At 38.1% G+C, this 72,089-nt stretch overlaps 1 protein-coding gene across 1 annotated transcript; it reads right to left on the bottom strand.

Annotated features, from left to right (window-relative positions):
• Positions 1–12,121: 12,121 nt before the first annotated feature.
• TMEM244 (transmembrane protein 244) lies at positions 12,122–21,325 on the bottom strand. The gene is made up of 6 exons (XM_047102997.1): positions 21,268–21,325; positions 21,048–21,165; positions 19,428–19,501; positions 15,596–15,721; positions 14,006–14,050; positions 12,122–12,216 (listed from the first exon to the last, which is right to left on the bottom strand). Exons 1-6 carry the CDS (start codon positions 21,323–21,325, stop codon positions 12,122–12,124), a joined length of 516 nt encoding a protein of 171 aa, XP_046958953.1.
• Between the last annotated feature and the right edge of the window lie 50,764 nt (positions 21,326–72,089).

The raw sequence follows: 72,089 nt of genomic DNA, 5'->3' as shown, positions 1-72,089 counted from the left end.
AAATTCTGCTATGATTTGCTCACATAACCCTTCTACTCCTATTTCTCTCTCTTCCTCCTCTGGGACCCCTGTGATTCTGATGTTGTTCCTTTTTAATGAGTCATTGATTTCTCTAATTCTTAAATCATGCTCTTTTGCCTTAATCTCCCTCTTTTTTTCTGCTTCGTTATTCTCTATAAGTTTGTCCTCTATATCACTGATTCTCTGTTCTGCCTCGTCCATCCTTGCCACTGCTGCATCCATCCATGATTGCAGCTCAGTTATAGCATTTTTAATTTCATTCCATTTTTTATTTCTTTTATCTCTGCAGAAAGGGATTCTAATCTATTTTCGACTCCAACTAGTATTCTTATTATCATGATTCTAAATTCTGGTTCAGACATCTTTCTTGTATCTGTGTTGGTTAAATCCCTGGCTGTCATTTCTTCATGCTCTTTCTTTTAGGGTGAATTCCTTTGTTTTGTCATTTTAAACGGAGAAAAGGAATTAATGAGGTAGAAAAATTGAACTTAAAAAAAATTAAGATTAAAAAAATATTAAAATTAAAAACACACACACCCAAAAATCGAATAGATGATGCTAGATCCTAGGTGTATTTTGGTCTGGGTGTTGAAAGTGGTTTGACAGATTAGAGAAAAAAAAGGGGGGTGGGGAATCGTTTGAAACTAAAATGAAATGATGGGGGTAAAATAGAATTTGGAAAAATATTCAAAAAAGTAAAAAATATAGTGGAAAAAATTAAAGAAAAATATTTTTTTTTTAAATTTTTTTTTCAACGTTTATTTATTTTTGGGACAGAGAGAGACAGAGCATGAACGGGGGAGGGGCAGAGAGAGAGGGAGACACAGAATCAGAAACAGGCTCCAGGCTCTGAGCCATCAGCCCAGAGCCCGACGCGGGGCTCGAACTCACGGACCGCGAGATCGTGACCTGGCTGAAGTCGGACGCTTAACCGACTGCGCCACCCAGGCGCCCCAAGAAAAATATTTTTAATAAAAATTAAAAATAATTGAGTTTTTTTCATTTTCTGTATTTAAGAAAAAAGAAAAGAAATGAAAAAGATAAAAAAGATTAAAAAAGAAAGAAAAAAAAAAAGAAATCATTTGAAAATTTGAAAAAGTGAATATACTGTAATGGACTAAAATAAAATGATGGGAGTAAGATAGAATTTGAAAAAAATTACATAAAAGTAAATAATATAGTAGAAAAAATTAAATAAAAATATTTTAAAAAGAGATTGAAAGTAAAAATGAAGTTTTTCTCTTTCTGCATTCAAGAAAAAGAAATGAAAAAGAGACAAAAATAGAAAGAAAGAAAAAAAAGGAAATTGTTTGAAAAGGTGAGTACACTGAAATAGGCTAAAATAAAATGATGGAAGTAAAATTGAATTTGAAAAAATTTACACAGAAGTAAAAAATATAGTAATAAAAATTAAAGAGATATTTTTAATAAAAATCGAAAACAAAAATTTTTCTTTCTGTATTCAAGAAAAAGAATTGTAAAAGAGAAAAAGGAAAAAGAAAAAAAAAGCAAAAAAATTGAATAGATGAACCTGCTAATTGATTGAAGTAGGACTGAAATTGTTTCATTTTCCCCTAGAAGTCAGTCTATGTAGCTCTTTATAGTCCATAAATTAAGCCGGTGGTGAGGCTTGTGTTCTTGAAGAGCGAAGTTGGCCCAGTTGGGCGGGGCTCAGTGTAACAGCTCTGCTCTCCACTAGATGGCACTGCTAGCCTATTGGGGTGTATTGTTGCAGCGCTCCTAGGTGCTTATGCGCATGCGCGGGACTGGTTAGAATGGCGCCACCCAGCTCTCCCAGTCTCTTCTCCCGGATCAGCAATCGCGCACCCGTCCTCTGTCTTCAGCTTTCGTCTACTCCCTGCTCTTTCACTCTCTGTGACCAGGCCCCAGGCAGTACCTCTCTCTCGAGTTTTGTCTCAAATGCGGCTGTTTTCCCTGGCCCCTTACTTCTGACGGACTGCGGCTTTGACCCATTACACCCCTCTGCGGGAGGGTCTCACCGAGCAATGGCCGTATGAGCAATGGCCGAATGTCAGCTGCACCCAGGAACACTTGCTGGACCCTGTTGCTGCAGGTGCCCTGAGACTGCGGCCAGGTGCCAGCCTGTCCCAGAAATACTTCACTAGATAGTGTAGAAGCAGCGCTTCAGGGATTATGGAAAATCACAACACACATCTGGCACCAGGCCCCACCCTCAACAACCCTGTTCCAGCACCAGCGAGTGTGGCCGTCCCCTGGGGTCGGCTGAGACCAGGTGGCTTCAACAGTCTCTACCAAATTTCCTTCCCGCAATGGAACCGCTTTCTCCATGTGGCCCGAGAACCTCCCGGACCCTACTCTGTTCCTGGGGATTCGCCCTTCCCACCAGAGCACCGCCAGGTATTGAGCTTCGGAGTTGCAGACTGTGCTCCCCTTGTTTACAGTCTTAATGGAATTTAAACTTTCTCCTTTTTCCTTTCTCCCTTTTTAGTTTAGTCCCTGCAGCTGTTTCCAATTTTCTACTTTCTCTCCAGCTGCTTTTGGGGAGGGGTGATTTTCCCGTATTCTCCCCCTACCCCATCTCCACCCTCTCTCCGCTCACAAAAGCACCTCCCTTCCTGCACCTTCTCGCTCTCCGAGTTCACTTCTCCGCACTGTGTACCTGCTGAATTCTGTGATTCAGTTTGTGCAGATGATTGTGTTAATCCTCCAGTCAGTTTTCTAGGTGTGTAGGATGGTTTAGTGTTGGGCTGCCTGTATTTCATGGACGCGAGACACACAAAAAACTTCCATGCTGTTCTGCCATCTTGGCTCCTCCCCTGCCCAGCAATTGTTTTTCTTGAACTTCCTTTCAAAATTATCTAGGTGATTCTTGGACTTCTGCTCTTTTATGTGAATTTTAGAATCAGTTTGGTCAATTTCATTGAAAATCTCACTGGGAATATTATTTGAAAAAAAAAAAAAACCTTGGTTTTAGAAATTAACTTGGGGAAAATTGACTTCTTTATGATATTACATCTCCCAGTTCATGGACACCTGTTCAACTATTCAGTGCCTTTTTAATGTGCTTCAACATAGTTTTACAACTATGTTTTCCACACATAATTCTTTAGTTTTATTCCTGATAACTTAAGATTTTATTGCTATTTTAAATAAGATCTTTATTTGAGATATTTTCTACTTGGCTATTGGAGAGAGATACTGTAAATTTTTGTATGTTTATCTTGTTTCCCACAACCTTGCTATATTCTTTCAATGGTTATAATGGAGCTTGTGGCTCCTAAAAATGAAAAGCTTTTCACTCAATTCTTGGGGTCATTACTTCACTTCAAATAATACCCAGGGCTAAGACCTAGGGTGATCTGAAGGGGGGAGTTAGATTATCTCTTTTATGGTACTGAGACAGACAGGCAAGCCAAGGCCTTCAGGAGGCCTTATACCTGCAGAAACACTTAGGATGACTGCCCATTCTAGGTAAAGTAAAGGCATTGATCTGAAAGACAATTGGATTTGTGTCAAATCTTCCCACGATCTTTGTCAACCTGGTCTGTCAAAGGCAGCTGGTTCGAAGCCCCGCTCTTGATGCTAATATCTTCCTTTATGACTGGAAGTTTTCCTGGTGGCTGAGATCTGCTGGCTTTGGCACAAAACTTCCTGGCATTTGCCAAGACCTGAAGCAGGCAATAATCTACTTGCAAAGGAATAATCTCGCCCAAAAACTTGGTACAGAAGGATGGGAAAAAGAAGAGGAGAGCAGTGGTCAACTCACTGGATCAAATAAATATAACAATTCCACAATGGAAGGATAACAGAAAGGTCAGAAATGCCACTTTGGTCTTTGTATCTGTCTATAAACAAGTACCTGTGTCAAGTGCACCAACAACAATGATATGTTGTTTGCAGTGCTTAACATATTGTACCAAACTTTGGCAATCAGAAAAAGCTCAGTGTTTGTGAGAAGTTTTTAAAGGCACCAAATACTAATTGTTCTGCCTAATGCCAGCCCTCATTCTATAGTTTCTTAGTCCTCTTATTATAGCAGTATCTGAGAAAGGGCTGCCTATAATTTACAACCAGGTACCGCTGGCACCCTCATTAGAAGACCTGCTATTTTGAATTGCTAGAAAATAAATCGCAAATCCAACTTGATAGGTCACATATAAGTCATAATTGGCTAAAATTATTTTCAGTGTCCAGCAAAAGACTGAAAATATCAACTCTAAAGAAAATGAAGAGCAGCAAATTAAGAAAATGTTATAAAACATTTTTGGAGAAAGCCAAGAGGGTAGTTATTACAATGAGATCAAATATATTTGGCATTCTCTTTTGGAAACCACCAGTTAAAACCTAAATTGTTCTCAAAGCTAACTTAGGTTCTTAATCCATTCGAGATACAGAATGATACACAGTGGTGAAAGCCATAATAGGTACATACAGTTACATAACAGGATACTCACCCCCTCATCCAATTCCTATGCAGCTTTTTCCTTGACTCCATTAATCCAATTGGAAGCTGATAGTTTGTAATACACTACCACTGAAGTGCTCCTCACAATCTGAAACATGGTATTAGTTATCCAGGGCAAGATCAAGAGGACTTTAAAATTTTATTTTTTTGGGGTGCCTGGGTGGCGCAGTCGGTTAAGCGTCCGACTTCAGCCAGGTCACGATCTCGCGGTCTGTGAGTTCGAGCCCCGCGTCAGGCTCTGGGCTGATGGCTCGGAGCCTGGAGCCTGTTTCCGATTCTGTGTCTCCCTCTCCCTCTGCCCCTCCCCCGTTCATGCTCTGTCTCTCTCTGTCGCAAAAATAAATAAACGTTGAAAAAGAAATTAAAAAAAAATTTATTTTTTTGTTTATTCTGAGATGGAGGGAGGGGCAGGGAGAGAGAGAGAGAGAGGGAGAGAGAGAGAATTCCAAGCAGGCTCCACAAGGACGCTGCAGAGTCTGATGTGGGGCTCAAACTCACGGACCGTGAAACCATGACCCAAGCCAAAATCAAGAATCAGACGTTTACCTGAGCCACCCAGGTGCCCCTACATCAAGAGGACTTTAAAGGGAAGGGAAAGAGAAGCTAGGTTTCCAGATTATAAATTTCTGTGATTTTTTAAAAAAGCATGGCCAGCTGAGTTCCACATTTAAGAATTGTTGATACGAGACATATGAAAGAATAAAAAATAAATTTCATTCATAGCTCCAAGATAGAAGTTACATTTTTAATATGAAAGAAAATAAAGACACCAATACATTATACATTACTGAACAATGTACACACGGTCTTTGTGCCTACTGGCCTGGATGACAATCTCTGGGTTTTCTATACACTTTTTCCTTTGGTTCATCCTGAGTTTCAGGAAACCGGACTGGGCTCCATTCCTATTCCTGCTTAGGCGTTGCTCCTTTGACAGTCCTCGAAGAATGTAGTATACGGTGGAAAATGACTGTTTCATAAGCCACTTCAGGATTGTTCAGGTGCTGGTGTGTTCATGCCAGGCCGTGGCAGAGAACAAAATCTCTCCCCACACCAAGACAGTGTCCAGTTTGTACATCTCCATCTGTTACTATGCAACTGATGGCCTTTTAAATCCTCTGGTTTCCCAGGGCAAACAGCTGATTTTCAAAGAATCGAGGGTATCCCATCTAGTGATGACCATGGAGGGAAGCGTGTCTTTTATCTTTAATGGTCTTTTTGTGAATGGGTCTTTCTACCCTTCATAGTAGCCTAAAACTCAACGTGACTGGGAGATATAGTATTTGCAGATGGTACTATTTTTACTTTGTAAATGGGAAGGTGAGCCTCTACATCTACATTGCCCAGTAGAGCAACCACTAGTTTACTTTTAAAATAATTAAAATTAAATCAACAATTCAATTCTTAAATTGCTATAGATATAGCAATAGCCACATGTAGCTAGTGGCTACTGTGCAGGACAGCGCAGATCTAGAAATGTTCATAGAACATGGAAATGGAAATGTTTGCCATTGCAGAAATTTGTTAGGCAGAACAACCCTAAGACATACATGGAGCATTTCCTTTCCAGAGGCAAAATTTGGCCCTGAGAAGAGATTAGATGTCTTTTGATGAGGTGAATATTCTGCAAAGTCAGTTGGGATAGTTAACGTAATAACTTGTAGGGACATGTCAGGAGAACAAAGAACAGTTGTTCTTTAAGTAACAATACGGAATTTATTGTGATATATATTAGCTGTGTTCAGAACCTGATCGGCTTGGAACATACAGAACATTTTTAGAGCCTTTGGGGAGACAAGGTGAGGAAGAAAATAGAGACCTGGTCATTGGCAGCAGGTAGGGAGGAGAGCCAGGATGTCTAACAAGGAGACGAGTTAAGTGTGCTGTGATGAGTGCAAAACAACCCTCTTCTCCATCTTCCCCCAAAATCTTGTGTAAAATAAACGTTACTCACCAATACCTTGGGAGTTGAAAATGTTTGTTCTGAGTCTGTTCTAACACTGGTGAAGGTACAATGTGTCCAATTATGTTCAGCTTAAACACTTTATTTCCTTGCTACTGGATATTTTCTTTCTCCAAGGGCAATCTGTACATGTATTTTCCCTTTGACACTAAAGACTTTGGCTGGGTCAGTACAACAATCAATCCCTTCCCAGGTGTGCCAGTGTTTGACACGTTCCCAGAGTCTTCCAAAATGCAACTAATTTGATGGACTGTAGTCGACTGCTTCTAAGCAAGGAAATAGGAACTTGTTTTTTCTCCTCATTTAACAAATATTTATGTGCACATGATATGCCTGCCATGGTCCAAACACTGTTCTACGAGCTGGCTCTATGACATCGGACAAACCATATCCCTGCCATCAAATAGCTTAAATCTCTTCTCCTTTTATGTCCTATCATCTACCCAACGACAGTCAAAGATACAATAAGTGCAAAGTAGGTTGCTTTACCTGTGATGCATTTGAACATTTCTAGTGCCAAGCGTGATCGCTCCAGAACGTAGCAAAACATTTGTTGACTGGTTAAATGAAAAGATCGATGGCTGGGCAACTGGTGTCCCGTACGCGGTAGGCACTTGATCTATGTTTGTTGTTAAAGGGCTACTCCAGAAATAGGATGAAATTAAATTCTCTAAATTAGACAGTCTTAATTTAGGTCTCAATTATATTAATCATTTTGTTGTAATAACTGAGGAGTTATATGCATTGTAAATATATCATGCATATTAATAGTGTAAAAATGACAGTTTTTATGTTGGAGGAGTATAGTAAAATAGGGACTTTCAGACTTTTAGTGGAAGAATGAATAGGTTCAAGCTTTCTGAAAGGCAATTTGGAAATATTTTTCAATACTTCAAAGACATTCATACCATATGACCAAATAATTTCACTGCTAGTGGTCCTTTTTTTTTTTTTTTTAATTTTTAAATGTTTATTGACTTTTTTGAGAGAGAGACAGAGAGACAGAGTATGAGTGTGGGGAGAGCAGAGAGAGAGAGACACACATACACAGAATCTGAAGCAGGCTCCAGACTCCGAGTTGTCAGCACAAAGCCCTATGTGGGGCTTGAATGCATGAACTATGAGATCATGACCTGAGCCGAAGTCAAATGCTTAACTGACCCAGGCACCCCAAGTGGCCCATTTTAAAGAAATATCTGTGAATGCAAGTGAAGTCTATCTATTTACATAATATGAGAAAGAATTACAAAGGACTTAAGCAACAATAATAAAGAAATGACTATATAAGTTTTTATTCACTTGTATTTTCACACACATAGCTCACACACAAACACACAAATACTGTATCGAAATTATGAATTATCTTTATTTTCTTCTTCAAACCTTTTATATTTTCCTATTTTGAATGATGAATAATATATTACTCTGATGATTTTTATGAGTGTTAATATTTAAGAGATATACAGGAATAGTAAGCAATATGGGCTCAGTTTTAAATAACTATGATGCCAGCTTTGAAAATACTGGCTAAATTAACAAACTGATACTTTGTGCAGAGTTCATTTAAGATAATTATTGGGGTAATATTTTTAATTCCTCCCTGTTTGAATTATTGGGCATGTGGGAGAGAGTGAATATTCTTCATCATGAAGAGTCAGTTGGTAATTAACTCTTTTTATTTTTTTTTAATGTTTCTTTATTTACTTTGAAAGAGAGTGAGAAAGAGCATGAGCAGGGGAGGAGCAGGGAGAGTGGAAGAGAGAGAGAATCCCAAGCAGGCTCTGCACTCTCAGTGCAGAGTCAGAAGCAGGGCTTGATCTCCTGAACCAGGAGATCATGACCTGAGCAGAAATTGAGTTTGACGCTTAACCAACTGAGCCACCCAGGCACCCCAATGATTAACTCTGTTTTTAAAGATGATTTGGTCCTCTTGTTACTGAACTACCAGCATCTAAATGGATCCTAAATGGATTTTCTAAAAGAAAATCTAAAAGAAACCGCTAAGGTAAGTAAGGCATAACACTTGGGAAAGTTTTAACTTTATTGTCCTCTATTAAAAATGTGAAACATTCTCAAATTTTTACATCTTTTATGTGGCCATTTTCTGCAGTAGAAAATTTCTGTAGATGAATTACATTGTTTTCATTTGAACTAAATTTGTATTCCCTCCCTTTTCAGAGATTTTTACCACAACTATATCTACAGATGCTGTTGTTATAGATTTATTTACCTAGTATTCAGGTTTCTGAAGTTTATGGAACAACAGCTTTAGGAAATGCCTTTGTTTTTCCTCAGGATGTTTGCCATAAAATTCTCTATCTCATAGTGTATATGTTCACATTTCTTTCTTTTTTTAAAAAAAAGTTCTTTTTTTTTAACATTTATTTATTTTTGAGACAGAAAGAGACAGAGCATGAGTGGGGGAGGGGCAGAGAGAGAGAGAGGGAGCCACAGAATCCGAAGCAAGCTCCAGGCTCTGAGCTGTCAGCACAGAGCCCGATGTGGGGCTCGAACTCACGAACCGAGAGTTCATGACCTGAGCTGAAGTCAGACACTTAACCAACTAAGCCACCCAGGCACTCCTATTTGTTCACATTTCTGTAGAATAATCCCTACAATGTTACAGTGATACCAAACAGCTTTTGAAATGATCAATTCAGGGACTGTGGTACATTGGCTTAATAAAGCCCATTAAATTTTATATAGGTGTCTAATCTTTATACTAGAGGTATGAAAGTAGTCTATATATATATATATATATATATATATATTTTTTTTTTGAGATCATTGTCAGTAAAAGTAAAGATATTATTCATTCACTTGGGAAAAAATTATTTTAAGTAAAACATTATTAAAGGAATATGCAAATTGATTTGCATTATGTCACAATGGTATAATAACTTAAGAGGACATTTATGGAGGGCCTTCTGGGTGGCTCAGTTGGACACTTGATTTCGGCTCAGGGCATGATCTCAGTTTGTGAGATTGAGCCCCATGTAGGGTTCTATGCTGGGTGCGGAGACTGCTTAAGATTGTCTCTCTCCTTCTCCCTCTGCCCCACCCATGCTCTCGCTTTTGCTCTCAAAAAAAAAAAACCAAAACAAAACCTGAAAAAAATAAATAAAGGCCATTTATGGAAAGGTCATGATGTAAAAATATTAGTGTATTTTTTTTTAAATGTGTACATAATTTCAGTCCTGAAAAATATGCATCCAAATACTGGATAGGGTTCCATCTTCTTATGATTCTGTAAGGGACACTGGAAAAGTACATTAAGTGGGCACAATTCTTGGTCTTTCAGTTTATATGCAATTCAAAGCAATAAAAGTTAAAGTAACTATTTAGTTGATATATCTGATATATAATATTTTAAGCTAAAATATGTATTGTAATTGTATTTTTAATTTTTGTGTGACAAGTGGTGTCATCAAATAGATAATGATAATCATTTTAATGAGTAAGAGAAGAAAATCACAGATTATTCTTGTGATCAGGAGAAAAAAATAAAGAGGATTCACACAATAGTAATTACCTGAGCAGATGGATTCCTAATCCTAGAAATAAACATGCTAATTAAGCTACACTACAGAATGATAAGATATTATGGTCTTCTGAGTCTGGGGAGATTGTTATTCTAATTTACTAGTGTAACTTAATTCTCAATATATTAAAAAGTACTTAATCAACCAAATCTTTTTTTTAATTATCAAATTTATTTAGGCAGCTTTAATGTTTCTGTAAATTTCTTCCATGTGTGAGTTTCTATAGGGGCAGACTTTCTCATTAGTAATTCACGGTTTGTTTGATATTTGTATTTTGCGTAGAGCAGGATTGAATTTTGTTATATATTTAACCATACACTCTTTTCTGGGTGCTTCAGTAGGGTTTTATTTAGAGAATCAAAGATCATAATGCTGACCCATTCATTCATAGCTACCTTATGCTGCCTTCCTTTAAAGATGAAAGAAAAATCTTTATTAATAATTGGAATTCACAATCCTTTGATTTAGATGAATTACATATTTTGCTAATTCCATAACTAAATATTTTGGAGGAAATTAATGGAAAGATTGAGAATAATGGATGGAAGGCAAAAGTTCGTGGAAATAAGTAAATGTGAGAAAGAAGCAAGGAAGAAAGTAGGAATACTTTTGTGCTTGTATGTGCATGAGAAGCTTGAATTATCTAACCAGTAACTGATCAACAGTGTAGTTTTTGTGTATGTATGAATACATATAATTAGCATGACATTTCTTAGTGGTTAAATGCAAACCTTTATGGAAGAATTAGATTTTTAGAGTAAAAAAGAGTCATCTAGGAAACAATTCTAGAGCTGGTTTAACTTAGTTTCTAATTGTTGCCCAAAATGTTTGTGTGTGGGAATACGTGGATGGAGGGGAAGTGGTATATGTTACTTTCCTATCCTTTTCCTTATATTTATATTTTAGCTGTAACCATGGTATGCACTTAAATTTTATATCAAAAGAGGCTTTAATCTACATTTACAAGTGGTAAATATTTAAGACAATTATATAAATTTAACTAGTCTCAGTATTAATCCAATTCAACAAACATTGCATAACAATGATATAAAAAAAAACAACAACATAGGACTGGCAGTGCAGAGCTATATAACCTCTAAAAATATCTGCTCCCAACCACTTGTACCTTGCTACTCAAACTGTGGCCCATGAACCAACAGCACAGTCATTTTCTCGGAATTGTTAGAAATACAGAATTTTAGGCTCCATCACAGCCCTTCCAAACCCAAATCTGCATTGTGATAAGATTTCCAGGTGATTCAAATGCATACAAAATTTTGAGGAGCACTATATTAAAAGAACATAGTCTAAGGAAAGAAATAGACACTGATATTTTTTAAAAGGCAATAATTTTACAAGAAATGCTCTATCACAAAAACAAATACTGTGGGACAGTAATAGAATTTAATTCAGCTTATAGGGATTTGTAGTAGTTTTAACTCCACTCTCTTCTATATTATAATTTCCACACCCACACGATACATCAGAGTTTTCTAGTGTGTCCCCAGGGTGCCTGGGTGACTCAGTCAGTTAAGCCTCCGACTTCGGCTCAGGTCATGATCTCACGGTTCATGGGTTCAAGCCCCCCATCGGGCTCTGTGCTGACAGCTCAGAGCCTGGAGCCTGCTTCGGATTCTGTGTCTCCCTCTTTCTCTCCCCCTCCCCCACTTGTGCTCTGTCTTTCTCTCTGTGTCTCAGAAATAAAGTGTGTCCCTAGTCAAATATGTCTGAGAAACAGTGCATAACGTATACTACTACTTAGACACGTCTTGTTCTCAATAGTATGTTAAAGATTCTGAGAAGTCCTAAAATAAACATATTTTACATAAACCCAAGATTCTACAAATATACTTAAACATGCAACTTTTTTTCCTTGCATGGCACTATTAACATATTTTGAAACTAGTGTCCTATGGAACACTCTTTGGTAAATACTGCATTTTATGAATTTGCAACATTCTGCTCATGAATATCTTACTAGGATTCTTCTGTTCTCCATTAACTTCTCCTTTTCTTTTCATAGTTATAAAGTATCTAGAATACATTCAACCTTGAATATAAGGTGTGAACCAAAAAACTACAATTTAGCTCTGACACAATGTATGTAATAATACAGAAAGTCTGAGGTGAATTAATTCAGCTGTTTTGTTAAAACTCATCCAGATCTGGATAGATAAAGTTGTCTTTGAACAAACAGTATGCGAAAGCCTGGCCTCCACATATCATTGAAATTAAGCCGGATCCTGCAAGTAATGAAAGGGAAGTTTTGGTTAACTACCAATAATGAATAATTCATTGGTGAGATTATGAATAAGAACAATTGTCATGACTAAAATAATGTTCCTGAAACTGACATAGCATTTGAAATAGGGTAGTTTATAGATTCAGCTAAGAGACAGTAGGTATATATTCTGTGCTGATAAATTGTTGAAATTCAAAACTTCCTTCAGGGAATAGATGCGTGGTTGTGTCAAATTAATAGTAAGGAGCTCTTAAAACTCAGAAATTCAAAGACAATGAAGTCAAAGCACATGCCAGGGATTTCACGATTCTCAATTCTTGTAGCTCTTCAGACCTGCCATTTGTTTGTGTTGTTGTTATTTAAAAATATTTTATAAGGTATTTCCTCTCTAATTATAAATGGAAGATATGCTCTCTTCTAACTTGGAAAATATTTCTTAGCATAGAAGAGATTTTGAAAACAGAAGTCTACCTACCTGCGCTATTCGGTTATATGAAAATGCCTTTAGCTCTGATTTCATTGGCCCAGCGATTCTTGTGTTTTGTTATGTTTTGTTTTAATATTAATCCAGCCTAACAGGGTTTCCATGAATCTGTGATTCCTTGGATGCCGGTAACAGTGTAACTCCCATGAAAGGTAAAGTTCCCAGAGGTGAGAGCCCTTAGGGGATCAGAGGCTCAGCAGGACTGGACAACTTCCTCACTCAGACACACATCTAGTGCGGGACCATGAGATAGAATTTCCAAGCTGTGTAGCCACATTTCATTTATATCTAAATTTTTTAACTCAACGCAAACAGAAGAAGGTTACCTCAAACGTCATTTGGCCACCATTCTCTGAGTAAACCAACCCTAGTTCTTAAAACTGAAATAGTGACCCAACTATTTTAGCAATTCTATTGGCCATTCCAGTTCACCAACAGACTTCCTCTGTCATCAGGTGGCATTTGCTATGTGACTGAAATGCCTAGGGCTTTAAATAAAGTAAATTTTGTGGTATTGCAAATAAAATCCAAGAGATAAGTTCTTGTTTTTCATGGAGAGATAAGAGCATTTCTAATTATAGCATGTCTTTCAGGATTTTCTTTCTGATTTATTAAAAATGTGCATTTTTTGAAAGCCTCATGCAAAATAAAATTTCAGTACTTTCTCATGTGTGTTCTGTATGTACTGAACAATATTAGAGAAGAATACACACTAAGGCTTATGGAGATGTAAGGGAAGTGGAAAATTAAATTCTAGTGAAGGGAGCTAATGAGTAATATAAATAATACTGATACTATAAACAGATAACTTGGCTTTGGGGAAAACAATGTAGTAAAATGCTGCATTTCTATTTTCCACTATTAAGCATGACAATATTTAGATAAAACTATTGCCAAACTTACTAAAAAGAGGAAAGGTAAAAATTTTTGTGGTCCATACATGGCTTAAGCTAAAGGAAAAGCTTTAGAAAAGTCCACTGTAAATTGGCTAATTTTCTTACTAGATACACAATTGATTAATTCAGTTGTTTGATTTGTGGGAAGAAAAAAAATAGATGAAATAATGCTACTATGAAAACAGCAATGTCATTCATATTGAAAGAGAACCAAAAGAATATGTCATAAATCTATATCCAGTGTTTTACTCTGTGTAATTTTAGAAAGATGGAGACTCTGAGCAGTCTTCTGGTCCAATTACCTGACCCACACAAAAAATATTTTGATGCCCCCACTGTATATATAAATATTTATGTTGTACCTAATACATACACACATGTGTATAACATATGGTATCATATGTATATACCTAAAGCAGCCCACCAATGTGATGTCAAGGGGAATTCCAACATAACTGCAAAAGAAAGAAAAAAAGGATGTTGTTCATTTTTAAAATATATGTTATTTTTCTTTTTAGTCAATGAAGAAATACTTGTTTGGTCAGATCATATCCACATAACAAAGAGAAGTTTTATCCACATTCATAAAATTGGGTATCCCCAAAGCTGTATTTAATTCGTAGTCTAGAAAGTCATTTGTGAAATCAGATACCTGAAACTCCTCTTCTAGGAATGATGTTTTGAATTGATTGAGTGTTGATTTGATTATGAGTTGATTCGAGTGTTATGCAACAGAGATGATCCTAAGACCATCCTTAAAACCTGACTTACCCTGGAGTTCTGAGCCACTTCGCTCTGAGCTCAATTCTCCTCAGCAATATTTGTTAAGCACTTTCTTTGTGCCATGTGTCAGACAATTAACTTGTAACTTTTCTGGGTCTAGAACCTGTTGCCTATCTCAGCCTTGAAGATTGAGCCACCCTATGCTCCAGAGCCCGTTTGCAAATATCCTATGACTGTCTTCCATTTGAACTTAGTCCCCAAAGTAAGACAGAGAATTTGAGTTATGGGGTTCAGGGGTTCCAAAAGTTACTAAGGGAGGGTGTGTGCCAGGGGGCTAGGATATTGATATACCAGCATTCTCTAATAATAGTGATGCTGGGATGTAGCAATTGATTTGGAAATTGTTTAAGATGGAGACTGATTAAACCATTAATAGACCACAGCACTGAAAATATAAGAGTGATTTAAGTTGCTAATAAACAATAACTTTGAGTTATAACTTGTGGTTGATTACCACGTATACCTTGACTAGTATTTTTTTTTTCAATGGAAGACAGGAAGGGAGAAAAGTTACAATAGAAGAGTACATTTCGAATGGCTAGAGGAAAGAATGTTTGAACTGTCATTTACTGAATAAATATATGCTTAGACACTAGTCAGAAAATTTCTCATTCTCATTGACTTGTCACTGGGTCTCCCCCATCTACACAGGAGACAACTAATGTGAATGATGTTGTGACTTTCCTTAAGACCATACGCTTTTTAAAAAGGTAGGATTGGAATTTAATCCATTTTCTTTTGACTCCAAAGATCACAGGTAGAAATAAAACCCTTTAGTTTAAACCTAGTATTCTTGGTAAATTAACTACTGTTGGGAAGTTTGCCAGCCTACCAGTATGAGTTTCCTCAGGTCCCAGGTCCCAGGATTTGGTCAATTTCTGCCTCAAGGGAGGGTTTTGGAGCAAAAGTATTCCAAACAGAGGCAAAGCCTGTACAAGCTGTTGGCAAGTTGAATATGAGAGGAGAATAGGACACATCTATCTACATTTCAGTACCATTTTGAATTAGAAGGTGTAGCCAATAAAAATCTTCCCCAGGAAGTGGTAAGAGAACTTGGTGGGGAGGAGTAGTGTGGGAAGGAATAAAGAACTCTAACCAGTTTTATTAGTTAGCCATCAGAGGGCAATATGCATATAACAAAGTTCTACTCTTATGAATCAATTTAGGTACAACATCAGATTTAACATACTTTGTTTCCTTTATTTTATCTTGCTTACCAGTTGAAGTGATGGCAACATGAAGAATGGTTACTGAAATAGCATAATCCCAGACCCATTCTTCTACAACCAGAACGAAAAGCAATCCACACACCAAGTAGGTAACCTGTGTTGAGATTAAAAGGACTGCAAATGGAATGGAGAATATAATTATATGGAACTAGAGGAACTAACAACTCTGAAACACAATTAGTAATAGGACCATTACAACAATGTCTGTGAAGACATTTTGGCAAGAATGTTTAAAATATCCCATCTTTTAACAATCCTCAACTTTGGATAAGAACTTGTTATCATATTCTATTTCTTAATAACCCTCAGACTTAATAGAAAAATAACAGTATCTCTTTTGTACTTCTTTGTACTTACCATTTTAAAAGGTAAAATATAATAAAGGAAGGTTACAATGGAATCAATACCTGCTGATCTACAGTTGGATTGCAAATCTCCATTTAAGATATATTAGAAACTAATGAGAAATTCAGTTCTCAGTTTTAGGAAATGAAAAAAAGAAACATAAGAGTTCATTGATTTATAACATTTCTTTGGTACCAATCATTGCCTAACTTGGAAATGAATTCCTTTGTGTCTTTATAATAAAATGGCATGCCCAGATAGTCATTTGGGACACATAACTGATAACCATGGATGAAAGGAAGCCTCATAAATGGCTCATGTGGATGGAGGCACTCTTCTAAATCCCCCCAATTGTCTTGGAGTGCTTTCCCTGAACATGTATAAAGAGCTCATTATTTATAGGTCAGGACCACAAATCTCTAAGAGCCTTGAATGTGTGAAGGGTCAACCTTTGCCTTTTGTCTTTGGTATGGATCTTTAAAGTGGTTTCAAAGGAGAGATCCATCAAATGCATGTGACAAATATACGTGACACATGTCAAGGTCCCTTTGCAATGGTATCACTTTCCATAAAAATTACCTTTCTATTTTTGAAAACAAAACAAGACAAAACAAAACACAGCAATTGATTATACGTTCTTATAATTCAGGAATCAATGAATCCAGACAGGCCAACTCTCTATTTTTCAAAACAAAGGGTTAAATAATCACATGATATGCTATCGTGCAGAAGTCATTTATTAACCAACGAGCCAGTGAGTGTTTCATGGGCAAGCAAAACACCAACCAAGTAAGCAGGTCCCAATTGCCATCCTTTTTAAAGGCCTTCCACTTATTCTTCTTCGATTTTATTTAATTTAACTTAACAGGTTTCAGAAGTTGAATGGAGAATTCACACCAGCTCCTTTTTATCATAAGGGAATGAGGTTCAGTTCAGTATGTCCTATTCCCTACAATCAAGGTTGTGGAAGGAAGTGCATTGCTGTGTCATAGTGACTCCACGTCTTTCTACCACATTTCCACAGCTGCCTCTGTCAGTGGCTCACAGAGCCCCCAGATTATTATAGGGAAATAGAGATGCCTCCGTTATCAGCATTTACAGATTTTATAGGTTAACTTGCAGCTGCTTGGAGACATTGATTTTTGTCTTGAACAAGCTATATTTGCATATGTTGATAAAAAAGGCTTATGCTTTGTTTATGAAATGAAAGAAAGCATGATGTAAAAGAAGCAGTACACAATTTAAAGTCAGGATACCAATGTTACAGTCTTGCCTCATAGCTTAGTTATAAAACCTTTAGCACAATTTCAACCTCTGGGTCAGTCTTTCTCTATAATTGGGAAATGGAGTGCTATCTTATCTACCTCAAAAAAAAAAATGTTGGGAGGATGTTAACTTAAAATGAAAGCAATTTGCAACCTATTCTCTGCTATGTAAAGGAAAGCTATTAGTAATCAAAATGTTTTAACTAGACTTAAACTTTCCAGTGTCCTTGCTAAACCGACTCTCCTGGGTGACAAAATCATTGAAACAGACAAGAAACTTGACCCTAGATACATGCCCAAGGCTCTGAGATTACTCTTACACTTTATCTCTGAGATTAGTCTAAATTCTCAAAGTAACAACTTTGAAGAGTTATGGCAGTTATCTCCCCAAGCCCAAAATTAAAGATCTAATAGGCTAAGGTTTTATTGATATCTTTGTACAAATGTTAGTGTTTTGTGAGGGGAAAGAGCGATATAAACCGTGCCAGGCATCCTGGGGATTTTCACTAATCTCTGCTATGTAAAAACACAGCCTTTCCAATAAGCTGTGTCATTCCTATCTTTCATTGACTGACCCAAAGGCAAGAATTAAATAGTAACAGTTGAGTTTTAAATCCCCTCCCCAAAACACATACACAGCCCCTACTTAACTCTTTACTGTGACGATATCAACTATGGACAGTTTTGATAGAAAACAAGTGAATTCTGTGTTCAATAGGGAAGTGCATAAAGAGAAGGTTAAAATAGAATGTTAGACCTCTTGTGTCTCATTAGAATGAAAGCCTCTTTTTCCTAACTTATTCTTTGTCTATCCAAACTTGAATCCATAATAGCACCAAACAAGGTTACCCATTTGAGGAAGTTGTTCTAAAGCTTTTCTTCTTGAATGCAGTAATTTTAACTGACCAAGTTTCCTGTACAAGTCATATTCAAAACTGGGTTTCTTTGGCTTCAGGCAATTTTTGTGTATTTGCATATTTGTTCCAAACAAACCACGTCCAGTGGTTTTCTAAAGAATTGTAATGTTTAAAGAATCCACAATTCACTTAAAAAAAAAAGTCGGAAGAAATTTAACAGAATGTTAAGAATGATTATATTTTGAATGTAAGTTTATGATTGAATTTCTGTTTTTTTCCTTGCTACTTGTAGTTATTTTATAAGCTTTCATTAATTTATGTGTATTATTTTATAATGGAAATAACATTAAAATCTTCTTTTTCTAAAGATGAGACAAACTTACCTTGAATACCCACCAAATAAGTATGTTTGACATAGATTCAATATAAATAGCTGTTATTATTAACATATATACGGGTGATGAGTATAGCAGGTATTAATTAATAATTACTTTTTCAACAAAAATGATTAATTTAAAAAGATAAATTTTTCCTTAGTATACTCTTTCATATCATCCCCCCCCCTTTTTTTCCTATCTTGGAAAGAAAAATCAAACTAAGCAGAAATGTACAAAGCAGAAAATGAAAGTCCTCTGTCATCCCAGCTGGGAGATAACAGTTTGTTGCATAATTCTCCAGATTTCTTACCACTGACACCATGTATTTTACTCTGTTCTACAAAAATGAATAATTACACTACACAAACACTATTGTCTTCATTTTCCATGCCACATCTCATGAGCATTTTTACATCAACATATTAAATCATTCTTCCTTTCCTTTGAAAAATATTTAATGCACAAAAAAATTACCTATAAAATTACCAAATAGAAATTCATATAGTAATTCTTTTCAATTATTCCACCATTCCATCCCATCCCATCTTTAAGGAATAGCCACTTTAAAATTTGTGATGGCATTTTTTCTACATTAATTTCTTTTTTTTTAATTTTTTTTTTCAACGTTTTTTATTTATTTTTGGGACAGAGAGAGACAGAGCATGAACGGGGGAGGGGCAGAGAGAGAGGGAGACACAGAATCCGAAACAGGCTCCAGGCTCCGAGCCATCAGCCCAGAGCCTGATGCGGGGCTCGAACTCACGGACCGCGAGATCGTGACCTGGCTGAAGTCGGACGCTTAACCGACTGCGCCACCCAGGCGCCCCTCTACATTAATTTCTTAAGTCAGATATAAGATACAGATGGCTGAGAGGAAAGCCTGATATTTTATAAATTTTTATGAAACAACAACTATTTTTGAGTTTTGGAGGCATTTGACACTAATTGACAAAGATTGGAAATTAAAACCAATTACCTTTATAATTTGTGTTGAGCCATGAGGGGTTCGTTTTGAAATCAAATGGTGCCAGGACATCCAACTCATACACCCTGAAGATGTTACAAATGAAAATAGTTTACCCTGGAGGAGGCAGTTCACAGCTTCGTACATCAAGGCCTTGAATATCACTCTTCACATACAACATAATGCATTAGCTTTACCATGTGTGGGACATTTAGAAGCTGGCTGACCTGCATGGCAACCAAATAATCTTTTTATCCATATTGTCTTATTTGTCCAATTAAATCCACTTTGTCCACCAAGTGGACTTCATTGTATTTTGGGTCTCCGCTGTAATCTTGGTGGTCTTTGACATCAAATATGGGAGGAGAATCTAATTCTGTGTCAAAAGCATAGGCATGGAAACAAACAAGACGCGGGTTCTAATCCTGATGGTGCTGTGAAACTGTGAATCTGGGCAAGTCAGTTCCATTTGGAGCCAAACGTCAGTGTCTCATCTGTAAACTGAAAAGGTTAATCTCTGAGACCTCTTCCTGTTGTAAAATTGGAGTCTATAAATATACCCCCTCTACTGTGCCTGTTTGTAGTTGTGTGCAGCTGGTCAATCAGTTAGCTGCCTCCTGGAGCTTTAAGGCCCAAGAACTTAAAATTCCTGTCCTCTGACTCACATTAACTACAAATCCTTGAAATGAGGCTCAGAGAGCCCTAAAGATTCTCAGCTCCTGTCTGCTCCAGGCATGGCCTCACCATCTCCAGTCCCAGCAACAGCTGAGACCCTGTTAGAGCAGCAGATGCTTCCTCGGTGGGTTTGCCTGCAAGCATGCTGAATAGCATTATTCCCATTGCAGAAGTTGGTATAATTATTTTTGGGTACTCATTTGCATATTGAAATCAAAGGGTCCTAACTCCTTGCTTGCACAATAAAATTAAATTGTATAAACACTCAGCTTCTTAGAAATTATTTGTAAATCTACGTAATGTATTTCAAGGCAGTCAATGTATTGGCAACCTAAATCTGTAGAGACAAAATTAAATCACAGCGAGACTAAAAAAATTACCTGAAAAAATTGCCTCCCACTTACATAGAAATAGCATTAAAAATACACGTTTTACTTTGTCCTCATAATAACCTTCTTTTGATCAATTACTTCCACTTGACAAATGAAGACAATTAAAATAAGAGAAGTTCTATGGCTTAGTTAAGATGTTTCAGAAAGTTAGTAAGAACCTGGGCCAGAATTTAGGTCTCCTGACTTGAGTCCAAGAGATATTTCAGTATATATCAGAATATTTAAATTTGATGTAGATTATCTCTAAATTCCCTTCTCATTCAAACTGCTCGGATTCAATACCAGCCCAGGGAGTAATAGCTTCATTTTCTTTCCATGACCATCTTCCAAAGAAGTAAGGGGGACAGTCCTGTCTGGCCCTATCTATCCACATCATTTCAAGACTGTGCTTTGATCATTTTGGAAGACGGCACATTTGCTTATTTTTGCTTAAGAATGGCATGAAAATACACCATATTTAAGTTGTATCCTCTCTTCCATAAAGACATGTCAAGAATTAAATATAAACTCCTTTCATATTCAATCTCAGCTTTTTCATTCTGTTTGAAGGAAACGCACTACTTACTTGAGCATCATGCAGCACATGCCCAGAACCGCGTAGTACACAGTGTAGAAGAGAATGACACATATAAGGAGATTCTGCAAAACAACCTGCGGAGAACAGAGGCGTGAGGTCCAAGAGCCTGGGCTTTTTCACACGGTTGTCGGTAACGAGTCTGACAAACAAAAGACGATGAATGACCACTAGATAGTGTTGGCTACCTTTGTTTTGCTTGGAGACCCACGGGTGGGAAGGACTTCAAAGTCCACAATGAAAGTTTTTCGGACTGGAAAGGCTGACATGGTCGACATTTGCCCCAAGGATTAATGCAGTACAAAAAAATCCATAGCACTTACCTTCCATCTACCATAACATACTTCCTTCATGCCAACATTCATAGTTTCATTTGACAAAATGATTTTATTTTTTTAATTTTTTAATGTTTATTTTTGAGAGAGAGAGAGAGAGAGAGAGAGGAGGAGGGGCAGAGATTGAGGGAGACATAGAATCCGAAGCAGGCTCCAGGCTCTGAGCTGTCAGCACAGAGCCCCATGCGGGGCTTAAACTTATAAGCCGTGAGATCATGACCTGAGCTGAAGTCGGAGGCGTAACCGATTGAGCCACCCAGAAGCCCCTGACAAAATGATTTTAAATCTCAGTTATCATAATAGTCAAAATATGAGAACAGCTAAGAAAATTTGAAAAGTGTGAACAAAAAAGTACATAATCGCACAATAATAATTAAGCCTGTGTGCAAGAATTTACAGAGCAATTGACTAAACACCAGAGAGGGGCCTGAAATGGCCTCTACCACATATGAGACTTACCAAGGAAGCATTGCAGATTAATGGGGACCAGATGGATTATTCAACAGTGTTGTGAAAATTGTCTAACTTCTAGACAGAAAAATCCCATTAGATCCCAGTCTCGTACCAGACACCAAAATAAACTGGAAATGGACTAAAGGCTTAAATGCCAAGAAATAAAATGGAAGAAAATATCTGCAATATATATTAAGAGCAAAAAAATGATACCCATAATACATAAACACACACAAATTAAAAAAAAGACAAACAAACCAAGAGAAAAATGGACAACGAATATAAATAGGCAGTTCACATGAATAAACATTTAAAAAGCCAATAAACAATTGAAAATGTCTGAACCTCCCTATTAATCTTTTGAAATATATTCTTGTGAATATAATAAAAATGTCAGCATTTCACATGGAAATTCTCTAGTTTGTCTTTTTCCCTTTTGAATCTTTTTAAAAGTCTTCTTGTTTGGTCAACTCTTATAACACTTGAGCATTATTCATCTTCTCTGAATCACCAATTCACCAAATCTACCAAATCTTTTAATTGGCCTGGGCACAGAGGAGCCCTCTGCTAGAGACAAGAAGAGAAGAGAGTTAGCGCCCAGCACACCACAACCAATTTGCTAACTGGACCAACTTTATGGGCTTACCAAGAACTTCCTTCTTTCAACTACCTAAAAATGGGTGGATTGTCTGGCCTAAGAGAACCACAAGAAATCAGTACTTAAGGGTTCTAGCACCTTCAGGGTCCCATGCCCTCCGCCCACCCACACTCATACCATGCCTAGCATTTCCCCCCTACTCTTTCCCTGTCGACTTCCCCTAGCCCAAGTCTCTTCTCCCTCTGCCCATCATTCTCCTCCCTTTTTGCCCTTCAGTATCTCCCACTCCTTGTTGCCTAATCTCCCCTCCCTCATGATCCTTCATCTCCTCCTATCCCCATTCTTTTATTTATCCATTTATTTTTGGATTTTATTATTTTTAACTGAAATATGTTTGGTACATTTGTAAATTTAAGTTGTACAACATGTTGATTTGATACATTTGTATATTGTACTATAAAGTGGCATTGCAGCTATAGTTAGCATTTCATCATGTCACGTAATTATCATTTCTTTTTTGTGGTTGGAACATTTAAGATCTAGTCTGTCAGCAAGTTGGTGATTGTAATACAATATTGTTGTCTATACTCTCTATTCTGTGCATTAGAGTTCTAGGACTCATGATTAGCTGCAAGTTTGTACCCTTAGCACCTCAATTTTCTTTAAGACCTGCATGGCTTTGTGGTTTCATGTAAGCTGACACAATCCTTTATAAGGGAATAATGAAAAGGATGAGACCTTCTTCTCATAGCTCTCTTTATTCTTTATTTTATTAGGGAATAAAAATATTTTCTAGAAACCCCCATCAGATGTCCCATTATGTCTCTCTCATTAACCACCACTTGGGGTCATGTGGTCACTTCCTGAACGAGCACAGGCAAAGAGTAAAGGGGTTTACCATGGTAGGTTTAGAACACTGAGACTTTGCCTCTGGGGATTGGCACCTACTGCTGTAATAAAATAAAAATTATTAGCAATTATTAACAAAGAAGGAAAAAAGGGGAGTGGGGTCTGCTACAATGTAGGCAGCTAGTAGTGTCTTCCAAGTGGTAGAATCAATATGGAAGTAGTAAAAAGCCCTCATTTGTAGAGATTATTTAGCGGTTATGAGAACATGTGAAAACTTTGCCTGAGTCGAAGGTCCAAATAATGTGTCCACATTTAAGTTGGTTGGATTCTTTCCCAAATGTTGAGGTAAGAATCTGCTGATGTGGTAGGCAACAACATTGATGCTTCTGCAGCCTTGTAATTTTCTTAAGGGTCATGTGTCTTTGGGTTTGCTTTACTCTTTATTCTATATATTAATATCAATTTGTTTGTCTTTTAATTTGAGCATTAATAGCCTCTAGTTGAAATATTTCTAGATGATCGCTTTGTTTCAATTCAATCCAAAATAAGATAAATAACATATGGTCCCTGGGGCACCTGGGTGGCTCGGTCGGTTGAGCATCCGACTTTGGCTCAGGTCATGATCTCGCGGTTTGTGAGCTCGAGCTCCGTGTCGGGCCCTGTGCTGACAGCTCAGAGCCTGGAGGCTGCTTTGGATTCTGTGTCTCCCTCTCTCTCTGCCCCTCCCCTGCTCATGTTCTGTCTCTATCTGTCTCAAAAATGAATAAAACATTTAAAAAAATTAAATAAAATAATATATGGTCCCTATACTAATATACAAACACAAAACTATTATTTCTATGTTAATATTAAAATTTAAATAATTTTTATTTAGTTAGTTTATTTTTTTAATGTTTATTTTTGGGAGAGAGAGAGAGGCAGAGCACGAGTGGAGAAGGGGCAGAAGGAGAGAAGGAGACACAGAAGCTGAAGCAGGTTCCAGACTCTGAGCTGTCAGCACAGAGCCTGACGAGGGGCTCGAACTCATGAACTACGAGATCATGACCTGAGCAGAAGTCGGACACTTAACCAACTTAGCCCCCAGGCGCCCCTTTACTACTCTTTAAAAAAACATATTTGGATCCTGAACCAAATAGAGTGTGAAAAAAATATGACATTTATGACATTTGGCTATTTGAACTTGACTGGATATTTGATGATGTTAAAGCATTATTGTTAATATTTCACAGTGTTATAATGATTAGAGGTTTATCATATGCAAATACAAGATCATTACAAATGCAATTTCTTTATTAAAAAGCTCCCATGTTGTTTAATTTGTGCATAATTGCAGGACTATTTTGAGAGTAGAATATATCTGCACAAGTCTGGAACATGTGCAAATTTAGGATATGGCAAATACTTTATAAGTTGCTTTCAAAAAAACCGTCTGCTAAACGTGACCTTCACAATCATCTTTTTTGATGAAAAGCATTGTGATGCCAGTTTTCCTTCTACTGCCCTAAACAACAAAGCCTTTCTTAATGCGTTGAATTTAAGGAACAACTATACCTTCTAGAAAGGAATAAAATTATTTTAGTTTGAGATTTCAGAATCCCCCAGACCAGAACTACTATATGCAGGTTGTGTCTCTGTGAATCTCAGAGCTTTAGTGCAGACTGAGTGCTCCAGCTACATAACTCATTCAACCTTCTTTCCAGTTTCCAAACTGGTTTGACTGGGTCCAGGAGTGTTAACAATACTGACTCCATCTTTGGTCCTGCATCTTGTTCGTGCCCTCCCCTGGGGCTATGTGTTCCAGGCGCCTTGGAGGTTAATGTATGCTCTGACCAGAATGCGGGAAGGCTTGTTGGATCTGCCCACTTTAGATAACTATACCCTTTCCTCCACAAAATCTGTGGGTTAAGGTCTGGACTTGGCTGCATAGCGTGTGGATCATTACCCACCTGATCCCCACGGTCAGTAAGTTACCCTGAGTAAAACTCTGTGAAAATGGTATGGAGTGGCTTGCTTCGTTTGGCAGTCTCAAAGTGCCTTCTCAGTCTGGAGGATACTTTTACTGTCCTTCCTCCACCTTCTAATTCTGGGCATAATTCAAAAAGGAAAAGTTCATATTCATTCCATCCTTCTGGAGTCAGTAGCTACCTTTCATCCTAGTCTTCATTCATCTTTTGAATTTTCTTGTACCATTTCATAACAGCCCCAGAAGGATACTTTCCACATATTTTGTGGTATTTCTTCAAGCAATTGGCTAAAAGATATGGGGTCTAACTGTTCTATGACACCCCATTTTACGTAGAGGAGGATTGGGACATGTCCTTTATGCTCAATAAGGTATTCACAGTGGCTGGCCTGGTTCCTGCCACAGGTGGGCTCTCAGTGAATATGAGTTGACTCACTCATTACAGTTTTAGGAGTGAGAGAATCATGGCTGATTTTCAACCTGCACATGTGTTAAGGAGTAACCATTATGACAGATCAGAGCCCAGGCCACATGGAACACCACCTCATATAAAAGTAATCTTCGCTGAACGATAAGATAATAATCAATCACCAGATAGTTATTGAGTGTTGACACTGTGCCCAAAGCTATTTCAGACTTCCTGGGATGACAAAGGAAGTGAGACAAACAAAAGTATCACACAGTAAACAATTAGAACAAGTAAATATATCTAATATGTACACGACCGTTTAAAGTATACCTGTAAAGATTATCTCATACTTCAAAATAAGCACTATAATTGAGCTAAGATTGTAATCACCTCTTTTCAAATGAAGAAACAGAGGTTGGGAGAAATGAAGTGATATGCACAAAGCTGATCAATGGAAAAGTTGCAATTTTATATCAAGTTTATTAACTCCAAGTCAAAACATAAACTTTGCAGTTCTGATTATGAGGGCAAGACTACCTCAGAAGGGAGACAACCCAGGATTCACAATGATAGAGGGCTGTTGTTAATGAGAATCATAATGGTCCACACTCTTCATATTCAGTGTCAGCCCAATGTGCCCTTTAAATGCTATTCAAATTTTATTATTCTTAAGAAATACCAACTGTTTGCATGTGAAGAGTGCAAAATCCTCATACTCCATATCTAGATATTAAGATTCTCTAGATATTGGGTAGAGCCTGGGTACCTGCATTTTAACAAACCTCTCAGATGATTGCAATGCAAAGATCTGAGGACACAGGAACAAGTCCATGTGATAAACAGAAGGTAGGTTTCTCCTATTGTTTCCTCCTCAGGTAGAATGTCTAAATGGGAATTGGATGGACAGCTGGGAAAACTGGATTCCTGAGCAAAATGGACAAGATGGATGAGAGACAGATTTCCAACTAGAATGAACAAATATAATCTTTTACTTCACTCATAATAAAGAAATGCACACTGAAACAACAGTAAGATACCATTGTTCTCCTATAGGCAAGATATATATATACATATATATGTGTATATATGTGTGTATATATATACGTATATATATATATACACACACACACACACACATATAAGATTTACATGTTCTGGTGAACATAAAAGGCATTGTTCTAGACTGCTGGTGTGAGTAGAATTTAGTACAAGTGTAATAGGAAGCAATAAATCAATATGTAGTTTTCACAAGTGTGATCTGAACCTAAATTCTGGTAGGAAATAGAAAAGTCTTAAAGGTGTCTATCTTTACATGGTGCAATCATTGGTGATTTCTCCCCCTTTTTTTCTGTATTTTATAAATTTGTAATGAAAGAGAGAGACCTAGTTTCTAGCCATCACATCTTGTATGATTGTAGGCAAGTTACTCTGAGTAATGTTTTTATGTGTAAAATAAAACAATGGTGTTTTTAACCCTTAGGGGCTCATTATTTTGTTGAATGTCTAATGCGAAGTATGGACTATGCAGAAAAATAGATATGCTCACAAATACACAAGGCATTGTGTGCAATTTCAGGGTTTTCACAGGCCTGCTAAAATCCATGCATGGATCCCTGGCTAAGAATCTCCGATCTTGAAGGATATTTCCAAGTCTAACTATGAGCACATAGAATCCTATGGGGGAGATAGTGTCCCCATCCCCTTTATAAGAACTAAAGAAACCATCAACCTAGTCATCATATCTACAGCAATGGCAGATGCTACAAGTGATAAAAAAAATATTATTTGTAGAATTAGTACTCTAAATTATATCTCAAACTTCAATATGTCCATTAGGCTCTTTCTCTAGTTGAAGGGAACAGAAAAGCTTCATAATGATGATTATTGGAATAATGTCTGAATCAATTAGAAAATGGACTCAGCAACTATTTAGCTGTTTAGCCACCATTCAGGAGCCACAACTCCGTAGTTGAGTACACGGTGGCACTGGAGACCCAACAACACTGCGACAATCTTCCACATGATGACTAACCTCTTCTGGTCTCTGTTTCTCTCTTTGTTTCTTCTTTCAAGTCTTCTCCCAATTAATGAACTCTCTCACACACAAAAAGAGAACCTGGTTCGATAAACCAGTCACTACCTGGTATATGGCCTCCAGGGTGGATACAGTGCTATTAACAGGGGCTAGTAGACAGATGACTGGACCATAGGTGGCTGTCTTTCAGTCAAATGAACTTTTCTAAAGCGCCAGGGATGTCTAATGATAGAATTCGCCTCACACAAAGCATGGTGACCTATGTAAAAGGCACCCCACAAATAGGGTTGAGGTAAGGGTCAGTACCCAGAATACTTCTCAGAAAGAGAAGGCTTCTGGCTTATTTGCTGCTGTTAAACTAAGACTGTTTGTAAGACAAACATGTAGAAAACAAGTTCAGAGACTTGTCTCTATTAAAACTGATATGATAGCGTAGGTTAAGAGGATGAGGGTGGTTCTGGGAGGTGGGAGTAGATGAGACAGATTCTCTTGTTTTCAGGTAGTGGTTAACAGTTTTTGGTCAGTTCAGGTCTCCACTCTTTCTTCTCCAATCTCTAAAGTTCAAAAGGGTCTAAAATACTCTAGGACCCCAGTTGCCTCTTTGATTTTCTAAATTCCAGCTTTTATTAAAATAATGCACAGTCATTAATTCAGTCCCCAAAGTATTCAGTACAAAAGATAAAAGTATACACAAATCTGTGACCTGAATCGTCATTGAGGAAATTTTGGAAAACGTAAAAACATGAAGCACAAAAAAAGTGAAATCACCCACAATCCATTATTCTCACAAATGTAAGTTAAACTGCTATCCAGAGCTGTAGGTTCTTTTTGTCAACCCCTGTAGTTTCCAGAGACGAGAAGTAAGTGGGGGCTTTCCATCTCTCTCCCATACCCTTAATGCAGTATCTAAAAACTATAAATCTGAAAGGAAACATAAATGTCTTAAGAGTGTTTGTCTTTAGATGCTAAAATCATGGCATTTCCTTCTACTTTTTCTGTATTTTATAAATTTTTAATGAAAGAGAAAAGACCAGGTTTCTATGTCATATGCTAGAATCATAGTAAGTCATTCTTAACCCCACGCCAAATATACAAAAATGTATTAGCAGACAAACACCAAAACACTTATACAACCTGTTTTTGAAAACATAGGGAGTTTGCACTCTCTGTCTCCCAGCACTTTGACAAATACTTTGTGTTTGCCAGGTTTACTCTGAGGATGTCACACTGATATCCTCAAGGCAGGGTGATCAGTTGACAGATTTCTTCATGAAGTGTGTGTGTGTTGGGGGTGTGGTGGGGTGCAGGTAGAGTTGTGAGACGGGGGGCAACACAAGAATATGGGCTCTAGATCTTGGGTGCTCCTGTGATGGTATTTAGGTGGTTGACCTTCCCAGATTCTGATATCTCATTCATGTAAGGATAGTGAGGCCTGTTCAATTTTGCCTATTTTGAACAATACTCATTTCATCAGTAAAAACTATAATTTCTTTCTTACGCTCATTGACAAAGTCTCTGGCATAGGTTTCACTAATAGCTTTTCAACTGCCTGAGAATCTTTTCAACTGTAGTCTCCTGACAAGGATACTCCAGATGCTAACCAGCAGCTACTGGAGTGTAGATTAAGCTTAATCTATGCACACGTATCTCACACTACATTATACCAGAGTATTTTGTATTTTACATAAAATATATACTTTCAAAAGAGATCTTTTTATGTTAGGTTTTGCCCCATTTAAGTGACTTAAAATTTAACTACAGCCTTTGCAAGAAAAAGTCAAGCAGGTAAACCGTAAAAAGGCAATGTGAAAATTATAACATATTTCTCAAGCACAGAAAGTGGAAACAAAATTGTCGGTGAATTTAGGTATTTTTTTCCCTGAACTCTCAAAACAGTAAGGACATTTCCTATATAATTACACAATTATTATCATACACGAGAAAGTTTAATGGATACACAATATTATTTATACAGAATTCATATTCAAATTTCTCCAGTTGTCCCCAAAACTTAGAATCAATTAAATTTTCACATTCTAGGGGCACCTGGGTGGCTTGGTTGGTTGTGTCCAATTCTTGATTTCAGCTCAGGGTATGATCTCATGATCATAAGATCAAGTCTCGTGTCCGACTCCATGCTGAGTATGGAGTCTGCTTGGGATTTTCTCTCTCTCTCTCTCTCTCTCTCTCTCTCTCTCTCTCTCTCTGCACTCCCCTGCTTGCATATCCATGCACACTTGCTCTCTCTCTCTCAAAATAAATAAATGAACAATTAAAAACAAATACATTTTCACATTACATTTGGTTGTCATACTTCTTCCGTGCCATACCCTAGATTGGTCTGATGGTTTCCTTCTGATTAGAATCTTTGGGGAAGAATTCTACATATGTAATATTGTATATTTCCATTGTACCTCATGAGGAGACACATTATACTATTTTGTCTCATCAGTTTGATCACTTGGTAAAGATGATGCCTGCTGATGTCTCTGTTTTAATTGTAGTCTTTATCCTTTGTAACTAATAAGTAATCTGTGGAGTGATGCTTGAGATTATGTGAATGTTCTGTTCCCCTAAAACTTTGTATTTATTGGCTTTAGCATCCAGCGATATACCTTGTCTGAATCAATTACTTACATTGGTGTTGTAAAATAGTAATTTTCTCATTTTATTTTTTTCTTCTACATATTAGTGCACATTCTTTCATAGAGCTCTCCCTTCTTTTTAAACATTTTTTTAAATGTTTATTTATATTAGAGAGAGAGACAGAGCACAAACGGGGGGGAGAGAGAGGGAGACACAGAATTGGAAGCAGGCTCTAGTCTCTGAGCTGTCAGCACAGAACCCCACGTGGGGCTTGAACTCACAAACCCTGGGATCATGACCTGAGCCGAAGTCAGACGCCTAACCAACTGAACCATCCAGGCACCCCTAGAGATCTCCCTTCTTACCTTGAACTTATGTATATATCATTTATTCATCTATTTTTGGTAACTTGTAGTGTTTTTTATTTTCCATATGTTACAACACATTAATAATCATGATTCTTGTTGATGCTAAAATTGTCCCAAATTTGACCGATTTGAGCACCTACACTATACCTCCTATGTTCTTTTTACATATCGTCATCAGTTTCTTCGTACATCCTTGCTTTCTGTCACAGCCTGACATGCCAGTGAGACACTCGCTTTTTTTATACTATATTTCTATATGCATTTTTGTCTATTTGTGAGCTTTCTATTCACTTCCATTGATTTCCCTGTCTTTCTGTCTATTCATAGATAAATGTAACACTGTTTTAATTATAGAAGCTTTATAGTATGTTTTAATATAGGCACCCTTCATTGTTCTTTGTTAGAGGTCTCATAAGTATGTTTTATGTTTGTTTCTAAATAAACTTCAAAATCTACTTAAATAGCTCTATAAAACAACTTTATGTTATTTTTATTGGGATAATATTAAATTTATTATTAAGATGGGAATAAATAATGGCTTTATAATGTTTACTCCTGCTATCCAAAAACCAAAACAAAAAAGTTTCCAAATTCATTCAAATTTGCTTTTGTATCTTTCAAAAGTATTTTAATTTTTCCTCATAACACATTTTACACACTTCCTGTTGCAATGTCTATTTTATTTTTGAGAGAGAGAAAGAGAGCATGAACGGGGAAGAAGCAGAGAGAGAGGAAGACACAGAATCTGAAGTGGGCTCCAGGCTCCGAGCTGTCAGCACAGAGCCTGACAAGGGGCTCAAACTCACCAACCGTGAGATTGTGACCTCAGCCAACATCAGATGCTTAACCGACTGAGCCACCCAAGTGCCCCTTTTAAATTTATTTATTTTTTTTATGTTTATTTATTTTTGACAGACAGGAGAGACAGAGCATGAGCAGGGGAGAGGCAGAGAGAGAGAGACAGAGACATAGAATCCGAAGCAGGCTCCAGACTCTGAGCGGTCAGCACAGAGCCCGACGCGGGACTGGAACTCACGAGCCGCGAGATCATGACCTGAGGCCAAGTCAGACACCTAAGCGACTGAGCCACCTGGGCGCCCCGAAATTTATTCTTAAAATAATCCTGCTTTTGCCACTAATGTTACCAAAGATTTATCTTATGGTACCATCTAAGTGGTATTGTTTATGTACATAAAGATTTCTGGGTTTTGTTTTTAATTTAACATTCTGTCACTTTACAGAATCTTTTTTTTTTAAGCACTCATTTATTATTGAGAGACAGAGAGACACAGAGCGTGAGCAGGGTAGGGGCAGAGAGAGGGGGAGACATAGAATCCGAAGTAGGCTCCAGGCTCTGAGCTGTCAGCACAGAGCGCGATGCGGGGCTCGAACTCACAAACTGCAAGACCATGACCTGAGCCGAAGTCATTGGCCCAACCAACTGAGCCACCCAGGGGCCCCCAGAATCGTTTTTAAAAATTATGTTAGTGTTTTTATTGATTCTCTTGGTTTGCCCAAATACACAATAATATCACCTGTAAGTATAGTTTCACTTCTTCTACTCCAATTCTTTTTTTTTTATTTTTTTTTAACCTTTATTTATTTTTGAGACAGAGAGAGACAGAGCATAAACGGGGGACGGTCAGAGAGAGGGAGACACAGAATCTGAAACAGGCTTCAGGCTCCGAGCTGTCAGCACAGAGCCCGACGCGGGGCTCGAACTCATGGACCGTGAGAACATGACCTGAGCTGAAGTCATACGCTTAACCGACTGAGCCACCCAGGCACCCCTCTTCTACTCCAATTCTTATGGCTTCATTGTTTATTGTAGTCTGATTGCATTGGCTAGTCCCTCTAATTTATTTTCAAATAATGGTGGAGTTGGTGAGTATACTTGCCTTGTTCTTGGCCTTATTGTGATTGCTTCTAACATTCTCTATCAAGAAATATACGGGCTTGGGGGTGCCTGGGTGGCTCATTCTGTTAAGCATCTAACTTCAGCTCAGGTCATGATCTCGCAGTCCATGAGTTCGGGCTTGCTTCAGATTCTGTGTCTCCCTCTCTCTCTCTGCCCCTCCCCTACTCATGCTCTGTCTCTCAAAAATGAATAAATGTTTAAAAAAATTTTTTAAAAGAAAGAAATATACTGGATTTAGGATTGCAATGTTTGTGTTTGTGTGTATGTTGTTATAGATATATATTATCACTAAAGAAATAATCACTTCCTATTTTATTCAATGTTTTAATCAGGAATCATTGTTAACTTTTGTCAAAGGCCATTTCAGCAACTATGAAGATGATTCTACAATTTCCTACTTAGTTTTATAAACAAGATAAATTATGTTAGTAGATTACCCAATATTGAACCACCCTCACATTTTTAGAATAAATATTATTTGATCTTAATGTATGTTATTTTGCTTTTCACTTTTATTTCCATAAATAAGATTGAGCTGTAGTTTATTTCTTTTGCTATCTTTATAAGGTTTAGATGACAATGTAATTATTATTTCATAAAAATATCTGTGGCTTTTCTTTTTTTTCTCTACTCAGAAATATCTTAAGTAGCATTAGGAATGTATGATCTTTGGAGTATAGAAGTCCCCTATGGGAATTCTGGGTCTAGTCCGTTTATAATAACTTGCTCTATTTATTCTATGAAAACTGGGAGCCCTTATGTGATTTTGCAAAGCAGAATGCTCCCATTAACTAGAAGAGCTTTACTCTTGACTACAGAGAAAATATATGTGTATTCTTCAAGGTCTAGCTCAAGTATCATTATTACCACTCCATCTCCTACTGTAGGACAGAATCAATCCTTTCTTATTTCTTCTGCATCCATAGCCTTGTGTATATGTCTTACAGATCCGATCACATTGTTTGTAGCATACTTATTTATAGAGGTTCCCTTTTCTCCAGACTTTCCAGGAGAGAAACACAGATTTAATCATGTTTAATTCTCCAGCCACAAAGCTATTGCTTAGTTTGTGGTAAGTATGCAATAAATATATTTTGAATAATGAGTGACGAGCAGTAAAAATAATAACAAAATTTCACTTCAGTATGAACCATAGTCTATTGGTAAAACATGTAGGCTCCAGGGTGAGAGACACTAGGGTTTCTTTTCCAGTTTCTCACTGGCAAGGCTATGACATTGGCCGATTACTCTGTGTTTGGTTTTACTCATCTATAAAATATAGGTAAAATCTCATAGGGGTTTTGTATTCAGAACACGTGTAAAACTCCTAGCATTAAGTACTATATGTGCTCCACAGATAATACCTTGCCCTATTACTCCCCACATGAAAGCTTACTTCTTAGTTCTTTGGGCAATTCCAGAGCAATCATGAAATACATCTCTCTAGCCTGTAGTACCACGGAGCACAGTCCAGCCTTCAGATAGTGGTTCCCTCTGAAAGTGTCTGCATGGATGAAATTCTCTAGGTCATGTCAATAACCACACACAGGAATGTGGTGTGTCCCTGAGATTTTTAAATTCAGTGTTTGTTTTACAATTGTAACTTTACATTAGTTCAGTGTAGTTATGAAATGTGTATCCTACTGGAGTTCTGAATAACAATACATTGTATTCTGAACAACAATTTAGCAGTCCTCATACCTGGGCTTTCTTCCCAGTTCCTGTGCTAGTTCCCCAGACAGCAAATTAATTAAATGGCCTTTGGCCATGGCTCTTTCCCTTGAGTCAGCTTTTCTCTCATTTAAAGTATAGAGACAGGGGGGATTTAATTAGCCCAATGGCTGGCACATTGCATACACTCAATAAATGTTTGTTAAGTCTTGAAATTCTCTTTGGATAAAGGTCACTTTTGCCATTAGTATTAATTTATGAGCATTTGAATAGTTCCTGTGATGATGATATTGACAATGAACAAGGACTTAAGGAAAGTTAACTCATAACTTACAGGCATGTATCATGAGACCAGATTTTCAACAACTCACCTATTTTGAATGTATTCACTGTTGGCCTAATGTTCTATAGCTGGGATTCTAACACCTAAAGCTCTGGGATTATAAAAAAGGAAGACCTGTAGCAATTACCTGAATATTTACCCTGGAAGGAGTGTGTGTGTGTGTGTGTGTGTGTGTGTGTGTGTGTAAGCCCAGACTAAATATAGAGTCCCCATTCTTTATGTAAGCTACTTAAGGAAAAGGATATTACCTTTTAATTTTTTTCTCTCCAGTAAAAGTTATTATTGCTTGTTCAATCCCCAAACTATATATAAATTATGAATAGTTTGAAATGCTCTTAAAAATAAGTTTTAAAAAAATATTTTCCCTGAGATAATATTTTCACTGACCTAGAAAATTTTTCTTAGCTGTTGCCATACTTAACATTTCTAACTGATGATGTACGTTGTGATGATGGCAGTGAGCAGAAAAAGCTTGAGGAAATACACACAGTGCTGATATTTTACTAAAACGAATGTAGCACTAATTCATAAAACATAATTTAATTTTTAAGTAAAAATCTGACTTTCCAGAGTGTCATTCCCTTAAGGCTGGATCTTTATAGGCCCAAAGCCTGTGTGAATTTACACAGCTGCTTTGAGGCTTTGCATATTTCCTTGTTTTAGGTGCTTTGATTTTTTTAAAGGGGTATTTTTATACTGAAATAAAACACAACTATTAACACTAGCCTCAAGGGAAAAAGAAACTAACAAACCTACAGCTTAAAATGTTTCAATACTTTTCCTTTAAAATCTTGCACATCTTTTAGAAGTGGGAGAAATGAAAGCCATCCCCTGCCAAAAACAGAGTAAGGCCAAACTGTCATGATTTCAGAAACCGATAGCAGAGGTGCAGGTGTTAATACTAGAAGGTGAAACGGTCTCTCCTAAACAACCATTCTCTGAATGTTTTAGAATCTTCTCTTGGGCATGGGTGTCTCTAGATTGCCACCATTACCACAGGACGCAAGCATTGCCGCAGAATGTTTTCTGCATAGTTCCCAGCCAAAAGTGAAACAAGTCGCCTGCTGACAGAGAGGCCATTTATAGAACATATTTGCTTACACCCGTGCTAGGCAGTAACTGAAAGCCAATGCGAAGAAGTCATTCCTCTTTACCTTGCTTGCAGCAACTCTGGTCTGGAGAGCCATGGACACATCCTAGTCAGAGCGGTGGTGACAGACACTCTCTTTCTATTGACAACATCTGGAAGGAGAGACAATTGTCGCTGCGAGCTTCCCAATTACTCCTGAAGACTAAGTGTGAGACACAGTAGTGCAGGATGATTGGATTACACAGAATGAGACAGAAGCCATCTGTGAGCCACACGTAAGCTGCTGAGCGCCGGGATGAACAACCTTATTAGACGACCGAGTTCTCATTCCATTTGTAGTTTGGTCAAGTTTGAAAGATGAGTTGATTGTTTTTAGACAGCACGGCAAATGGGCAGGGATTTGAAACTCTCCCTGGCTGTATGAGTAATTATGGGCTCATACTTAAATTAGAAACATGGATTTTTCAGTTAGGAGGTCCTGAGACTGTCTCCAAAGGATGCTACTGGCATTCATGTTGAAGCATGGCCTGTTCTTTCTTCCCCCCGCAGGAGCTTCCGCCTGCCGAGGAAAGAAATCATTAGACCCTTCACATCACGGCAAAGCAATATAATAATTCTGATTTGGGGTTGGGAAGGAGAGTGATACTCATGCTCTAAAATAAAGGCCTTTACACAGAGAGTGAAATGTTTCCACGAATTGCCAGGATGCATTCAGTACCAGAACTCTGTATCTCTCTGTGCCCCAGGGCTCCAGAACCACTCCTTCACTTACCACACTTCATCACATCTTTTGATTGGCACCAACTTCCAACGTGTAGATGGCAATTCACTTGTTTCTGTAGTCCTTTTGCTAGTACAGCACCTTCATAACCTCTTATTGATCACATTCTGTAATGCATACCCCCATACATCAGAGCACAGCTCTGGGAAAGGGGGAAAAGATCGTCTTTAGCAAACCCAGGGTTCGGGGGTTTTCTTATGGAAATGTTTTAAAATTTGACTCTAATGATGGTTATTGATAATATTATCAATGCTCTTGTATTAATAGGACTTTAATAATCCTTTTAGTAGGCAGCTGCCCTGCATCTCTGTTTCCATTGTGAGTTCTTGTAGAGGACAGACCCTCCTGCCTTCTAGTAACTTTGTAACAGCTCGCCCCTCCGCTACCCACCGGGAACCCTCAGTAAATGTTGGACTATTTCAATCCTGAGCCTTGCCCTGTTTGTGACAGCAGTGAGCCAGCCTTTCTCCCCCACTCCCCCAAACCCTGCAAAAAAAAAAAAAAAATCCAGGGAGAGCTCTCTGGGAGTCACAGCCCAGTGCAGAGCAAAGGACCTGTGCTTTCTAACATGTTTCCCAACACGTACCCAAAAGACAAGTTTTGTGTGCAATACATACTCTGTCATGATTATTCAGCTCTGTAGTCACAACAAACCGATCCTCTTGGGAAGCTGGCATCACAGCTGGGGAGCCAACACGAATTTCATGATAACCACTCCACTGGATAAAATATCGAAAAGCACTAGTTTTCTATACTTACGCTGGAAAACTTAGGGGGCCAGTGAAGTATATTGTGTGGAGACTGTGTGTATGTGTGGGTAGCTGCTTCTACAACAATAAGTATCTTTTATTTTAGCCACAACTATAATGTCTTGTGAGAGTAGAGTATGACAGACACACACCCAGGCGATAGCCAAGTTCGCCATTAGATTGATACAATATATGCACATGTACCTATTGTAGGTGTACGTGTGTATACCTTTCATTCAGCACATCCATATGGAAGTTAAGGAATGAAATGTGGAAATCTCTTCACATTCCTGCATTCTGACTTGTGCCCCTTGGCATTTTATCATGTTTTAAAGTATTTTCGGTCCCTTCGTGTAACTTGTACTCAGAGTTCTTTCTCGAAACCCAGCTTAGCTATTTGTTTCATGGTAGAGACATTCAGAAACTTCAGGGTATTAAATAGATATTTTCAAGACAATAGTACATAATTTAGAGCTGCTTCCTGATAAAGTCAGAGGAGAAAATGAGTTCAGGTCCACGATCCTAAATCTTCCAGGCCAGATATGTTTCCAAATTCAGAAAATTTTAAATTTTAAACAGATAATAGGATCCATATAATATGTTGCATCATACGTCTGAGGGGTCTGGGACTTCACTCTGTATTCACATATTTTGTTTGAACAGCTAAAGGTATGAAAATTCACCCCAAGTGAGATAAACAAAAACCGTAAATAATTTTATGTTGGTTTATGTAAGGTTTTGACAACAAATTGATTCAGGGCAGATAATATTCTACCACCTTAAGAGTTTTAAAAATAGTTTTCAGAGTTTTTAGATTTAGGGTTCATAGATAACAAATTCTGGACGTGTACCAATTTAATAATAAGAAGCTGAAGATTGAGGGGCGCCTGGCTGGCTCATTCAGTATGAAATGTGACTCTTGATTCACGTTTGTGAGTTCGAGCCCTACATTTGGTGTAGAGACGACTTAAAAATAAAATTTTTTTTTTATTTATTTTTTTTTTAAATTTTTTTTTTCAACGTTTATTTATTTTTGGGACAGACAGAGACAGAGCATGAACGGGGGAGGGGCAGAGAGAGAGGGAGACACAGAATCGGAAACAGGCTCCAGGCTCTGAGCCATCAGCCCAGAGCCTGACGCGGGGCTCGAACTCCCGGACCGCGAGATCGTGACCTGGCTGAAGTCGGACGCTTAACCGACTGCGCCACCCAGGCGCCCCAAAAAAATAAAATATTTTTAAAAAATCTAAAGATTGCTATTGATGATAGAACTCCACATATAATGTTAAATGAAATTATAAAGATGAATATGCTGTGTTAACGTAGTCTGATTATCCATAAGAAGTAAAAAAATAAAATTCCTTTGCTCTCAGTGCCCGAATGAAATGAAACTGGTTCCCATTAATGCTTTCTGTTCCTTCCATTATAGCCGGCTTTGCTCTGGAAGCCTGGTGCTGTGTATTTTTAGTTCGACTGATTTTCTCTAACCCATTTCTCCCTTTCATGGCCTTCTACCACATCTGTTGTTCAGTGCCTTTTTGAAATTAAAATACTCTATAGGATATCACTAAATCAGAAAAAAAAATATTAGGAACAAAAAGACTCTATTTCAGGGAGCCGAAATACTCAATCAGAGTTGAGGTAAATTTTTTTTCTGTTTATAGCCTTAATGGAGTTTCCTTTAGGTTTGGGTCTATGTTAAAGAGAAGATATATGTATGTACGTATAAGTACACACTGATTTCATTGTTTCAGATTTACTGGGTAATAAACTATGTCTTGAAAGGTAAAGTCACAATAAGGGACAGCACCTCTAAACGGTTACAGCACAGAATAAAAAAATAGTTGGCATGGGCGAGTAGTTATGTATATCCAAACCCCAATCAGACAGTAATTTTCATACTCTCTCACATAAACCTAAGCCAGGGCTGCTAGTAACTGTAAACGTGGACACTAGAGTCTCAGTATGTCACTTGACCTACTTTTAAGTCAGTTGACCACAGATCTGGCCTGAAATGGCATTACAGAGTGGAAGGACATTAGGAAGATACAGGTGGAAAAAAAAAAAAAAATCTATAGAGTCGATACATTGTATCAACTTGAAATAAAGCCTGCGAAAGAAACCTAGGACTTAAAGCAAACTCAGTACAGTGATCACAGAGTTAATATAAATACTGAAGGATAAAGTTAGAGTCCTGAGTCGGAGAATGTGAATTGGGTTTCAATCGGAAGAGGCTATAGAAGGAGAGGGAGGGCATTCCAACCAAGAGAAACAGAAAATATGGAGGAAATGAAAGTGAGCCAATGAGAACTGCTTTGTTAGAGAAGGAGGAATGAGCCCGAGGCAGCAGAGAAATGCTGATCCCTGGAGGCTACAAAGGACAAGGCAGAGAATTGGATTTGGGTTCAAAATAAAATAGTGCTGTTTTTGAGCAGCAGCAAGACAGGTAAAAACTAGCATCGAAGGAAAATTATTCTAATGGTAGTATGGCATGAAGCACTACGGAGAGGATAACAGTTGGCTTATTGGGAAAGGCTTGGGACTTGAGTTTCCGTGGACCTAGAGTGAATGAGGAGGATTTGATGTTTAAAAACACCTCGGTGACAAAATGGGCCAGTCTTCTTGCGAGGCGCTGAGGAAGAAGGCAAAATGATGAAGAGGATAAATGGCCTCCAGATTTTGACAACAAACTAAGGTGTTTGCCAAGCTGTTGATAAGAATAGTGAGGTTAGAGGCGCCTGGGTGGCTCAGCTGGTTGAGTGCCAGACTCTTGATTTCTGCTCAGGTCATGATCTCATGGTTTGTGAGTTTGAGCTGCATTGGGCTCTGAGCTAACAGAGCAGAGCCTATTTGGGATGCTCTGTCCGCCCCTCTCTCTGCCCCTCTCCCACTTGGGCTGTTTCTGTCTTTCTCAAAATAAATAAATTGATTTAAAAAAATTAAAAGAAGGGTAAGGTTAAGGAAAATTGGAAATAAGAAGCAAACTGGCAGAGTGAACACGTTACGTTTGGGGCCAGGGCAAATTTCAGGGGGCGTGGGAATCCCCTGAAGGCTCTGTTGCAGTACAGATTGAAGGAGTTTCTGATTCAGTAGGTCTGGGACAGACTCAGCCCTTGCATTTCTGGTAACCACATTTGGAGAACCATGGCTTTAAATCATGTACTCAAAGACAGTGACGATGAAGGTGAGGATGGGGGGTCTGGGGCCAATGGCGTAAATATGGGAATTATCCACACCCAGGCCATTGGTGAAACTATGTTGGGGGAATTTCTGATTTACAGCCCCTTCCATCATTTTTATGCTCTCTATCATCTGTTTCCTTAATTATATCGCTAGCATTAAAGTGAAATAAGTGTTCAGTCTCTGGCAGCTGGAATAAAAGGGACCGAAAGTTTAAGAAATAAAAACACTCATTCTGAAAATAGACAATGAATGTAGAAGGGAAGAGCCACACATAACTTGTGAAGGATGCAATGGAAAGAGATTCAGCGGCAAATTGCAGTCAGGCATTTTGCGGAGGTAGGAAAAAGGACCTCTACGTACTTGACAATCTACCTTAGAAATGTCCTCTCCCTCCCTGTGAAGAAGCCAAAGGGTAGAAAGTTTGAAAGGAAAGTTAATAAGTCTACTTTGTATTTTAATTATTGTCAAGTACCCAGGTGCTCCAGTGAAGAGTTTCATGTACATATAAATTACTTCTGTGCCCTAGCATATTTGCAGAAATCTAAATGAGATGTTGTTCCATTTAAAATTTAAATAACTCCCTTGAGAAAATGCCAACCAGATTGCTTCAACTAGAAGCCAATGCATAAACATGTATTTGTTATTTACTTGTTAATGTGTTCAGCATCTTTACGTATTTTTGTCTTTTTGCAAGAAATCTGAAATCCTCTGTAATGTGATTTGATGACCCTAAAATGATGTATAAAAGAGTAGACAAACAATATTATGGTAGATGCAGGGAACTATAGACAGGCTCCCCACCTCCTTTGAAAGCTAATGGTTACGAAGTGTGATACTCCATTGTTCCAAAACAGTTCAGAAGTGCATCAGCCTGTACTTTTTGCAAAATGGCAGATTCAGATCCACAAGTGCAACTTTTTTTAACGGTGACTCAGCGGAGGGAAGTTTGCCTGAGACCTGAGAGCGCTGAGGGCGATTAAGGGGCGCACTTGGCTTTGTTCAGCAGGCTCGGGCTGAGTCAGCCTCAGTCCTGGCAAGGCAGCTGCTGGCAGAAATGTGCAGGCATTTCACATTCTCCATATTCTGACTGGAACTTCCCTCTTACGTGAATAATTTGAAGTTAAAATGGGGGTGGGAGGAAGTTAAAGTTCAATGCTTAATTCTTGAAAATGCACAACTTCCATCTTCCAACTGGGGAAAAATTTGACTAAGAACAGATTATATTAAAAACTGCCCCTAGGGTTTCTTGGATATAAAATTGTTTTTTGAAAACAACAATATGATGAGTTAAGAGTGAATGAATCAGAAACATACGGATTAAATTTTCCCTGAATTTGCATGGATTTGGAAGTCATGGAGAAAAGGGCACTTGGCAAGATGCGTTTGAGATTTTACCCAACCAAAAACACTTGAGAAATAATCTGAGGTGCTTTGGTGTATGCAAAACTGTTCCAAATTCTTTCATTTTTATAAACTGCACTCCAAAAAAAAAAAAAAAGGAATAAAAATGACCTAATTGTAATTTAATGAAGATACGGAATACTGTCCGTAAAGCAGCTAGCAAGTTCTACAGAGAAGCGCCAGCTTTCCAAGGGATCAGGGAAGGGTGTTCAAGAGCAAGTCTAAATCGAATGGGGACAGTAGTTCTGAGACTACAAATGCTCCGTGCCATGGGTACGAGGTGGGTACACACCTGATGCTGAGAGGGTGTTTTATTTGCTGGCCATTTTTCTCTCCCACCTAAACGAAATTAAAATCAGTGGGGACGATAACTAAAGCATGATTTTAAGAAAAACACATGGTAGTGCTTATCTGTATGCCTTACTAGCTTTGTCATTTTTTTAGTACACAGCATGTCAGTAAGCTGACACTCGGGCTGAGATTGCTGTAAAGGCCGTCTGGTGCATCTAATATCAGGTAAGACAGAGCCAGATTTATACAAAACTTTGGCACTTTAGCAAGTCACAATAAGCTTCAAGTTGCTTTAGAAGCATTTACACAGTCATTTACAAATGATTTATGAGAAAAATATGTTTTCTAAAAAAAACTCAGTTCTATTGTCTTCATTGTGCTAAACATTTTTCAGCCTTACAAGAGTTGTCAGTGTAAGATTTTTTTCCCCAATGCCTTTTTCTGGTGGATCTAATACTAATAGGAGAGTCTTATAAGATCCTATTCTATGACTTTTCATGTAATAACTTAGAAAGTGGCTATCCAGAGAAAGACATTTTCCAAATATTCACTGTTTGGTTGAAAAAAGAGGTAAAGAGGAATGGAATGCATAGTGAGAGCTTTCACAGAGATGGAGACAAGAAAGTATGACGATCTTTGTAGTATTTAATCCACTGATTAAATTTAGACTTCTAAAATTTAGACTTCTACTATGGACACAAGCGAGGATATCAGAAACATGGACTTGCCCCAGTTTCACGCTTGAACCCAGTGAGTGGATTCACTATTTCCTTACTTTGCAGATGGGCTCTAGCTCCCTAGAAGGAAGTTTCCCATGATCATCAGATCTGTCAAAAGCACTTCACCTTTTGACTAATAAGCTAGTAATAAGGGCAATTTTTAAGTGAAACCCAAGATGAACTGGGAGCTATTTATAGAGCAGATCCCACTGGGTGTATACATTATTACTTGAATAAACTGGATTGGTTATATAAATAATATTTGAAATAGGTGAGAGTCAATCCTTCTGGCTTCTTAACTCGGGAAGTATCATATGCAGGGAAGGGGAACTTTGAGAAGGGCCAGCAGCAATGCAGAAATGGGTGGATTTATTCAGAAGATGTTAAGAAAGACCCAAGATGCAAGTGTTGGGTTTGTATTAGTCTCTTTTAGAGAAAAACTCTTATCCATCCAAAGGGGATAGAGACCTCTATGTTTCCAGAGAGGGGTCCTGAACTCTTTGTGAGTGTCCAAATTTGTGAATTCCACCATAATATATGCTTTTCCCACAAAACAAAATAAAAACACAAGTGAACATCTATGTACTTCTTCAGACACATAATGATTTATCTTTCTCAGTGAGCATACTTTTACTATTTCTGGTACTTTCTGAATTACTTTTACAATTTGCTTTGACTTGTTTCCACATAGAACCCATGGGGAAACTTCCATTGCCTCACAGAGCAAAGCCATTGTGAACCCCAATATACCGCCTCTCCATATATCAGAGATGTCTGTTTTTCTGGCTAAAAGTCATTAATTTCTTTTATCAGCTAACTTCATCTTCACTTCCATCACTGGCCTTTAACAATTAACTTTTTTCTTCCAGGTCCTTTTTTTTAAAGAAGCAGACACAATTTAAAAAAAAAATTTTTTTTAATGTTTATTTATTTTTGAGAGAGAGAGAGAGAGAGAGAGCGCGCACAGCGGGGAAGGGGCAGAGAACAAGGGAGACAAAGAATCCAAAGCAGGCTCCAGGCTCTGAGCTGTCAGCACAGAGCCCGATGCGGAGCTTGAGCTCACAAACCGCGAGATCATGACCTGAGCCAAAGTCAGACGCTTAACCACCTGAGCCACCCAGGTGCCCCAAAACAGACATGATTTTTTATCTTTTTACCAAACTTCCCGCGTATACCATGTTAGAGAAAGAAAAGATGCTACACTGAGGTGTGGCTGTGGAATGAATGGCTGGCTGACACCTTAGCAAGGTGGCCAGTGCTTACAACTGAGCCCCGGAGTGCTGCCACTTAAATTGGGGCCTCCGCCTGGAGGTCACCTTTTCCAGGGGGCCTGCAGTACTATCTCCTAGCCTAAGTGACCCACCTTCTTAGTTAGTACTTCTACCTGTGTGTTTCTGTGGTACCCTGACCATTGCCCATGATAGCTCTTGTCTTTCCATTGTGATTACCTGTGTACTATTTTTATACCCATTAGATTGTAATCCCTACAAAGGCAAGTGCTGTATCTGACCTCGTTCGTTCATGTCTGTAACCAAGGCACGTAGAAAAGTGCCCAGGACATAGCAGTCCCTAATACATACTGATTTACATTCAAACATATATAGTCTTTCAATAAAATGTGATATTTGCTAAAGGACTATATACATTGGAAAGCATGAAACCTTGAAGAATATCAAGACTGTGCAAAAGTTGAACAATAGACCTGAACATGATGCAAAGGTTTCCAGACTAAAGACATTAAAAAAAGTTTTTTCAGTGTATCTTTTCCTTTAGAAACAGTTCTCAACAATACAGTAATCTATTCCACACAGTCTTTTTTTTTTTAATATTTATTTATTTTTGAGACAGGGAGAGACAGAGCATGAATGGGGGAGGGTCAGAGAGAGAGGGAGACACAGAATCCAAAACAGGTTCCAGGCTCTGAGCTGTCAGCACAGAGCCTGACGCGGGGCTCGAACTCACGGACCGCGAGATCATGACCTGAGCCGAAGTCGGATGCTTAACGGACTGAGCCACCCAGGTGCCCCTATTCCACACAGTCTTTAATGTTCTTCTGTTCCCCCTGTTGACCGCTTTAGATTTCATTGACAAAACAGTGGACACTAAAACTTGTGGCTTTCACGTTGCCATCTTGGTCTTCAGATATCACCGTTGAGAGACCCATGCTTTTTATCATTGACGCTGACATTTTCACTTTTCCATTTTTATTGTTTTCTAAAATAATAAGGGATAGGCAGGTGAAGATGAAAATGACTGTTGAAACAGTGCTGTACGAGCCAGAAGAGTGACAGACCCCTGCCTGCCATCCATCAGCCAAAGCACGCCTTGCCTAAACCAGCTTCCCTCACTCTGTGTTACCACCTCCGCAGCCAGGCCTCCCTCACCCCTCCCACTCCCACTCCCACGGTACCCATCTCCTAACAACTGCCTGCTCTTACTTTTGCCCCTGAGGGTACCCCATTTTTCACAGAGCAGCAGGAAGGATCCTTTAGAAATAGAAGTCAAATAACTGGTTTAAAATCCTCATTGGCTTCTCCGTTGCTTTTAGAAGAAGATTCTGATTTCTTATGCTGTTGCACAAAGGCCTCCCCGACTGGGCTGGTCTCTCTCTCTTGACCTCATCTTGTATCACCCTGTGTACTCTCTTCCTGCCCACTGGCCTTCATCTCCTCTTAAATACACCAAGCTCTGTCCCACCTCGTGGCCTCTATGCTCTGCTCCTTCTGCCCAGGTTGCCTTTCATCTTGGCCCTTTTTTCAGATCTCTGGCTACCTGTCCTTTAAAGCAGCCATCTGACGACTCTCACGTATGATCTTATTTTGCATCTCTCTGTAGAAGCCACTGCTCTGTAGTAATTTTCTTTCTTGTTTTCTTTTCTTTTCTTTTTTTTTTTTTTTCCTTTTTTGGTGATGATCAGTTTCCTCTCAAGAATGAAGATCTTTGAGAGCAAGAGGCCTCTGTCTTCTGGGGAAGTTGAAGCTATGGGTTAATGGATAGTTCTCAGATTTTCTTTCCACAAACCAAAAGCTGATTATCACTTTAAAAAGAAAATCATGCCAGGAAGATTCTCAATACTAACGAACTCCCTTTGTCCATGAGATTCCTTTCTTCCTGAGTACAATGGATTCTTGGGAAGATTAAATGCATGTGAATGAAGTGCTACCAAACACACCACACACATACAAGCTAATGGAAATGGAAGCACTGAACGTAATCCGAAAACATTTCACACGGTACCTGTCACATATTAGGCACCAAAAGTTGTTTGTTGGTTCATATATTTTCCAACCACTATTCACTAATCCCTTTATTGATTCACTCACCGGATCTGGTTCACCACCCCCAGAGGGCACCAGCAGATGTTGATTGCAAAAGGGGCATGTTTTTCAAGAGGGAGAACAAGTAAATTCACCAAAGCTGTTAAAACGTAGAAAAACTGCAAGGCACCTGCGTGGCTTGGTTGAGTGTCCGACTTCAGCTCAGGTCATGACCTCACGGTTGGTGAGTTTGAGCCCCACATTGGACTCTGTGCTGACAGCTCAGACCTTGGGGCCTGCTTCAGGTTCTGTGTCTCCCTCTCTTTCTGCTCCTCCCCCACTCATGCTCTGTCTCTCTCTAAAAAAAATGAACAAACATTAAAAAAAATTTTTTTTAAAGGTAGAATAATTGGGCTTGGAACTGGCTGCTTTGCAGCTTTCAGTATTACATAATATCAAAGGCATCAGGGAACTTAATGGCCCAGAATTGAATACATTCAACAGAGAAACTTTCCTAGGAAGATAAATTTGATAGAAGATTGTTGGAGGATCTAAGTGTCTACTTGATCTTAGAATCACTATGGATTTTCATATCCTTCAAAGTGAGAGTTGAATCTATAAATTTGCTGAATACATATACAGTTGGATATCACTTTACTTACTATGTGTAATGAATAACTCCAAAAATGAATACCATAAAATAACAAGTTATGCTTACAAATTCTGAGTAATTCCAAAAGGGAACTGTTTGTTAGCTCTCGCTTAGGACTTTCATGTAGTTACAGTCAGATTTTGGTTGGAGTGACAGTCATTGAAGGCTTGGCTGGGGATTGAGAATCCACTTCCAAGGGGATTCCCTCACTTGTGTGGCAAACCGGTGCCCCGGTTCCTCTCCATTTGGGCCTCTCCCAAGGTATGCTTTAGTGTCCCTACAGTATGGTGGCCAGCTTCCTCTAGCATGAGCAATCCAAGAGATCAGGGTGGAAGGTATAATGGCTTTCACAACCTTGACTATCACACTTCTGTACTCCATTGGTCACACAGGGTCAGCCTGGATTCACTATGGGAGGGGACAACACAAGGGTGTAGATACCAGGGGTGTGGATGATATAGGGCCACTTTGGAAGCTAGCCAATGCACACATCATGAAATATTAACATTTGGGGTAAATAATATGATTACAGAATGCCCAAGGACCAAAAAAGGATTTTTCCATGACAAAGGTTAAGAAAAATCAATTAATTGTAGCATTTAGAAATATAATTTTTCAAATATTTTGCATATTTTTAATTTTAACATAAAAAATTTTTAAATAGAATTTTATTTTTAGGGGTACCTGGGTGGCTGTCGGTTAAGCGTCTGACTTTGGCTCAGGTCATGCCCTCATGGTTCGTGGATTCGAGCCCTGAGTCGGGATGGTCTTTCCCTCTCTCTCTGCTCCTCACCAACTCATGCTTTCTCTCTTTCAAAATAAACTAAAAAAAAAAAAAAAGAATTTTATTTTTAAAATAAAACCACATAGTTGTATATGAGAATATAAAATTGTACTAATTGTGGAAAATTTCAAACATCTTTGTAGACAAAATCATTAGTCACTCATTTATCCAAATATTCATTTTACTAAAATTTATTGAATAACTGCTATATATATATATATATATATATATACACATAGTCCCGTGAAAGCAGTGATGAAAGAATGATTTTTTTAAAGCAACTTAGGCCAACAAAGGTATTGGTGTTTTGACCAAGAAATTACAGAAAGGAATGATTCTCTGCATAGATTGCTGCCTTAAAAAAATAATTCCAAAAAAAGTTTTGGAACATTTAGATCCATTTCCTAATAGTTTTCCACTATTCCTTCCAGTGCAAACCCACAGTCAGTGTGGGGAGGTGAGGTGGGAGCCTTAAAACTTGATTGGAATAATCCCTAGGTTTAACGTATAGTTTGTTTTTTACTTAAAGACACGTACTCACATGTACATACCTAGAAGTGCACACACACAGGTACCCCACATGCACATCCCCACGAAGTATTGGGCTGACATTAAATTGTACAGCTGAATTTCAACCTTCAGGTTCTCCCTTCTGAAAATCAAGTCCAGATGACTCTAAAAGAGAGCTGACCGTAAGAGTGAGAGAACAGGTTTTACCAAACTTAGAACCACTCAGCTCCTCATGGAATCCACATTTAAATAAACCAAGTTGTCCAAATCTCTTCGGGTTTTGCTTTGCCTCTCACTGAGGAGTGTGTCTGTCCAGCAACTTACAAGAAGGAGAGGAGGAGAAACGGCAATGGTGGTTCATAAAGTCAGTTCTGCAATTTCTTGAGAAATTAAACAGTGAAAATAAAACAACACCCCGACAACTTGATTGCTAATTTTGCATGCATATGCGGAAGGATTCATTTGCTCTTTAAAGTGTGAATAGTTCCAAACAGGTGCGGGGAGGTAGAGGAGGTTTTGTTTGAGTTTTACCAAACCCAAAGCATTTGAAAACGACCTAGAAATAAATGAGCCCAAACCACCATTGGATTTATGATAGATGCTATATTACAGAGTTGAGCATATTCAAAATTCATGAAAAGAACCATTCAAAAACACCATTTGAGACTGTCATGTTGCAGACAGGTGTTCCATAAATAAGTCCATAAGCTCTGTATTTACATTTCTTGCCTGGTGTTCTTGTGAAATTCGACTATAATGGCTCTTGAGTCCAGCAACTCAGCGGAGCATAGTTGAATATATACAAATTTACATAGAAAGTTTTGTGCCAACATGGGATATTTATGTTTGTAGGTATTGATGGCATTCCTGGAAAATACGAAGTTTTGCATAAAAACCTCAGGTGAGATAACACTTGATAAACTAATTACATTAAACTAGCTCGAACGAACTGCTATGTTATAAACTCACATAGCTACTTCATCATGGGGTAAAAAAAATAATGATCTATTCCAGGAAGTGAAACCTGATTGCATGAAACTGAACCCACACAAAACCGAAGCTATTCAGATAAACAAAATTTCCTCCAAGAAAACTCTACCATGCCCTTCTCTAAGACATTAAATGCTTAGTACTACATATGAGATTTCAGCTTACCAAACAGAAAACTTAAAAATAAATGCTTAGCCCCTTAAGAGGCTTTTTGTTCCTTCTCCTTTCAATTGCAAGGTCATATTTTGTTCTTTATGCCTGCTCATTTGGGAGAACACGTTTATCATGTAAGAGAGAGTCTTATTATTATACACACCAGTCTCTTTGTCATTGTTTATGTTCATTCACGGGACTGGTCATCCCCCTGCCATAATGTTCCCTGACATACATAGCATTAGTAAAAATGATTTGAGATGTCCTCTTTTCAGTTACTCCAAAGTTTTGGTTTGAATAAATTATTAATTACTCCCCACACAGAGAGGAGTAAGATGCTCCAGGATTACTGGAAAGGAAAATGACTTTTGTCAGGACTTCCCCTTGACTTTACCAACAGAAAATTGATGAAACAACATAAAACAAAACCAAACCCAAACAAAACAGGTCAAACCGAGAGCAGGAAAGAGAGGGATGGGTCACCATTGCCTACGACAGATGTAATGGCAGCAGCAGCTGGCTGGGGCGGGAATCCAGATGAGATAGAAACCAAATTTAATGGTAACTCAGAGTGAGTACTTAGAAAAGAGGTAAGACTAGGAAATGTGTCCCATTCATTTAGAAAATTAGGGGAATGTGGAATATGGAAGTTCACAAAGAAGAATGTAAAATCTACACAAAAGTTTCATGCCTCAGATATACTCTTGGTTAAATTTCAGGATGTTAATATAATGGTTTTTGTTGTTGTCTTAAAAATAGATATCATATTTTGTAACCTTTCTTTTATTAAGGTATAAGTGACATATAACAGTAGTTTCAGGTGTACAACATGAGTTAATATTTGTATATATTGTGAAATGATCACGACAATACAGTAAGTCTATTAACGTCCATCACGCACATAGTTACAAAAAATATTTTTGTGTGAGATGAAGACTTTTAAGATCTACCCTCTTAGAAATTATCCAACTTGCAATACAGTGCTATTAACATATAGTTATCATGAATGTACATTACACCCTCATGAGTTATTTATTTTATAAGAAGATATACCTGAACCCACATTCTGTAAACTTCTTATTGACATTTCCATGAGCCAAGAACTAATGGCTAGATGGCTATGAAATACACATGGTCTGGAAGTCTCCTTGTCCTTAACAAATCCCTTACTGCTGGATTTACCATGTACAGATGTGGTTGGAATTTTTGCTCTTAGACTATTTTAAATGATGCCGTGATGTGGATTCTGATTATGAGTAAATTGTTGTATGTGGTAGATAACTAAAAGTGGAATTTCTGGGCCTATGGGTTTGCATATTTTCCAGGCCTCTGTGGAGTATTGAGTGTTTCTCTAGAAAGATTATATAACTGATACCCAGCAGTATAGGCAAGATGGGACTCTTTTTAAGCCTTCAGACCCAGTTTTTGCAAGTGTGCCTTAGTAGGTCTTGGAGGGACAGTACCTGGGGCCTAGGTTTCGAGAAGAGGAGAAAGCCCAGTTAAACATGGGCTCAACCAAGTTTTGTCAGCTTTCTCTGCTTATTTCATATCATCTTCTGAGGAGAAAACATTACACATAGGAGCACTGTTGGGCAGTGCTAAGTGGCAGAAAGCAGGATAAAATTAAGCTTCATAATTTTTATCTTAAGACTGGGGGAGATTTATGGACTTTCTGAAGGTTATACAAGCAACTCAAGACGTGACCTAAGAATAAAGCAGACTAGTGACTATTCAGATAATTATCAAACCAATTTTTTTCCTAATAAAAGTGACTCAGTTTAATTTCTAGGTTAATTTAAAATTAATAAAAGATGTCAGATGAATAGCTCAGAAGGTTCCTACCTTCTTAATCTATGATCCAAACAATAGCATGCTTCTAATAACATCATTCACAAGTGAGTTAAAACTGTGTCCTCTCCTTGGCCATAACTCAGAACGAAGGCAGAATTATGTGTCTAAGAAATTTAGTAAAGTCAATATCCTGAGACTTTTTTAAAAGCCCTGATGAATAGAAAGCCAGAGGGGGAGGAGGGAGCGGCACGGAAGCACTCACACCGGCAATGTAAATTGAATGATTAAATCAATTTGGTCATGTTTAATTATTCTGTGGTCATTTTGCCACAGATTATCTTCTCAATTTACTTTCTGGCTTTCTTCATTTATCATAGAACTGGGAGGCAGCACAGTTTTGAGAGGCACACTGGACAGGAAACCTGGAGTCTCGGCTTTGCTACTAACTAACCAAAGACTTGGGATAATTCCCTTAACCTTTCTGGTCCGCAGTTCCTTATTTGTCACGCAGTAACATTTGTAATCAGCAAAGACCACTAATGAATGTAGATATGAGCCAGTTTAGCCTATATGGTGATTAAGGTATTTGACTATGATGCCTAATCACAGGTTCAAACCCTGGCTGTATACCACTTAATAGCCTCATGACTTTGGGAGATTTGCTTGACCTCTCTGTGTGTCTGTGCCTTCATCTGTAAAACGTGAATAATAATAACACCTACCTCTGACAGTTCCTGTAAGAACTCAATAATATGGTTCTTGCCTGTCTATGGTTAAGCACCCACTAACTGTTCGCAGTCAATAATACATACTTCTCATAATGTGGCAGACATTTATTACATAAGACCCTTCCACTCACTTAGTTTAGGAATCCTTGGATTAATATTTTTATTGCATCTATTTGAGCACTTTTTAGTCTAGCTCAGTATCTTTCCAGCAGCAATGGTTTGTTTTCATCATGACTCAATCTCCCTCATTTTCGAAATAAGTTTTTTTTCTACTTATAGAGGCCTTCATTTCCTCTTCATCTTCCTGTGTTGGACCTGCTTTTAGAAAAAACACTGAAAGAGTTGCTTATATTGATGATTTAATGGTATTCAGTTGGCTTTTAAAATACGCTTCAAATGTCATGAAAGCTTAAAACCTCGGTTTTTAGAAGTTATTTTGAGTCACATCAGTTATTCTGTTGAATAAAAATGTAGTAGACTAGGCAACCGACTACAGTCGATTGTGTGTCTTCATTTGGGTCTTCCTCCTCTAAGGTAGGTTAGTTATTAGAGAGGCAGAAAAACCTCATTGCAACACAATTTACCCTGAAGCGGACTTTCAGCTGTTCCCAGAGGGCAATTAGACTAACCGGCAAGGCTTTAGGTAAAAAGAATTGTTATTACTGTAGAAAGAATTTTTCTTAGTATTCAGAATTTAATACCACATATTAGATTAGTTTTGTTCTCATGTGAAAAAAGCAAAATTAAATAAACTATCAGCATAAGGTCATATATGACCTTGCACAGGCTAGAGTATTTGGACGGTAGATTCCATGTCAAAAGCAAATATGTTAAAACATGCAAGATGTTAAAAGGCTCCATTATTTGAGGTCATGAAAGGGGGGCAAGTAATAAAATAGATGCAAAAGCAATCTATGTTCTCTATCTGTCTGTCTGTCTATCTATCATCTGTATCTATCGTCTATCTATCTTACCAGAGATAAAAAGATAAATCTGTGTCTACCTCAAATTTGTGACATTTTAAAAAGTTGTAGTTTTTCCTAGATTTATATCAACAAGATAAAGAAACAAAAGCACTCTCAAAAAAAAATCAACCCTGCTTGCTCCCACTTTTTAGAGAAGATTAGATTTTTCTTCGAAGTACTGTAATGCTCGTTTTTAAGATGAATTATTGAAGTGGTTGTAATTTATGATTATTTGGTTCTATCCAAATGTAAAAAGAGGTGACTTTGTGTTAGCTCCCTTTTTAACATATCTAAGTAAACATGGGGATTATTTTAAATTTCAGATTGAAAACACACAATGTAGGGAAATCAGAGAAATAACTAAATTTTAACATCAAACATTCTGATGAGGATAGCACCTCATCAATTTGAAGTGTTTTCTAAATATGCAAAGTAATTGGAAGCCATAAATTAAACCAACATTCAATCCCAATTTTTGAGAGTAAAGTGTTTCTGAATTTCCTGCAATAAATGGGATCCTTTGAAGAACGAGCAATGTCTCCATTTCACTATATATTCTAATTCTAATCATGTCTGATCATCCTAAAGCCATGTGCTTGGGCCGTGTTATTTTCCTGACCCACAATTTGTCTTACCTGGGTTTTATTATTACCTTGCTTTTCACTGATAGACATTTCCAGAACTACTGGTAGGAAACACCATTGCTGAAAGTGCTGCTGGCTTTATCTCCTACTGCCTGCTCGGATAGGGAAAGCTCTTCTCCCTGGGGCACCTTTTCTTCTTCCTTGCTCTTGGTGAAAATGAGATCTTCATTTCTTTTTTTCTTTTGTCTTCTTGGAAGCTCAGAGCCAAAGTTGTTCTCAAAATGTAACAGCTCTGTTGGATCTTAGGACATGCTTACATGTGTTTTCACATGGTGTTCTCTCTTTTCATCCCCTGGACCTGTTTTTACTTTAGTATTTGTAATTCCTAATTTTCTCTAAATATTTTCTGTATGCTGTTTTAAACTCTTTGAGGAAAAAGGTCATGGCTGGATAGCTAGCTAGCTAGCTAGCTAGCTATGATTGATCGATCTGAGGAGCACGAGAGGAATCCTAGTTGGCTGAGATTTATAAACAAGGTCTACTGGGAGGGAATAGGTTATTAAAAGTAATATTTTATGCAGATGGTAAAAGTATACAGTCATTAAAGAAAATGTAGACAAATTTAAAAAAAAGAAAAGAGAATTCCCACAGCGTCACCTGCTCGAGACATCTGCTGTTCATGTTTTGGGGTAGTTCTCCTCGGTATTCGGTGTCCACACAGGCTATGCATCAGATGGACCCTCACTATGTGCAAGCTCTTGACCTAGGCAGTTCACGTACAATATCACATCACCCTCACACCTAGGAGTAGGTACTACCCTTCTCCCGCCAACCATGAGTGAAAAAACTGAGACACAGAGAGACCATATCATTGGCTGAGAGCTAATTATATTAACATTCTTGTTTGGGTCCAGGCAGACTAACTTGAAAGTGTGTGCCTTACCACTGCTCGGTGCTACATTGAGAACCATCGTCACATTTATGAGAAATCCTTCTAGATTCAGTGTACCGAGCCTCCTTCGATGCACTTGATTAGTTGGAAGTTCAGTTTCTCCCTGAGGTGCATCTCATGACATCGTCCCTCTGGGAAGATTTGGTATGATACATTTTTTGCACATATTCAGAGCCTCTGTCTTCAGCTCTGTTCGATACTCTAAGGCTACCATGACTTACTTCCTCATTATGTATTACTGCTCATATTGATGCCCAGTTGCTAAAAGTTTCTAGACTACTGATTCTACAATGCTCACTTAGCTGACACTGACTTCTTCCAGTGTGGGGAAATACATATTTGCTACATATGACCGACAAGGACTAATAGCCTTAAAAAACAAAAAGCACTCAGTAATCAACAAGAAAAATCACTAGACAAATTGGCAAAGGATAAAGGCATAAAAGCCAGTTCTTAGAAAATGTTACTATTTGATAAACATGCAAAAATATGCTCAAGCTTGCTTTTAGTTTTTAAAATGTAAGTTCAAATAGCAAGAAACCAATCTCAGCTTCCTCCCTCCCCTGTTGATAAATTGGCAAGCAAAGTCATTTGGGTATAAGGGAATTAAACATTCTCATAAACTGATTTTTTTGCTTTTAGAGAGAAAGAGAGAGAGCATGCGCACACATGCATGAGCTAGGGAGGGGGCAGAAGGGTTGATGGGGGGGGGGGGGAGAGAGAGAGAGAATCCTAAGCAGATGCAGAGCCCAACATGGGCCTCGATCGCACAATCCTGGGATCATGACCTGAGCCGAAATCAAGAGTTAGATTCTCAACTGAGTCACCCAGGCGCTCCTGTCATAAACCGCTAACAAGAGAAACATTGGTGCAAATATTTTGTGAAATAATTTGGCATTATTGATCAAATATTTAAAGGATTTGCCTTTTGATCTTGCAACGTCACTGCTAAGCAGTTATCCTGAGGCTATGTTGCACATTTACAAAGAGATAGATGATAAATGATTTTTGTAACAATTTTTATAATAATGAAAATCTGCAAACAGCCTACCAACTTATAAACAGGAGGTTAGATTTATAGAGTGTGGTCATTCATACAATGAAATATCACTCAATTGTTAAGAAGGATGACATCTGTATATATACCAAGATTCATATACACTATGCATGCCAAGCAGCAGCTTGGTGATTAGGAATAGCTTTCAGAGCCTTAGTGCAGACTTGGGAACCACCCCTGAGTTTGAGTTCTGGCCCCACCACTTACAGCTGGGGTTTTCTATAGCAAGATATCGTAATCTCTGTATGACTCACTTTGCTTATCTGCAAGGTGAACGCAAGAACAATAGCCATCTCATAGGTTGTTGTGAGGATTAAACGCAGTGTTTGCAAAGTGCTTGGAGGTGGGCTTGGCCCCAAGAGAGCATTGCATACTTTTTAAAATATCAAATAAATACTGATATGGAAAGTTGATTATAATACCTGAGGTAGAAGGTGAACTGATGCAGAACAGTATAATTCCATATATCTACAAAAATGGTGGGGTGGGTTACAGGTTGGCATGAGAATACAGCATTTCTGGAACCACCACAAGAAATGTTGAGTTTACTTCTGTGATATGGACAGGAAGTAGATGATCTCAGGGCCCTTGCATTTTCACCCTTCTGCACACTTTGAAGTGCTTCTGTTTCTATTTCACAAGGAAATAAAAGGAGACTGTGGCAACAGCTCCTGGAAGATTTTATGACAGGCAGAATCCTGGTTTGCCCTGAGCTCACGAAGGACCTCTGCAGGGCGTAGGTTGAACGCCACAAACCACACTCACACATCATCTTGCCTCTGACTCAGCCAAACTACTGTCTCTGTCTCTCTATCTCCATCTCTGTCTCTGTCTCTGTCTCTCTCACGCACACACCAAATACACATACACACGTGTGCATACACACACACACACACACAGCCTTGACCAAAATGCTGTCTCTTTCTCTCTCACACATACATTCACACTCACTCACGTGCATAAACTCACACATATGCACGCATATGCCCATGCGTTACAAAATCAGGGTCATGAAATAAATACAATTTTTGTTCCTATTTTTAAGTAATGATGTTAACTTTTCTTGAAAAACATGACTTTAACAACTGCCCAATGTTCTACCATGTACATGTACCACATCTTTTCCTGAATGGTTTTAAGGGACTAAATGAGCCTCGTTGAGCAGAGAATCAAGTCAGGGTGTCCTGTGACCTGTATGATGTATCCACATAACCTTCTTTTTTATTTTTTTACTGTCCTGTGACATTCCTTCCTCGTCATTATAAACATGCAGCAAGGATCTGTCAAAACTACTTCACTTTAAGGCAAATTACTAGTTGTTGGAAAAAAACCTGATAGTGATAGAAAAAAAAAACAAAAACAACCCTGCATTTTAACAAGGAACAAACAATTAATCCAAAGATTTCATTTCAGTGGTAGATTTTCAGTCATCAGCAAGAAGAGTAAGGGAAGGATTGAGTGGAGTGGAGGAAACATTTAGAATTGCCGTTTGCAGTTTGGACTCAGTAAATGTTGGTTGGATTGAAATATTCGGAGCCTGGCACGATTAGGCCTTCAATATGTCTTCCCTTTATTGTTGCAAATCACTACAGCATACAAACCATAAGAAGTCAAACAAGGCACAACAGTAAAAGGAAACAAGAGACTTCTGGGATATAAAATACCACTTTGCCAATTTTGTCCACTCACGTTTTTTAGCTTTGCTATAACCCAGGACGGGTTTATTCAACTTCTCTGTGCCTCCCTTTTATCATCTGCACAAAACGTTCGACTGTACAGAGATGTCGCCAGAACTCATTTCCCACAATATGCAATTCGGTGCTTCTAGCTTTCATCCTTTCCTCCCCTTGACTCACAGGGAAGGTTGGATGTCCAAGTAGACAGCACTTCAAACCCTTGACGATGAACGTGAATTCAAGTCTTGTCTTGAACACATAAAACCTAGGTGGGCAACTTAACTTCACTCTGCTAATCAATAGATATAGGCTAAAATATATAAATCTATGGTTTAAGTTGAATGTTAATCCCTCTTGTGCCTATTGCCTGACACTTTCACCATCACTGGGAAGAGAGACAGAAAGATAAAAACATATCAAGCACTTCTGAGAACATGATGAGTTAGTTTCTTTGGTTGATTACCTCCTTTAATCCTCCAAATAGCTATTTAAGTTAGATACTTTATACAGAAAGATTAAAGTTTAGAGCTTGCCCAAAGGCACAAACCTCAAGAGGAGCACAGCTGGAATTAAAATTCTAAGGCTCCTATCTGCTGCTCCAGACTTCAGAGGTCTGAAGAGGCACATGAAGATTAAGCATTACTATTATCATATTACTAAAAAGGTTATAAAACCAAACTAGCATGAGTCACCAAAACGGGGTGACTCACCAACATCTCTATTGTGAGAACTTTTTGTTCTGGAAATCTTCCCTCAATATGGAAAGGACTAATTTATGATGAAGTGTTTCATAAAATAAAACCATGATATGTCAATGACTATAACTGTATATGCCAGCAATAGCTGGATTTTTGACATAGATAATTAAGCTTCTTAGAGGCATACAAAGTACATTTCATGTAGATATTTATATCTGGATATTACATATACAGGATGATATGTATACATATATACATATACATATTTGTAAATACATGTATGCATATGCATATATATAAAGGGCATACAGTTGGACTCTTACTCTGATCTATACCTGATATAATGATAACTAAGATTTTTGTAAAGTGAGCTCTCCATCTTCCAGCTCCTTTCCTGGAGAATCATGTTAGCATTATAACCATTCACATGATTGTGCCTTCCCAATCCTGTTATCCCCGTGGAAACCAAGGAAGTACATCCAGCACACTTGTCTCCTCTTCCCTCTTGAATGTGGCCAAATGTCTTACCGTCCACCCAACAAACATCTCTGAGCTCCATCGTCATGCCAGTCGCTGTGCCAGTGGAGCAAGGTGAAGCAGTGCACGTGCAGGCATGAAGTCACTGTCTGCTTCAGGCACTCACAGTTTAATGAGATGAGACATGTTTGGGGTGGGGTGTTGGTACAGCAGAAAGAACAGCAATGGTGGGGAAGTGAAGAAAAGAAAGCCCTTTCTTTATATATATATATATATATATATATATATATATATATATATATATCTTTTTTAAATTTTGTTTATTTATTTATTTTGAAAGAGAGAGCGAGAGAGAGAACAGGGGAGGGACAGAGAGAGAAAGAGAGAAAGGGAGAGAGAATCCCAAGCAGGCTCCACACTGTCAGCACAGAGCCCAGTATGGGGCTTGAACTCACAAACCGTGAGATTATGATCTGAGCTGAAACCAAGAGTTGGAGGCTTAGCCAACTGAGCCCCCAGGCACCCCCAGAAAGTCCTTTCTGAAGACAGTGTCAGCGGGGAGGGTCAGTGATTATTTTTTGAGAAAGTATGAGAAAGCTATTCAGGAAGTGTTGAGAAGATACCAGAAGAAATGTAAGGGTCTCAGGCCACGTGGCTTTGTGACTTTCCTCGGTGGGCTTTAGCAGGACAGAGATTAGAAAACAACCCTCACCTTCAGGTAGAGAAGCCAAAGGGCTTGGAGGCATCTTTCCAGTCTTGACAGTGACGTCCCCCCGTTGCCATGCTGCCACAAAAATCTGTCAACATGCATAAATGGCTTGTCCCCAGCCATGTAGTCAGGTGTCTCAGGTAAGAATCATCACAAAGCCTTTTTATTTGCCTCGTGTGTGCACTGGGCCCTTAGCTGTGTGGTGATAAGGGGGTGGGAGGGCTGTTGTTCAAGCCAGGTGGATGAGGAAGTCAACTCTGTCTGCCATGTGTTAGCGGTGGTGATCTCTCACAGTTTGCTCGTATTGTCTAGTCTTTGCTTTTTGCACAAGTATACTGAAGATACTAATATCAATTTCACAGGCCTTTTGTGTATGTGCAGTGAAAATTAAAGAAAAAATACATGTAAAGCGTTTAGCCTTGTGTCCGGTGCATGGCAAACGTTCAAAAACGTATTTAATGTTGTTGTGCTTCTACACACGTCATCATTTTCCTCCCTGATCTTTTCCTGATATCCATGGCTTATTCTGTTTCCTTTTCTAGAGCCTTACCATCACCCTACCCGTGTTTAAAACTGCCTCTTGATTCCCTCACACAGGCCAGGTACCTAGACCCCTTAGCATGCTTCTTACCGTAATGGGCTATCTGTGAGGGCTGAGTGTGCCCTGTTCCCCCGACCTAGTACTAAAGCCTGCCCTCAGGCCCCATGTATATCCCTCCTCTGGAATACTCGGTGGATTTTTGAAAAAACACAATATATGTAATGCAAATATACTGAGGAGGGTGGGGTGTCTAAGATCTATTACTGAATGGAAAAAGTGAGGTACAGTGCCGGATGCATGGTGGGATCTCAGCTTTGAAACAAAACCTGCTTGTCTATCATTCGAAACGTTTTCGTAGGCATGTACTACTTTGGCCATTGTGTATGTGTATTTTGAAAGAAATTGGTATGTTACCGGCATGACAGAGACTGCTGAAATGAAGAATACAGGTTAAAATAGAGTGATGATGGTAGGGAGTCAGCTGAACTACTATTTTCCCAACTGGCTGTGGAAGGCATACTTGGCAGATGTTGATGGCTTTCTTTTATAGACACAAAAACGTCCCTAGTCAAGGGAGCCTGAGAAATACTGAGGTGGGGGAAGTCAACAGATTTATTTGTTTGGCGTAGGAAACCTCTGAGGCTGTAATGCGCTCATGTTCCCGATGAGTCTGCGCAGTGACGAGGAGGTGATGTCCTGACAGCAACATCTTTTTCTAGGGAGTGAGCCCAGCATGGGTTTTCTAGGGGAGAGGGAACTCACCAAATTTGAGAAATGCTGACCTCAACGATTTCTCTCCTTAAATATCTCTATTTTTATCTTTGTTCTCTTTTACTCTCTTCCCACTAACACCCTGCCAAGGATTTGTATCACACTGTTGCACTGAAGCTCAAAACTTTGTCCATTTCACAACTATAGTCAAAATCTCAAAGCCCAGTGAGCCTGAAACATAAATAACTTCAGGGTGTTTACAGTGAGCACCACACAAAAGTCATCCAGCTAAAGCATGTATCTCCTTTCTCTGGGAGAAATATCTCCTTTGCTTAGGAAAAAAGTTTTTGTGTTAAAAAAAAATACTTTTATATTTGATTCTTAAATTTGGCACAGTTGTCATTGTTATTTGGGCCTCGTGTTCAGAGACTGAGCTGATCTTTGTCAGCAGCGAGCCCTCCGTTTAAAGTACATTATCTTCATTGAACCCCACAAGGTCCTTTCTCCTTAGGTTGGTTATCAATTCCTTCTTTCACTTGTTCTCTTCTATATCCATTTCCCAATTTCATTTCCCGTGTCCAACCATTCTGAAGTATTCAAATACATTAAACAAATTTGGGGAATTTTACATTTGTGTAAGTTGTGGATTGGATTGTTTTATATCGACTATTTTAATTTACAAAACAGTTTCTGTTGCATAATTTCTTTCTGTCTTAACTTGTCCCCTCCACACTGTTTTTAAGATTCATTATGTTGCTGAATACACTTATCTGTTACTTTTAACTGCTGTGTAGCAGTTCATGGTGAAAATTCATTCATTTTTTGCCTATTCACTCGCCCGGTGAGAGACATCTAGAAATCATTCAGGTTCCTATCTGTACAAACAGCACTGTGATGATCGTCTTCTTGTACGTCCCTATGGATCTGTGTGATAGATTTGTTGTCAGATAGCTGGTCTCAATGACTACCTACTACTCTACGTTTCCACAAGTGATTCGTGAGACTTTATATGATACCACACTCTCTCTTTTTTAAGTTTCTATTAATTTATTTAGTTTTAGTAATCTCTACACCCAACATGGGACTTGAACTCACAACCCAGAAATCAAGAGTCACATGTTCTTCTGACTGAGCCAGACAGGCATCCCTGATACCACATTCTGGCCCAAAATTTTTTTTTCATTATTCATATTTTTAATATTTCTTTTTTTTTTTTTAGTTTACATCAAAATTAGCATATAGTGCAACAGTGATTTCAGGAGTAGATTCTTTAATGCCCCTTACCCATTTAGCTCATCCCCCCTCCTACAACCCCTCCAGTAACAATCTGTTTGTTCTCTATATTTAAGAGTCTCTTATGTTTTGTCCCCCTTCCTATTTTGATATTATTTTTTCTTCCCTTCCCTTGTGTTCATCTGTTCTGTGTCTTAAAGTCCTCATATGAGTGAAGTCATATGATATTTGTCTTTTCTGACTAATTTCACTTAGCATAATACCCTCTAGTTCCATCCACATAGTTGCAGATGGCAAGATTTCATTCTTTTTGACTGCCGAGTAATACTCCAGTGTGTGTGTGTGTGTGTGTGTGTGTGTGTGTGTACTATATCTTCTTTATCCATTCATCCATTGATGGTCATTTGGGCTCTTTCCATTCTTTGGCTATTATTGATTGTGCTGCTATAAACATTGGGGTGCATGTGCCCCTTCTAAACAACATACCTGTATTCCTTGGATAAACACCTAGTAGTGTAATTGTTGGGTCGTAGGGTAGTTCTATTTTTAATTTTTTGAGGAAACTCCATACTGTTTTCCAGAGTGGCTGCACCAGCTTGCATTCCCACCAGCAGTGCAAAAGAGATCCTCTTTCTCCACATCCTCGCCAACAACTGTTGTTGCCTGAGTTGTTAATGTTAGCCATTCTGACAGGTATGAGGTGGTATTGTGGTTTTGAGTTGTATTTCCCTGATGATGAGTGATGTTGAGCATTTTTTCATGTGTCTGTTGGCCATCTGGATGTCTTCTTTGGAAGAATGTCTATTCATGTCTTTTGCCCATTTCTTCACTGGATTATTTATTTTTTGGATGTTGAGTTGGATAAGTTCTTTATAGATTTTGGATACTAACCATTTATCTGATATGTCATTTGCAAATATCTTCTCCCATTCTGTCAGTTGCCTTTTAGTTCTGCTGATTGTTTCCTTCGCTGTGCAGAAGATTTTATTTTGATGAGGTCCCAGTAGTTCATTTTTCCTTTTGTTTCTGTTGCCTCTGGAGACGTGTTGAGTAAGAAGTTCCTGAGGCCAAGGTCAAAGGGGTTATTGTCTGCTTTCTTTTCGAGGATTTTGATAGCTTCCTGTCTTACATTTAGTTCTTTCAGCCATTTTCAGTTTGTTTATATGTATGGTCCAGGTTCATTTTTCTGCATGTTGCTGTCCTGTTTTCTCAGGACCACTTGCTGAAAAGACTGTCTTTATTCCATTGGATATTCTTTCCTGCTTGGTCAAAGATTAGTTGGCCATACATTTGTGAGTCCGTTTCTGGGTTCTCTATTCTGTTCCATTGATCTGAGTGTCTGCTTTTGTGCCAGTACCATACTGTCTTGATGATTATAGCTTCGCAATACATCTTGAAGTCCAGGATTATGATGCCTCCAGCTTTGGTTTTCTGTTGCAGGATTGCTCTGGCTATTTGGGGTCTTTTTTGGTTCCATACAAAAATTTTAGGATTGTTTGTCCTAGCTCTGTGAAGAATGCTGGTGATATTTTGATAGGGATTGCACTAAACATGTAGATTGCTTTGGGTAGTATCGACATTTTAATAATATTTGTTCTTCCAATCCATGAGCATGGAATATTTTTCCATTTTTTGTGTCTTCTTATGTTTCTTTCATAAGCTTTCTATAGTTTTCAGTGTATAGATTTTTCACCTCTTTGGTTAGATTTATTCCTAGGTATTTTATAGGTTTTGGTGCAATTGTAAATGGGATCGATTCCTTGATTTCTTCCTGTTGTTTCATTGTTGGTGTATAGGAATGTAATTGATTTCTGTGCATTGATTTTATATCCTGCAACTTTGCTGAATTCATGGATCAGTTCTAGCAGGTTTTTGGTAGAATCTTTTGGGTTTTCCATATAGAGTATCATGGCATATGCGAAGAGTGAAAGTTTGACCTCCTCCTGGCTGAATTGGATGCCTTTTGTTTCTTTGTGTTGTCTGATTGCTGAGGATAAGACTTCCAATACTATGTTGAATAGCAGTGGTGAGAGTGGACACACCTATCATGTCCCTGACCTTAGGGGGAAATCTCAGTTTTTCCCCATTGAGGATGATATTAGCATTGGGTCTTTCATATATGGCTCTTATGATCTCGAGGTATGTTCCTTCTATCCCTACTTTCTTGAGGGTTTTTATCAAGAAAGGATGCTGTATTTTGTCAAATTCTTTCTCTGCATCTATTGAGAAGATCATGTGGTTCTTGTTCTTTCTTTTATTGATGTGATGAATCACATTGATTGTTTTGCAGATATCGAATCAGCCCTGCATCCCAGGCATAAATCCCACTTGGTCGTGGTGAATAATTTTTTTTAATGTATTGTTACATCCAGTTGGCTAATATCTTGTTGAGGATTTTTGCATCCATGTTCATCAGGGAAATTGGTCTATAGTTCTCATATTTAATGGGGCCTCTGTCTGGTTTTGGAATCAAGGTAATGCTGGCTTCATAGAAAGAGTTTGGAAGTTTTCCTTCCATGTGTATTTTTCTGGAACAGCTTCAAGAGAATAGGTGTTAACTCTTCCTTAAATATTTGGTAGAATTCCCCTGGAAAGCCATGTGGCCCTGGACTCTTGTTTTTAGGGAGGTTTTTGTTTTTTGTTTTTTTTTTGTTTTTGTTTTTGTTTTACTAATTCGATTTCCTTACTGGTTACGGGTCTATTCAAACTTTCTATTTCTTCCTATTTCAGTTTTGGTAGTGTATATGTTTCTAGGAATTTGTCCATTTCTTCAAGATTGCCCATTTTATTGGCATATAATTGCTCATAATATTCTATTATTATTGTTTTTATTTCTGCTGTGTTGGTTGTAATCTCTCCTCTTTCATTCTTGATTTTATGTATTTGGGTCCTTTCCTTTTTTTTTTTTTTTATTAAACTGGCTAGTGGTTTATCAATTTTGTTAATTGTTTCAAAGAACCAGCTTCTGGTTTCATTGATCTGTTCTACTGTTTTGTTTTGTTTTGTTTTGTTTTGTTTTGTTTTGTTTTGTTTTCGGTTTTAATAGCATTGATTTCTGCCCTAATCTTTATTATCCTGTCTTCTGCTGGTTTTGGGTTTTATTTGCTGTTCTTTTTCCAGCTCCTTAAGATGTAAGGTTGGGTTGTGTATCTGAGACCTTTCTTCCTTCTTTAGGAAAGCCTGGATTGCTATATACTTCCCTCTTATGACTGCCTTTGCTGTGTCCCAGAGGTTTTGGGCTGTGGTGTTATCATTTTCATTGGCTTCCATGTACTTTTTAATTTCCTCTTTAACTTCTTGGTTAGCCCATTCATTCTTTAGTAGGATGTTCTTTAGTCTCCAAGTATTTGTTATCTTTCCACATTTTTTCTTGTAGTTGATTTCGAGTTTCATAGTGTTATGGTCTGAAAGTATGCACAATATGATCTTGATCTTTTTGGACTTGTTGAGGGCTGATTTGTGTCCCAGTATGTGATCTATTCTGGAGAATGTTCCATGTGCACTGGAGAAGAATGTATATTCTGCTGCTTTGGGATGAAATGTTCTGAATATATCTGTGAAGTCCATCTGGTCCAGTGTGTCATTCAAAGTCATTGTTTCCTTGTTGATTTTATGATTAAATGATCTGTCCATTGTTGTAAGTGGGGTGTTGAAGTCCCCTGATATTATGGTATTGTTATCAATGAGTTTCTTTATGTTTGCAATTAATTGATTTATATATTTGGATGTTTCACATTTGGAGCATAAATGTTTAAAATTGTTAGGTCCTCTTGGTGGATAGACCCCTTAATTATGATATAATGCCCTTCTTCATCTCTTGTTAGAGTTTTATTTTAAAGTCTAGGTTGTCTGATATAAGTATGGCTACTCCAGCTTTCTTTTGTTGACCATTAGCATGATACACGGTTCTCCATCTCTTTACTTTCAATCTGCAGGTGTCTTTAGGTCTAAAGTGGGTCTCTTGTAAACAGCATATAGATGGATCTTGTTTTCTTATCCATTCTGTTACCCTGGGTCTTTTGATTGGAGCATTTAGTCCATTGACGTTAGAGTGAGACCTGAAACATATGAATTTATTGCCATTATGTTTCTTGTAAAGTTGGAGTGTCTGTTGGTTTTCTCTGGGCCTTTCTAATCTTTGTTGCTTTGGGTCTTTATTTATTTACTTGCTTACTTATTTTCATCTTTTCTCCCCTCAGAGTCCCTCTTAAAATTTCTTGCAGGGCTGGTTTAGTGGTTACAAACTCCTTTAATTTTTGTTTGTCTGGGAAACTTTTAATCTCCCCTTCTATTTTGAATGACAGCCTTGCTGGATAAAGAATTCTTGGCAGCATGTTTTTCTGATTCAGCGCATTGAATATATCCTGCCACTCCTTTCTGGCCTGCCAAGTTTCTGTGGATAGGTCTGCTGCAAACCTGATCTGTGTTCCCGTGTAGGTTAAGGACTTTTTTTCCCTTGCTGCTTTCATGATTCTTTCCTTGCTTGAGTATTTTGTGGATTTGACTGTGATATGCCTTGTTGATGGTCGGTTTTTGTTGAATCTGTTGGCAGTCCTCTGTGCTTCCTGGATTTTGATGTCTGTGTCTTTCTCCAGGTTAGGAAACTTTTCTGCTATGATTTGCTTATATATAAGCTCATATAACCCTCCTACCCCTTTTTCTCTCTCTTCATCTTCTGGGACCTCTATGATTCTGATGTTGTTCCTTTTTAATGAGTCACTGATTTCTCTGATTCTCAAATCGTGCTCTTTTGCCTTAGTCTCCCTCTTTTTTTTCTGCTTCATTATTCTCCATAAGTTTGTCCTCTATAATGCTGATTCTCTGCTCTGCCTCATCCATCCTTGCCACCGTGCATCCATTTGAAATTGCAGCTCAGTTGTAGCATTTTTTATTTCATCCTAACTAGCTTTTACTTCTTTTATCTCCACAGAAACGGATTCTAATCTATTTTTGACCCCAGCTAGTATTCTTATTTTCGTGATTCTAAATTCTTGTTCAGACATCTTACTTGTATCGGTGTTGGTTAAGTACCTGGCTCTCATTACTTCCTGCTCTTTCCTTTGGGGTGAATTCCTTTGTTTCATCATTTTGAAGGAAAAAAAGGAATTAATGAGGTAAAAGCAATTAAAATTAAAAAAAAATAAGAAACTAAAAACAGCACACACACACACACACTCACACACACACACACACACACAAATCAAATAAATGATGCTAGATCCTAGGTGTGTTTTGGTCTGGGTGTTGAAAGGGGCTTGAGAGATTAGAGGAAAAAGGGGGAAAAAAAAGGAAAACATTTGAAAATTTGAAATAATGAATACAATGAAATAGAATAAAATGCTATGATGGAAGTGAAATAGAATTTAAAAATTTACAAAAAAGTAAAAAATATAGTAGATAAAAAATTAAAGAAAAATCTTTTTAATAAAAATGGAAAATAAAAATATTTTTTCTCTTTCTGTATTCAAGAAAAAGAAAAGAAACAAAAAAGAAAAAAAGGAAAATGGAATAGATGGACCAATGAACATACTGAAATATGATTGCATTTACATTATTTTCCCCTAGAAGTCAACCTATTAAGCACTTTATAGTCTGTAAACTAAGCAGGCAGAGAAACTTGTGGTGTTCCTGAAGAGCAAGGTTTGCCCATTTGAGTAGGGCTTAGTGTAACAGCTCCGTTCTCCACTAGATGGTACAGCTTAGCTTACTGGGGTGGATTGTTGTGGCGCTTGTAGGTATGTGTGTGCATGTGTGGGAGGGATGAAAATGCCGTTACCCACCTACCCAGTCTCTAGTGTCGGAGCTCTGTTCTCCCCGATCAGCAATCGCCCACCCGTCCTTTGTCTCCAGCATCCATCCACCTCCCACTTTTATACTGTCCGTGACCAAGCCGTCAGGTTGCCAGCACCTCGCTCCTGAGTTTTATCTTATATGTGGCTGTTTTTCCTGACCCCTTATTTCTGAGTGATCGTGGCTTTGACCCATTCTGACCCTCTGTGGGAGGGTCTCACCAAGCAATGTCCAGGTGCCAGCTGCACCCAGCAACGTTTGCAGGACCGTGCTGCTGCCAATGCCCAGAGACTGTGGCTGGGTGCCAGTCCATCCCAGAAAAAGTTCACACAATCATGTAGCAGCAGCGTTTCAGGGATTATGGAAAATCACAACACACATCTGGCACCAGGCTTCACCCTTAACCTTGTTCCAGCACCAGCGAATGTGGCTGTTCTCCCAGGTCCACTGATGCCTTTGCCTGTGGGGAGTCCTCCCAGCAGGAGAACCGCCTCTTCCCGTGTGGCCCGAAGACCCTGGACTTCACTCTGCTCCTGGGGATTCACCCTTCACACCAGAGTACCGCCAGGTATCAAGCTGCAGATTCTCAGACTCTGTGCTCCCCTATAGTCTTAATGGAATTTAAACCCTCCCCTTTCCCCTTTCTCCTTTCTCCCTTTTTAGTTCAGTCCCTGCGGCTATTTCCACTTTTCCACTTTTTCTACAGCAGCTTTTGGGGGTGTGCTTTTCTCATACTCCCCTTTCCACTCCCCCACCCCCGTCTCTGTCTTCTCTCCACACACAAAAAGTTCCCTGCCCTCCACAGATTCTCTCTCCCCCCATTCACCTCTCCACACCACGTACCTGCTGAGTTCTGTGGTTCAGGTTGTGCAGATTATGTCTTAATCCTCAAATCAGTTTTCTAGGTGTGCAGGATGGTTTAGTGTTGATCTGGCTGTATTTCACGGGCGCGAGACACAAAAAAACCTCCATGCTGTTCCACCATCTTGGCTCCCCCCCCTTGCCAAATATTCATCAGCCAGATTCTAATTTTTGCGTCTAATTGATATGAATTAATACTTCACTTTTATTTGCAATTTTGTGAGAATTTTTCCAACTCTGCTGCCCAGAGTTTTATGAGATTTTGACTGCATTACACAGTCAAATAGGAACAACCATGAAATTTGAGTCACACAGGACAAAATGTGCATATGATAAATCAATGAGTATTGCAACTGAGTGTGTACATTTTGCTAAGTAATATTGAGTGAAAAACAGAACATCCAAGGAATATCATAGCATTATTTGCTAAAAATTTAAATGTTCATTTTATCATTCTTTACATTCTTCTTGTAACAGGAAATGGCTTCTGAATACATGGCCTCATCTGTCATTGTCAAGGATTAAATATGAACCAAATTTGCAAGGTATTTTTTTAAAGTTTGCTAGAGCAGAATAGTGTCATTGTCAACAGTTTTAAACATTTTATGACTTTAGAATATTTCCTTAAAAAAAAAACACACTGTCAAACTAATTAAAATTGGTCATGAATATTAATGTTTGAGTTGAAAACATCTGCCACTAGGTGGCAAACAATCTACACATAGAATTATACAAAAGAGAAAATTATAAATACACTATCATATATGCATATTATACTAGACAGTGAAAAAATATACAGTTAATACAGTATCCTCTATGCATTGTTAATAACATCTTCCTGGAAACATAAGCATAATGGTGCAAAGAGTAACAAATGTATTTGTGAAAAATTGAGTGAAAAAAATTTTTTAGGAGAATGAGGATAACATATACTTCACCTTGCATCTAACGTTTGTCCTTACTGTGGAACTAGCACATGGGCATTTACTATTTATCTCATCTGTGCTCTCCAGGTAAGGCATCTCCCTGTGGTTGAAGACACATTGATGATGGAACACTATAGCCCTGAATGACCTTGAGGTGTCCTAGGGCTTCTTGTCTGACTTCATGGATTCTACATAGTTCTCAGTTTTTATACCATGTTGGATATAGGAGAGGAGTCCTGTTGGGATTTTTCTTCCACCATTTGATTCAACCCTCTTGGAAATAGGAAAAATAGGATGTTATGTTGAATAATGTAGACATTGGTACTAGACTGCCATGTTTGAATAATAGCACAACTACTAACAAGTTGTATAATTGTGGTAGATTATATAATTGCTCCCAAATATTTTTCCTTTCTTATAAGACAGTGATTTGTTTCCATCTTACTGATCTTAAGCTTGACCGTGTGTGTGCTCTGGCCACTGGTATGAGATGAGAACTTCTGAGATCTACTCTTCTAGCAGCTTTCAAATATACAATGTAGCATTATTAACTAGAATCATCATACTGTACATTATCCTTTCAAATGTTTTAAAATTGTTTTTATTCTATTGGATATTGTACGTTTTTTAAAGTGCAGAGAATAGGGGTCCCTGGGTGACTGAGTCAGTTGGGCGTCCGACTTCGGCTCAGATCATGATCTTGTGGTTCATGAATTTGAGCCCCACATCGGACTCTGTGCTGACAGCTCGGAGCCTGGAGTCTGCTTCTGATTCTGTGTCTCCCTCTCTCTCTCTGTTCCTTTCCCACTCGCACTCTGCCTCTCTCTTTCTCTCAAAAATAAATAAAGATCAAGAAAAAATTTAAAGGGCAGACAATATAATACCTGTAGGTTGAGAACATTCGCATTTTAAAATAAGTTACTTTGCTCTTTTAATTGTATTCAATATAATTTTTTTCATCAAAGCAATTTCATCTACCCATATAAATGTAAAGAAATACAAACAAGGTCTCCCTTCAAATATAAGGCATTGTATTTTAATTTTTTAAAGAAATGATTTTACTTTTATTATTTTTTAGTAGGCTCCACACCCAATATGGGTCTTGAACTCAAGACCCTGCTACCAAGAGTCACATGCCTGCCACTCTGGAAAACAGTATGGAGGTTCCTCAAAAGTTAAAATAGAACACCCTACATCCAGTAATTGTACTACTAGATATTTACTCAAAGGATACAAAAATACTGATTCAAAGGTACACATTCACCCTGATGTTTATAGCAGCGTTATCTACAGTAGCCAAATTATAGAAGGAGCCCAAATGTCCACCAAGTGATGAATGGATAAAGAAGATGTGGTATATACAGTAAAACCTTGGATTGTGAATAATTTGTTCTGTGAGTGTTCCACAAGATGAGGAAACCTTTCTAATAAAGTTTAACTTGTTAAATTAGTGATGTCTTGAATATGAGTAGTGTCATGTGACATGACGCCGAATGTCACATGATCACAACTGAGTCAATGGTTCTTCTCTTTCTTTCTCTCTGCAGGATTGTGGGTGACCATCTCCCACACTCAGATGCTCTGTCTTGGGCCACGGTGTTTGGCAGAAATCAATGATTTTTCAGAATGTTGGAAGGTGCCCACAACTGGCACGAATGTATTCTTGTCACTTCAAAGCACCTATGGACAGTCTCTTGCTTTTCCATATATGAATAAGCTTAGGAATGCTTTGTGTCATTCTAGGTCAGGCTAGACCCTTTCCTCTGCTGCCTTATTGCTGGTTACATTAAATACGGTATATGACAAGAGTTTATTAATAATGTACTATAGTTAACATTCGTGCAGCATATGCAATGGCCCCCATGCAGAAAAAAGGTTGAAAAGAAAGGCAGTAAGGAGATGATTATGGTGGAAGTTAAGTAGGAAATCATTGAGAAGTACAAACTGATAGATCTACATCACGAGCAACAGCAAGAGGCTATGGAGGAGATCTCATCTGCAGAAGAGGAGGAGAAAAGGGCAGAAGAATCCCTCACTTCAAATGAGATTAGGGATATGTGTAAAATGTGGGAAACAATGCAAAATTTTGCAGCACCCAAATAAGGCCGTAGCAGTGCAAGTGATGAATCTGTTTAATGACAATCCAACATCACATTTCCATGAAATTTTCAAAAGGAGGCAAAGCAAGTGGCATTGGGTAAGTTACTTGTTGAAGTTTCACAAAAAGAAAGATTCCATTGAGCCAGTAGATAGCAGTGATTCATTAGTGATAGTAAAAGTCATCGTACACAATTACCCTCTTCTCTCTCGTCTCCCTCACATCAGCCACGAAGGTTTTCAAAGGTGAGTGCAGGTTAATTGCTTATTTTCCTTTATGTTTTGTATTTTATTATTTTGTATTATTTTACAGTATTGTAATAATTTTTATATGAATATTTTGGGGTTGTGAAACGAGTCATCTGAGTTTCCACTATTTCTTATGGGGAAATTCAATTTGATAAACAAGTGCTTTGGATTATAATCATGTTTTCGGAATGAATTATACTTGCAAACCAAGGTTTTACTATATACAATGCAATATTACTCAGCGACCAAAAAGAATGAAATCTTGCCATTGGCAACAATGTGGATGGAACTAGAATGTATTATGCTAAGCGAAGTAAGTCAGTCAGAGAAAGACAAATATCATATGATTTTACTCATATGTGGAACTTAAGAAACAAAACAGATGAACATAGGGGAAGGGAAGGAAAAATAATATAAAAACAGAGAGGGAGGCAAATTATAAGAGACTCTTAAATATAGAGAATAACCTGAGGGTTGCTGGAGGGGAGGTGGGCAGGGGGATGGGCTAAATTGTGATGGGTATTAAGGAGGGCACTTGGGATGAGCACTGGGTGCTGTATGAAAGTGATGAATCACTGGGTTCTACTCCTGAAACCAATATCACACTAGATGTTAACTAACTTGAATTTAAATGAAAACTTGAAACTAACTAAAATCATTCAGTTCTTAAAAAAAAAAAAAAAGTCACATGCTCTACCAACTAAGCTAGCCAGGCATCCCTCAAATGTAAGACATTTTAAATCTTTCTTTTCTTTTTCAAAACATATTTCTAATTCTTTCATGAGAATTTTAACATATATATTTATGATGCATATTTATGCTTGAAAGTCTTGTATTATTCTCTAACACTTTATGTACATAATTTGAATTTTAAAATTCTGTGAACAGAGACTCTGTTAA

Source organism: Lynx rufus, unplaced genomic scaffold, assembly GCF_022079265.1.
Source record: "Lynx rufus isolate CCGP_SWC_20201006 ecotype Redwood Valley unplaced genomic scaffold, mLynRuf1.p SCAF_6, whole genome shotgun sequence".
Lineage (NCBI taxonomy): Eukaryota > Metazoa > Chordata > Mammalia > Carnivora > Felidae > Lynx > Lynx rufus.
This window is presented reverse-complemented; position numbering and strand designations above follow the sequence as displayed.

Bases quoted from the DNA above. Each gene is read 5' to 3' on its own strand.
- TMEM244 (XM_047102997.1), bottom strand. From the start codon at position 21,325: ATGTCAGCCTTTCCAGTCCGAAAAACTTTCATTGTGGACTTTGAAGTC. The intron at 21,166-21,267 runs GTGGGTCTCCAA...GAAAAAGCCCAG, and splicing joins CTTTGAAGTCCTTCCCACCC to GCTCTTGGACCTCACGCCTC. The intron at 19,502-21,047 runs GTAAGTAGTGCG...TAACATCTTCAG, and splicing joins ATGTGCTGCATGATGCTCAA to GGTGTATGAGTTGGATGTCC.